The sequence below is a fragment of the Rhinichthys klamathensis genome, unplaced genomic scaffold (assembly GCF_029890125.1).
Source record: "Rhinichthys klamathensis goyatoka isolate OS25496 unplaced genomic scaffold, OSU_Roscu_1.1 h1tg000018l_1, whole genome shotgun sequence".
NCBI lineage: Eukaryota > Metazoa > Chordata > Actinopteri > Cypriniformes > Leuciscidae > Rhinichthys > Rhinichthys klamathensis.
The window spans coordinates 309,717-381,805 of NW_026606569.1; the positions used below are offsets into that span (position 1 = coordinate 309,717).

General features: G+C 39.0%; 3 long non-coding RNA genes across 3 annotated transcripts; 2 read left to right on the plus strand and 1 right to left on the minus strand.

Annotated features, from left to right (window-relative positions):
- Nucleotides 1-10,622: 10,622 nt before the first annotated feature.
- On the minus strand, nt 10,623-12,279 carry LOC130069923 (uncharacterized). The gene is made up of 3 exons (XR_008803816.1): nt 12,180-12,279; nt 11,861-11,935; nt 10,623-10,709 (listed from the first exon to the last, which is right to left on the minus strand). It is a non-coding gene; the product is annotated as an uncharacterized LOC130069923 (long non-coding RNA).
- A 17,330-nt stretch (nt 12,280-29,609) lies between these two features.
- Nucleotides 29,610-30,378, plus strand: LOC130069912 (uncharacterized). Its single transcript, XR_008803814.1, has 3 exons — nt 29,610-29,710; nt 30,101-30,197; nt 30,285-30,378. It is a non-coding gene; the product is annotated as an uncharacterized LOC130069912 (long non-coding RNA).
- Nucleotides 30,379-32,195: 1,817 nt separating this feature from the next.
- LOC130069918 (uncharacterized) lies at nt 32,196-33,094 on the plus strand. The gene is made up of 3 exons (XR_008803815.1): nt 32,196-32,243; nt 32,858-32,926; nt 33,044-33,094. It is a non-coding gene; the product is annotated as an uncharacterized LOC130069918 (long non-coding RNA).
- Nucleotides 33,095-72,089: the final 38,995 nt, after the last annotated feature.

The following is a 72,089-nucleotide window of genomic DNA, read 5'->3' on the forward strand; positions in this document are numbered from 1 at the left end:
TGCACCCGCTCCTCCTATCCAGTCCACTCACCTGCTGGGGGTCCCATCTGCACCTGCTCCTCCTGTCCAGTCCACTCACCTGCTGGGGGTCCAACATGCGTCTGCTCCTCCTGTCCAGTCCGCTCACCTGCTGGGGGTCCAACATGTGTCTGCTCCTCCTGTCCAGTCCACTCACCTGCTGGGGGTCCAACATGCGTCTGCTCCTCCTGTCCAGTCCACTCACCTGCTGGGGGTCCAACATGCATCTGCTCCTCCTGTCCAGTCCACTCACCTGCTGGGGGTCCAACATGCGTCTGCTCCTCCTGTCCAGTCCACTCACCTGCTGGGGGTCCAACATGCATCTGCTCCTCCTGTCCAGTCCACTCACCTGCTGGGGGTCCAACATGCGTCTGCTCCTCCTGTCCAGTCCACTCACCTGCTGGGGGTCCAACATGCGTCTGCTCCTCCTGTCCAGTCCACTCACCTGCTGGGGGTCCAACATGCGTCTGCTCCTCCTGTCCAGTCCACTCACCTGCTGGGGGTCCAACATGCGTCTGCTCCTCCTGTCCAGTCCACTCACCTGCTGGGGGTCCAACATGCGTCTGCTCCTCCTGTCCAGTCCACTCACCTGCTGGGGGTCCAACATGCGTCTGCTCCTCCTGTCCAGTCCACTCACCTGCTGGGGGTCCCATCTGCACCCGCTCCTCCTGTCCAGTCCACTCACCTGCTGGGGGTCCCGTCTGCACCTGCTCCTCCTGTCCAGTCCACTCACCTGCTGGGGGTCCAACATGCGTCTGCTCCTCCTGTCCAGTCCGCTCACCTGCTGGGGGTCCAACATGTGTCTGCTCCTCCTGTCCAGTCCACTCACCTGCTGGGGGTCCCGTCTGGGTTACTTGGACAATCTACATCTTCAGAGCAAGTTGTAAGAGAAGTACCAGTATGCTTTATATTTATTGATGTTTGACCTTCTTGAAATACTTCAAATCTAATGTAATACTTCCTCCTAGGCCGTGGATGAACAGAGTTTGGCAGGAATGGATCGTGTTGATGAGCTTGCGGAATACTTGGTGGAGCTAAGAAATGAAAAAGGCCTCACTCTTACCAATCAGCAGGCCAGCACCATTGTGGGTCTTTGGCAGAACTTGGAGCAACACGATAAGGACCGGATTTCTTACGCTGCTCGACATCAGGAGAGACTGCTCACTGGTCGGTTTAGGTCTCCGAAAAAGAAGGCTGTATTTGCAGGAGTTGAAAGCACAAAAAGGTGTGTACTTGGTTCTACTGGTTCAGCTGCTCAGTGGCCAAACTGCAGCCGTCTTGTAGAAACAATATTTATCAGATTGTGCAACATTCATAATAGCCCCAAGAAAATTGGACACCAAACCCTTTCAAGATGGTCACTAATTCTAAATGATTATAAAAAGATTCGACAGCTCATTTTAATCAACGGCATTATTATGAAAGATACAACTCTGCAACTTGTTACTGTAAATCAGACCACGTTGATACAGTGGCATAACAAAAGATTCAAGGCACAAGAAGTTGCAATTCTGATGCAAGGGTTGGTACTGCCTGATGAACGCCCTGTTGCCAGTGAACCACTACTCCCAGTAAACACTAGGCCCACTCAAGTCACACCACACATGCATGAACACACTTACAACATGCCACCTGACACGGCTGGGTTGGCAAAAACCAAGCTAGTTGTCAAAGATAGAGCTGAGCTGAGAACCATACAGCCAAAACAACATACAGCTCAGCCAGGAGTTTTTTACATGCCACTAATAGTGCCACCAACCACTACAGCAAGTAGCATTCTGCTTCTGCCGCCACCCCAGACCACTGCACCCAGTAGAGTTTGCACACCACATTCTGAGAGCACAACTGGCCCTTGTCAAATGCAAGACACTTCACAAAAAGAAAAGCGTAAATACACTAGAACAGTCACATCCAACAGATGCACTAAATGTGGAGAGCCACGCACCACACTGGCCATAGCCAGTTCAAAGGCAGAATTTACTGCCCAAACAGGGAGACCCTAACCAAAGAGCAGTGGCTTAGAATGATGAGAAAATAGTACATCATTGTATTTTATGTTGTGAAGATTTTGTTTTTATTATAGTAAAATATTTAGTTGTTTTGCAAAACTAATACCGAAATAATTGCACTATTTTTTTTATTATTTTTTTTTATTATTTTTTTTATTCAATTTGATTGTGATTCATTGTGCTGCCCACAACATATACACAAACTGTTGTATTTGTTCTAGGTTAATGGGTTGTATATAGTTCAGTTCTGTTTGTTTGTTTTCTTTTTACTTGTAAATAGTGATTTATTTTAAATACTATACCAAACGTGATTTGTTTGTACATATTTTGTTGAATGTTGTATATTTGTATGTATATTATAAAGTGTACATTATATGTTTTATATTTCGACGTGAAAAGAATAAAAAATATTTTTAAAATATTTTATTGATCTGTTTTATGTTTATTGTTTTGTTAATGGCTGATAGTGACAGTGATGTGATATAGCAGGCTTAGGTGGAGTGTTCGAAGTCAAATTACATAAAAGAAGAGATACATGCAGAATGCCCATACTGTTTATTTATTTTTAAAATCAAGGTTACAGTAATAGGTGGTAGTTTACTATTAATCATTATTAGATACTCCTGCAATATATCAGTACACTAAATGTTCTTCCATTCTACCATTTGATAATACTGGGTCATCAATGCAGAGTGTTTATAAAGTTAGATCATTGGGAAGTCCCTAAAAATGTGGTTCAGTACCTCCTTTTGATCAAAAGAAGAAAAAATTTAAATGCAATGTGTTAATAATTAAATAAATGGTTAATTGCCTGCAAGCTGAACTGCATCCCTTATATTGCACTAAATAAATCTTGAAATGAATAAAAAAGACATTAGACCCAGCAAGAAAACTCATGTTCTTGCTGGGGATCGAACCCGGATCTCTGTGATTTTTCTCCTCCCCTCGCGCCCCCCTTTCATTTAGCAGACGCTTTTATCCAATTGCTTTACAACACTTTTAACATTATTATGCTGTATCCTTTTAAAATATATTGCCATATTCTCACATTTAATGCTATTTGTTAGCCTATGATACCATAACCAAAATATTTTACATTGATAGTAATTTATTATAAACAAACTAAGTGGTACAAGTTTAAATTCATATAGACTATAGCCTACTTTATTGTCTAGAGTTTCCCAAGGAAAGAATAGGGCCATTTTCACCAATGCAATGTCAGGTTCCACCGATTAAGTGTTAGATTCCAGTTGTGTGGGATTTCTTAAATCTAAATGATCATTGTTTCGCTCTTAGCCATAAGATTTTTATGGTCTGAATTTTTACTTAGTTTTGTCCTCTAATTGTCCGCTCAATGCGTGACACTTGAGAGCACTGAATTACACTGACATATGACTGACATGACAGTCTCACGCACGCACACAGAAGGTTTCTCGTCAGCGCGACCCACGGATTCAGCTCATGTGCAATGGTGAATGTTAAAGACAAAAAACGCAGATGGCCAAATTAAAACGGTAAAAAAAATAAAAAACCAGAGGAACTGTCAAGACCATCTCGCTCTGTGTTTGTGTCCCGCAGCAGCAGCGAGCGTGTCTTCCGCGCAGCTGGAATAAGAGCGATAGAAGAGAGGAGGACGGGGCTCAAATCTTGCACTGTGGATGCTGTGCTTTTTCTCCACGAATGAGACTGTTCTAACTTTTCGTTTGATTGGACTTTATTTTCGTTTAACTGTTGGAAACTACTGATGTTTTTCGTTTGATTGGACTTTATTTTCGTTTAACTGTTGGAAACTACTGGAAAAAAAGAATGGCCATGTTCTGTGTTGCATTTTTGAGGTAAGTGAACCTGCAAGTTTGTTTTTAATTTATATTTTGTTTAGATTGTAGGCTATTGCTTATTTCGTTTGTGAGCGCTGTTGCGAGCAGCCTGAGCCTGCCTCAAGTGTTGTTTTACTCACTGTTGTTTAATAAATAAACATTTATTAAACTAACTGTCTGTGTGATATGCTTGAACTGTTTTATATATGGATTTTATTGTAGCCAAGTATTAGCGTTGATTTGAGAGGCTAAATTGATCAAACATGTTTTACTCGCTGGCTCGGCTGCTTGGTCGGCATTTAAATAAAATGCTCCAAACATTTGTCTAAATTAAAATACATAAATGAAAAGAAACATAACTAACAAAACTGACCTATTTTAATGGCTGCAAATAGCAAATGGCTGTGTAATGAAAAAAAGAAAAGAAAAAAAAACTCAGGCTCTTGATTTTGTATTTTACATTAACAACACTTAAAAAAAAAAGTTGAATAAGAATTATATCAAAAGTAATACATTCTGTAAAAGTTTGGCCAGTGGAGGCCTCTTAACCCAGGGTAAAATGGCATTTTTGAATAATTTTATATTTTGATCCATAACAAGTAAATAAGAAAATGCGTTTGCTTATGAGCTGCGCTACTATGGGGTAAGAATTCATTCACAATTCTGCGCACGCAAGATCACATTTTGAGCGCGCAAAATGACATTTCGCACGCGCGTGAACTGGGTTTTGCAGAGAAATGTTCGTCTCGCAGATAAGAAAATATTTCGAGCGAACGAAAATCAATTTGGCATTTAAAATAAGTATTTGGATGTGCGCAGACGTTCTCTTTCGCATGTGCAAAGTTTCACTTTCTTGCTCCTCTCATACCAGCCATAAGCGCTCTCGAAGCGCAGACGGCTCGCGTGCTCAACACAACCCAGCGTTACAATATGCCATAATTCCAGCCAATCAGAGATGAGGCTGCTAAATTCGGATTGGCTGGATTGAAAACCAATCACAAGACTCCCTGCATCACCGACTGTGGACGAGGAAAAATACATGGTGGAAGATGTTTATGTTTAATTTGTTTAATGGCTTGAACCAGGCACGGCGTTATGGGTGGGCCTGACGGGCCTAGGCCCACCCACTTTTCAACAGGCCCACCCAAAACTTTTCTTCAATTTTTTTTGTCAAGAATTATAAAAAATCGCCAATTAAGCTCATAATTTGTGCTAAAATAGTCTAGTTTAACAAAACAATTTTAAGCTGGTTATTTCTTGATGTTTCTTCGCAAGTTCAGCAGACGGTGTTCGGGTTTTCTTCCGATCAGAGGATGTGAGCGGAGAGCGCATTTCTGAATATTCCGCTCTGTTCGCTCATTCTGCAGGCTCGCGCGCTCAACCCAGAATGGCCTGCTGGTTCGAACTTCGAAGATATGTGGAATAAGGCCTACTTAAATAGGGCAGGCTATAGCCTAGTATGGAAGCTTGTTTCCGCCATAGAATAAAACATTTTAAAAGATTGGCTAATTGCGACTTTATTTCACACAATTGCGACTTTAGTTCACGAAATTCTGATTTTATATCTCGCAATTCTGAGAGAAAAAAGTCAGAATTGCGAGATATAAAATCAGAATTTCGTGAACTAAAGTCGCAATTGCGTGAAATAAAGCCGCAATTGCATGTTATAAAGTCAGAATTGCGTGAAATAAAGTCAGAATTGCGTGAAATAAAGTCGCAATTGCTTCTCTTTTTTACCCATAGTTTACTTTATATCTCACAATTCTGACTTTGTAACACGCACTTTATATCTTGCAATTCTGCCTTTATATCTCCCAATTACGTAGGCCTATTATAAAGTCAGAATTGCGAGATAAACATGCAATTATGTGAAAAAGCCAGAATTTCAAGCTATATTTCTCGCACTTTTAGCCTATATCACGCAATTTTGACTTAATAACATAGGCTACAATTGCGACTTTATATCACGCAATTCTGACTTTATAGCTAACCTGCAAAAAACATTTCAGAAGCCAAAAAATAATCAGGCTAAAAAATAACAACTGAGTAGCCTAACAACTAAGTAAAAGACACTTATATTTATGCGCTAACAGACGCGCATAAATATGAGTGTCTTTTACTTAGTTGTTACTCAGTTGTTATTTTTTAGCCTGATTATTTTTTGGCTTCTGAAATGTTTTTTGCTGTTGTTGTTTTTCTGCAATGCAGATCACTTTGTTGATATTGTGGTATAGGTTACATTTTAATACATCTTCTCTGTATAATAAGTAAGTCTGTTGTTAATGAAATCGAAAATAAATAAATGGACAGATGACGTTGTTAATGAACAAGTTCTGTTCCCGAGTATAGGCTATTGATTGAAACTGTCGGACAGTGTTGTTGATCTGTAATGTAGCATGTTGAAAACTTAAAACAATTAAGAATTGTGAAATATTCGGCCTCATGTTATAGGAGCAGAACTAAACTATGTTTTGGGGAAATATTACATTCCTGACCTCTTTTACAGTCTAAATATAGGCTATTATAGTTTAGATTATTTTTTATAATATCCCATGAGTCCTAATAAATGCAATTTCAACTATTTCTGAAGTGCTTATTTTATAAAGAGCATCGTTTTTTCTTTTATCGGGAAACGCAGCCCAGGTAAATGCGTAATGGAGATTCCAAAGCGCTCTTCTTTGGTCAGAACCAAGGAGAGCGATCGCGGATAGTTCCGTCCATATGCACCGAAACTTTTTAACAATGCAACAAAATATTTAAAGAGCATCAAGCTATTAAAATCTATATTATGTATAGCCGGCCCTGCGTACAGATAATATAGCAGTATATTAGTCAGTAACTTTTATTAGGTTAAACAGTGATTGGATAACGTTTTAACGTTTTTAATTTAAGGCCCACCCACAATTGGTCTGGCCCATCCAAACCTGAAATCCTGGCGCCGTGCCTGGCTTGAACACTTCAAAGTTCAAGTAAACAAAAACAATAACAGCATAGATGTTCTGGAAAAAGAACTATCTTACTAAAAAAATATACTGTATTTTCTTATATATTATTTTAGGATGGATAGTGTGCACATTGTGTGAAATAAAGTCGCAATTAGCCTATCTTTTAAAATGTTTTATTCTATGGCGGAAACAAGCTTCCATACTAGGCTATAGCCTGCCCTATTTAAGTAGGCCTTATTCTACATATCTTCGAAGTTCGAACCAGCAGGCCATTCTGGGTTGAGCGCGCGAGCCTGCAGAATGAGCGAACAGAGCGGAATATTCAGAAATGCGCTCTCCGCTCACATCCTCTGATCGGAAGAAACCCCGAACACCGTCTGCTGAACTTGCGAAGAAACATCAAGAAATAACCAGCTTAAAATTGTTTTGTTAAACTAAACATTTAGACTATTTTAGCACAAATTATGAGCTTAATTGGCGATTTTTTATAATTCTTGACAAAAAAAATTGAAGAAAAGTTTTGGGTGGGCCTGTTGAAAAGTGGGTGGGCCTAGGCCCGTCAGGCCCACCCATAACGCCGTGCCTGGTTCAAGCCATTAAACAAATTAAACATAAACATCTTCCACCATGTATTTTTCCTCGTCCACAGTCGGTGATGCAGGGAGTCTTGTGATTGGTTTTCAATCCAGCCAATCCGAGCACGCGAGCCGTCTGCGCTTCGAGAGCGCTTATGGCTGTATGAGAGGAGCAAGAAAGTGAAACTTTGCACATGCGAAAGAGAACGTCTGCGCACATCCAAATACTTATTTTAAATGCAAAATTGATTTTCGTTCGCTCGAAATATTTTCTTATCTGCGAGACGAACATTTCTCTGCAAAACCCAGTTCACGCGCGTGCGAAATGCCCTTTTACGCGCTCAAAATGTGATCTTGCACGCGCAGAATTGTGACCGAAATCTAATCCCATACGCTTCCTCTCTCGAGAAACCACGCTTGTGCATTTTTTTTTCTCTGATTCGATCATAAACTAGCGCATTACGTACCGTTTCACTAGCCTGCTTTCATCATTACGACACGGCATTGATTATGCGTTCCGGGACTGATCCCGGCAATGTTACTAGGTCCCCAACCCGGCATCAAGCGGCATCACCCCCGGGTGGTGTTTGCGTTCACACAGAAGGTGTTCTGGCAATTTCCCGGGATCTACGCGCTGTGTGAAACACACACACTACAGGTGTCCAGTGCCACCCTAATCTCACTTCTTTAAAAGCGAAATGACTAAATGTATATTATATAAGAAGAAAGCAGCGTGAGAAGGAATGGTTAAATGAGATGTAAGCAGCCTCACCTGTAAAGAGCAGGAACGTGTGATACAGCGTAGTCATTGTGCCCATGGTAGGTAATAGCCTATCGTCCTCTGTTCTTCAGTTTCGGATAAGAGACTTTCTCCATGATGGGCTCAGTATTTTATAGGCTCGAGTTATCTCAGAAAACCCCTCCTACTCTCTCTCTCTCTCTCTCTCTCTCTCTCTCTCTCTCTCTCTCTCTCTCTCTCTCTCTCTCTCTCTCTCTCTCTCTCTCTCTCTCTCTCTCTCTCTCTCTCTCTCTCTCTCTCTCTCTCACACACACACACACACACACACACACACACACACACACACACACACGCAAGCAGACCTTAAAGGAATTTTTCAGCCGCTCCGTATCCAGCTTTTCCCACGCTTGAAGTACCCAGGCAACCCAGGTACCCATATTTCCTCCAGCAGTGTACTCCTTGTCCACATCCCCTGCCTTCCCGTCTGCTTTCGCAGCCAACACCACAGTTAAGTGGCTCTTTTCATGGCCTGTGGTTTTCAACGGAACACTGCGCGCACCTCTCGCATCCACCGTTGTAGAGCCCATACGGGAAAAAAATATATTTTAAAATATATTTCAAAATATACAAAAAATGGCCAAAAAATATATTTGCTAAAATATATTTCAGAATATATTTACATAAATCGTCCCCTTGGAATTATAAGGTTCTATCTGCGTTCTGAGCAGTTTTGAGATATTGAGCTTCAAAGTTTTTGCATTACATATAGGAAAATTTATATGGGGAACAAGTTTCTTTCAAACATGAAAATAACAGGGACCCTAAATGTATTCTAAATATACAATATCAAAATCCTCTCAAATTTGTAAATGTTTTTTTTTGGAATGGGTCAAACGCAGATAGAACCTTCTAATTCTAAAAAAAACACTTTTCGCTTAGAATTATAAGGTTCTATCTGCCAAAACATTATTTGAACATTAAATATAAAATTAATGTTGTAACAATGTCTCAACATGTGTTAGAAAGTAAAATTTTATCCTTTCTATGACATTTATTTCATATTTTTTAGCACTTCCATGTATTTAGGACATTTCAAATTAAGCAAGGTAGGTCTAAATATTTTGTCCAGTGCAGAATCTTAATTTTCGTTACCAATTTGGTGGGTAATTAAACACATTATTGCAGAAATTGTTACTTTAATCTTTCTTTTGTTTAGACAGAAAGCAGCTACTGTAATACATCTGAGCAGGACTTTATTCCAGCTAAAGTGGGCCAGGTGAAGTGGCTTTCTCTCTAGACATCAGTATGGCTGAAATAACATGCTAACGTTTATTGTTGTAATTAAGACCCCATCAATGAAATTGTTAACTATTGGACCTTTAAGGCTTAAAATTGTAAAAATTAAGACATTTCAAGACTTTAAAAACTACAAGAAAATCGACATGCTTCAGCAAATTAATTCATAAAGTTTAATAATCATTGAAAAATTATTCACTGACTATTATGATCACAAAAAATGTCAGACTCATTTTTTAATCACACACACACACACTCTCTCTCACTCACACACACACAGTCACACACACACACACACACCAACACACTTTCACACACACACACACACACACACACACACACACACACACACACACACACACACACACACACACACACACACACACACACACACACACACACACACACACACACACACACACACACTTTCACACACTCGCACACACAGTCACACACACACTTTCACACACTCGCGCACACACACACATTTTCACACACTCGCGCACACACACTTGCATGTTAAATGTTTTTTTTTAAATATTCAATTTACCCACTGCATATTTGTATAATTCAGATAATAATAACTATAATAATAATAGTTATTAATAATAACCTCATTGATAATTAATAATAATAACCAATACACTATAAAGAAAATGGCCAAATTGAAGCCACTTCATAACACTACACAATTTAGTGAATATTTAATTTACTGTAAATGTATAGCATTATGCCTTTATGGGGTTTCTTTGTCTTCAAGGAAAAAGCCTGTGACATGACATATAAAGTTGATTCTGATTGGTCCTCTTCTGTGCATTCGAAGTGCTGATTGGCTCACGCAGATAGAACCTTATAGAGCCAAGTTAGAGTTCGATTTTGTAGATAGAACCTTTTTGTTTTTTCAATAAAAAGTCCCACAATGGACACAATTTAAAAAAACACATCACATAATGTAAATAAGTTGTCACAGAATAAGAATATGTGAATAACTCAATTTTGACAAAAATGTCAGATAGAACCTTATAATTCCAAGGGGACGAAATATATTTCCTACAAATACATTTTTTTAATATACCTTGTATTTTTTAAAAACATATATTTTGCCCTGCATATATTTCAGTCCAAGAAAATACATTCACAATGTAACATTTGAATAAAATCTTTATTTGCTGTCCAAAATGTGAACATATCACACATCTAAATAAATTAGCTTTTTTTTTTTTCAAGCAGTCTCAGTTCCCCCAGCTTGGAATTCACTGCAATACCCAAAGCTCCTCTGGATACATTGGGAAATCTCTTCTTGACTGCCACTGTAAGAGACAAAAATCACAGATATATATTTAGTTCATGCACCCAAAAATGAAAATTCTGTCAATAACTACTCACACTCATTACTTCTAACCCTGTTGAGACTCTCGTTCATCTTCTAAACACAACTGAAGATATTTTAATAACATTTGAGAGATTTCTGTCCCTCCATTGCTGCGTATTTTGCCACTGCCTATGTTAATGACGGCCGGGTGTCCACTGGCACTGGCGCGCTTCACGCGGAGCAGAGCGAGCACTTTCAATTCATTTATATGGAAGTTAAAGAAGCTCAACTTAAGCTCAACTTCCATATGAATGAATTGAAAGTGCTCGCTCTGCTCCGCGTGAAGCGCGCCAGTGCCAGTGGACACCCGGCCGTCATTAACATAGGCAGTGGCTCACTTCACTTTTGGATTTTTGTTTCAGAAAACTTTTTTTCTGTTTTCTTGGTTTTTATTTATATTGTATAAATGTAACACTTGAATTTTTTTAATTCCATTTTTTGCCACACAGATGCATTAAATAAAACTACTGACATCCGCTCAATTCATATGGATTAGTTTTACGATTTCTTTAGGAACTTTTTGAAGCGTCATAGTGGTAGTTGCGCAGCTGTCAAAGGAGGGACAGAAATATCTCAGATTTTATATCAAAAAGATATTAATTTCTGTTTCGAAGATGAACGAAAGTCTTACAGAAATGATTACAATTTTTGGGCGAACTAACCCTTTAACTGACATTTTCTAGTAAATTTTCCTTTCACCAACTCTGCGTCCGAAATCAAATACTTCTCTACTATATAGTATATGAAAAACAATACGCCAACAGAGAAGTATGTCCGAATTCATAGTATTTTTAAAATAGTAGGCAAAAAGTATCCTCATGACCTACTACTTATGCAGAGATTCTGAAGTGTGCATACGATGGACACTTTACTATCCCATGAGGCTACGGGAGGGGATTTATGACTGGCAGTGAAGCTACGTAAATTACACTGGTAAGTCACGTGACAGCAACAACATGGTTGATTTAGTAATGTCCGAAATTCATTCATATAGAACATACTTTTTTAATGGTTGCGATGTAAATTCAAATACAAATGTATCTACTCAAACAGTATGTGATTTTGGACGCACTGCAAGTCTTGATTTACCAAATATGGCTCCCATGGTTTCCTTGTCAAGGGCACTTCTTCTCTCTGTACTACCGTCAGTTTTACTCTTTCCCCCTACAAAAGACAATACATGATACATGAACATTTGAATAGGATACAGAGGGCATGCACAATTGTCTTCTGACTAGTTTTAGATCTCCAAATATTTTTGTTCACCTCAACAGTGGAAGTAAAGAAAAATAACTACAGGTATGCTGAATTTGAAAGATATTTTTATGGGCAAGTTAGATGTAGATGCCTTTTTTAAACTTCTCAGATTAATATCTAAGAATTTGACTTGGCCTTTGAAACGGTCTACCTTTCAAATTGCTCTGGATCAGAACCTCTAGTGGGAAGGCGGCCATTAAAAGAACACGGACCATTGAAGTGGCTGTTTGGGCCTGCAGAGCAGAAGTCCATCGATGCTGTAGGATTGTTATGCCCGTGCCATGTGCTAACTCCACCTGTGGTTGTGATCACATAAACAAGTTTTAAAAGATTTAATTTGAAAATAATGTACATTGTAAATCTCTTTTTAAGTTTTTATTCAGCCATTTCACCCATTGCAGAAATGCTTAACAAATCTTTATGTACACACCTAAATCCTCAGCAAAAAGTACTTACATAATTAGCATCACTGGAACACTAAAAAAATAAAATTGAAATAAAACCAAAATGAAAGTCAACAATGTTATTACAGACAGACTGTTGCTGGTAAACTATAAAGAAAAGAAGGAAGTGCTTAACTACAAACCTTTACACACTTTATTAAGAATTAACAAAGCAATTACTCGTAACTGCACCATGTATTTTGGCAAGGCAAAAACAAAGTACTTACTTTACTAGCAGACAGAGAAGCATTGGATGTAGAACATATTTTGCTGTTATGCTGAGGAAAATAAGTCACACAAACATGAGAAAACACAAAGGTGAGTAAATGATGAGATATATCAATTTTAGGTGAACTATTGTTTATCTACCACAGTCATGTTCAAATAACGATGCTATGATTAATGTTCCTGACTTGACAAGTATATTTGAAATGTAAAAAATAAGATAAAAACAATAGTTAAAATGCATAACTTACATCAAGGACATCTGCATTTGATTGCACAGGCTAAAATGAATATGGTAAATGGATATGTTAGCAATAGTACTGGACAATTGTTTACAATATACGTTTATCTAATGATCTATGTAACTGGCACTTCTAGCAGGATAATTATACCACAAATTGCCGAGATTTAATATACAGTATAGTAGTTTGCATGTAGCCGTGGTATGAAGTACAACTTGTTCTGTTGTAATTTCTTTATAATTATTTTAATTTCATGGTTTATTATAAATGTTTAAAAAATCGATTAGAAATGTCATTATTTCAATAGTTATGCTTAGTATGTGACATAATAGCATGTGGCACAGACATTACATAAAAAGTAGCTAATACTTACTTTAGGAGCATGTGAGAGGGGAACATGAGATGGAGTCTTTGAAATCTGTAAAAGAGAAATTCATGTATTAGAAACAAGTCAACACTGTAAATCAGAAAAACATTTACATAGCAGACTGTTTCTTGTTCAGATTCAGTGTACAAGTACAATCAGGACCGTCCCAAGCGTAGCGTGAGGTGGGGTGGTGTCGGGCAGTGCAAGTTAGTATTAGCACCCCTCTCAATCCCCCACCCCGTTCGTTCGTGATCACGGCCCTGAGTACAATGTACAAGTACATATGTTTTAAAAAAAAATATATATATATATCATATGTTAATAGATATGAAAATGTGTAAAATGTACATCATGAACATCTGCAACAGATTCCACAAGCTATTGTAAACTGCACCAAAAACAACAACAACAATAATGATAATGACAAACAAATTAATTAATTAGATTTAAATCTTACGTCAGGGACATCTGCAATTGATTTCATGGGCTGAAATAAGAAGGCAGAAATATTACTAATGAGCAACTCTAAAGGTCTTAAAAAGTTTTAAAAGGCAAGAAAATGTGGAGCATTGTAAAATAAATTAAGGCATAACTGTGCTTTACATTATGTAAACAATTCTTCTAACCTCTTGGAGTAAGTGCTTCGTAGCCAGAAGGAGAGGTGGGATTTCTGTGAACGTAAAATTAAATGTGAATATATTTTGAAAAATACTGTAGAAAGACCAAACAGTAAGCACACACACACACACACACACACACACACACACACACACACACACACACACACACACACACACACACACACACACATATATAGTGTACTGGTCAGAAATTTGGAAACATTACTATTTTTAATGTTACTTTTTCTAATGATATCTATTTTTTTTGTCAGGATTCATTGATTAAAAAGAACAAAGTTAAAAAGAACAGCATTTATTTAAAATAGAAATATTTTCTAACAAAATTTAAAACTTTTTATCAATTTAATTTATCCTTAAATTGATAAAAAGTGTAACTGTTAAATTGATACAAAGTGATAGTAAAGATTTATATTGTTAGAAACGTTTTCTATTTTGAATAAATGCTGTTCTTTTCAACTTTATATCCATCAATGAATCCTGAAAAAGTATCACAGATTATAAGAAATATTATGCAGCTCAACAGGTTTTCAACATTGATAATAATCATAAATGTTTGTTGAGCATCAAATCATATAAGAATGATTTCTGAAGGATCATGTGACACTGAAGACTTTATGGATCATTAAGGATTAATGATGCTGAAAATTCAGCTTTGTTTACAGGAATAAATTATGTTTTAAGTATATTTAAATAGAAAACCATTATTTCAAATTGTAATAATATTTCACAATATTACTGTTTTTTTCTGTATTTTGATCAAAATGCCGGATTGATAATATATTACACACACACACACACATATATATATATATATTTATACAGTACAGTACTTAACGTAGACTAACCATGTTCCGTACAGCAAAGATGTTCCGTACAGATGACCTTTTCCCGCCGATTGCTGAATAAATACTTCCAGGTTATAAATAAACTATATATGTGTGTGTACCTCATTTATCCCTCTTTCATCCCTGACCAAGAAAGAGAATCACCCGCCGTTTGTTCCAGAGAGATTTCAGTAAGTTTGCTAGGTGCGCCCACTGCGCCTGCTAATGGAGGGTAGGCAAGCTGCAGCCCAGATATTAGCTTTAGGTGGGGAGACAATTACAGCGGTAAAAATGTATATTTCTAATGGATTAATGTTTCTCACAGTAATATAATCCTCATGAATTGTTTATTAAGCTATCACAAATCATGAAATATGTTACCTTTGGTTGAATAACTGCTTTTAAATGGGAATTTTTAAACGTAAATTCCGGACAATGGCCACTTGGCGCAACTCTCGCACTGAGACAGGCAGCAGAGACGCAGCACGTCTGTCAACACAGACTGCGGGCAATTATTATTATTATATTTATAATATTTTAACATTTAAAATAGTCATTCTTTAATAAATCAACAATTATATATATATATATATATATATATACGTATATATATATATATACGTATATATATATATATAGATATATGTGGATTTATTAAAGTGACTATTTTAAATGTTAAAATATAAATATAACGTTAATATTTTAACATTTCAAATGGTCATTCTTTAATAAATCAACAATATTTAATATAAGGTTATAACTTACATGTTACTGTTAACTGTTGTATTACTATAACGTTAACTGAATTGATTGTGATGTTATTTCATAGCCAACTTTCCATAAAATCGAATGTTTATGATACTGTTAAAACAATGATAGGATCTTCACACGTTAATGTTATTTAATAAAATGTCATACATCAAATGATTGTTTAGAAATTATTTTTATTCACAGTTTTAACAAACAGTTTTATTTCAAAGGAAAATAAGAAAAGAAAATCAGAATGTCAGGCAGAAAAAAGCAGTATACTTTAGTAGTGCTCGAAAAGGCAGTTCAGGAAGTGATAGCAGGAGCTAGTTTGAGGCAGACCTCTAAAAAGTATGCCATCCCATACACCACCCTGCAGGACTACAAAAAAAAAAATACAGTCTGAACCCTCATCCTAATTCGGCTCTGACAACTGCAGAAGAAGATGCTCTCATCTCATTTATTTTCTGGATGGCAGACCACGGCTTCCCAGTCACAAGATCTGTGGTGAAAGTGCTGGCTATTGGCATTATTAAAGAGAGTGGCAGAGGGGACAGTACCACTGTCAATCTGGAGAAGGGGCCAAGTGACGTCTGGTGGTCCAGATTTGAGGCCCGCCATCCAGAACTCACCTCCCGCACAGCCGACTCCCTTGACAGGGCAAGAGTCCATGGAGCTACTCCAGAGGCCATTGAAGGGTTCTTCAAATTATACGAGGCCTTATATGTTCGCCACAGTTTAGAGGACAAACCCCATCTTGTCTTCAACTGTGACGAAACTGGCTTTGGGGACAAGCCAAGGTCCAGGGAGAAGGTGTTGTGCCAGACTGGGAGGAAGCATGTGTACCAGCAGCAGCAGACCACCAGGGAGCACATCACAGTGCACTGCTGCGTGAGTGCAGCCGGGGACAGCATCCCTCCCTTCATCATCTACCCCGGCTGCCTCCCAAGCAACGCATACAGGCTGGATGGGCCCCCCAACGCTCTCTATGGCATCCAAGAAAAGGGGTACATGGACTCTGAGCTGTTTCTCAAATGGCTCAGGCATTTTGTGCAGTATGCTCCGGAGGAAAGGCCAATCATTCTTATTATGGATCAACACGAGACGCATGTGTCAAGAGACGTAATACTGTACTGTAGGGAAAATAAGATTGAGATCCTCTGCCTCCCTGCTAGGGTTGGGTACCGAAACTCGGTGCCAATAGGGAACCGGTGCCGACGTAAACGGTAGTAACCAGACCGAATAAGAACGAAAATTTCGGTGCCTGATTTCGGTGCCTAACTTCATTAGGCACACACGCACACACACAAGGTCTCTCGCTCTCTCTCTCTCCGCCGTGCGTGTGCTACACAGTTTGGAGCACAGTTTCTTCTGTCTCGCATGCGCGCTCTTTCTCGCAAGGTTTGGCTGCATTTCACGTGTAAAATTACGTGTCAGAACGCCCTCTGGGTGTGCAGATAGTCTGAATCCCATATAGAATCAAGCCAATTCATTGGCTGATGGCGCGGGCGCCGCATCGACGCACTTACGTCGTCATACTATGTTGGCGCGCGCGCGCCATCTGCTCCTCAGATTTCTTTGCCGAAAAAGGAAGCTGGTCGGCAGCGCGAGGAGCTTGGCAGCGTCTCGTTCCCTATTGAGAGATATGTTAGACCAGTAACCAGAGATGTTCTCTTTCATAGGTTCACTCAACGCTGCGTAGCTAAGTAGGCTGCTGTATCACGTGCCGTTTGAACTGACGCGCTACAGCGATCTGTCACATTTCAAAGAGCCAAAACGTTATTTATTGTGTGAATCTCGTGAAAATATTGACAGAATCTGACAGCTGTGGATTTGTTCCATATCAAAAGTAACCTTCTCTGTCTTGTCAGTGTCCTCTTTGTCCGCGATTTTTCTGTGTGAAAAGGGTCATTTGCGTGAGTCTCACGGTCAATGCGTGAGAGTTGGCAGCTCTGCCTGCTAGTAATCTCTATTAATCTCCAGTATTATTACATTGTTTGATACAATATTGTTTCATTTGATATTATGTAAATATGAATTTTTATTTTATATTGGTTTTATTATTACCATATGTTACTTGTATTTATATTGTTTAAAGATTTAAGTTAATATTGTGTCCAGTTTGGCCCTGTAAATTAAAGGGTATTATTTTTTGATAAAGTGTGTGCGGTTTCATTTTCTTAAGTACCGATTTAAGAACCGTTTAAGCACCGGAACCGTTTAAAAAATACCGAGTAGGTACTGGAATCGGATAAAACCCAAACGATACCCAACCCTACTCCCTGCCCACACCACACACATTCTACAGCCCCTAGACATTGCGGTGTTTAACCCCCTTAAGGCTGGTTTTTCCACCATGGCGTCCCGGATGGGTCTAGTGCGAGGGGATCTGGTGGTGGGGAAAAAGCAGTTTTCTTCCCTGCTAAAAGCAGTCTACCCCACTGCTGTCACTGCACTAAACATAAAGGCTGGGTTCCGGAAGGCAGGCATCTTCCCTCTGTCCAGGGGGGCTGTGGACACAACCCAGGTAATTTTAACATTAATACAATGATAATTTATCCTCTAAGGTACTTGCATTTTTTTGTGGTGTGCTAATGAGTATTAAATATGCTGTATTGCCTTAGGTGGTGAGAGTGCTCCCATCTGTTGATGCCAGGCCATCCAGCACTTCCGTCACTACCTCAGCCACGCCATCCATCACTCCATCAGCCACGCCACCCATCACTCTCGTCACTCCATCCATCGCTCCCGTCACTCCCTCAGACACACCTGCCACTCTCACACACACATACGATCCCACTACTGACACACATACATCAAACACTCCCACCACCACTCCAACACCTTGCCCCACCTGCAAAAGGGGGGTTGAAAAAAATTACCTGGTAGCAGCGGGGGTGATTCCAGAAAGTCTCGCAAATGTCCTGATGACCCCAGCCTTGGACAGGAGGGACAAGGTGAGGCGTCGCCTTCCGCTGCCAGCCCGCGTCATCACGAGTGACGAGTATGTTCGTCTGCTGGAGCAGAAAGAAGCTGAGGAGAAAGAGAAGGAAGAAAAGAAGAGAAAGCGCAAAGAAGATATGGCAAAGAAGAGGGAGGAAAAGGCCAAAGCGCAGGAGGCCAAAAGGCAGAAAAAACAAACACCACCTCCCATTGAGGAAGATGGGGAACACTGCGCTGTATGCAGAAGGGTGGTCCACCTGGGTCAGGAGATGGGGCCATTGATGAATGGGTGCAGTGTGACCTTTGTCGTCTCTGGTTCCACATTGAGTGCGCTGAGGTGGAGGAAGTGACAGATGCTGAGTGGCTTTGCCATAAATGTTGTTTGTCCACATAACCTAACACACACACACATAATGTAAATAGTTTTAAGTAGTGCACACACACACACACACACACACACACAATTAACACATCCTACTGCTGATTTACTGACAATTTCTAATTTTACAATCAGTTTTAGTGTTTAATTTAAATGGTGCACACACACACACACACACACACACACACACACACACGTTACAACACTCACACACACACACAATATCCTTATCATTTTATCAGTTCACGGTTGCCCATTAATTGGTTACTTTCAGTTATTAAACGTTTTAAACAAATGCAAATTGTTTACCCTCCTTCTTGTTCTTCAGAAATATATGATCAAGTTGTTTTATAACGTTTCACATGGTTCAGGCTTAATTCACGTGCCATAAATCATGACTAACCATCGCGTGGTGATCTAGCTTATTAGGCAGTAGGCAAATTAACTTAAAGGCACACTGTGGAACTTTTCAACCTTTATAATATATTACCAAAACCCATTGAGATGGTACATCGACTTACAATAGGTTGAATGACACGTCTGCCGTAGCCTGAAGGTGTCTGTATCGCTTTTCCTAGCACTATGTAACTTCGGGTTTCGGGTAGGAACCCGAGCACAAAAAGAACTACAAAATTCAACCGCTTTACGGCATACGTCACTTCCCCCACCACCCACAACTTCCTCAGATTCTGACGTGAGTGCTCAACTCGCGTTTGATACTGTCTATGGTTTGATTGCCGTCTGTATGTTTTCGTCATGGCCGAACCAACAGCTACAATGAAGAAGGCAAAGGTTTTGTCAGAGGACACTAAAAAGAAAAGAAAAAGGCATAGTGACAAATGAAAAGCCAGGACGAGGATCACCATTGGTCCAGCGTTCGCTCGCTGGCGTGAGCTACAGGAGGAGGAGGAGGGGTGCCCGACCGATGCTGACGCTTGCCTGCACACAAATGCCGTTTCCAAGGTGACCCAGATAAATCCTATAAGTAGTGTAGTATTTTCTGGTATTCCGGCCACAGCCGATGGTGTTATGAGGAGGAGGGGTGTAATAAAATGCCCACAGCCCATTGTTCATTTCTACACACAAACACAGCCCGCCACAGTGCAGGGCTGGCACAAATAAAGTCGACTCATGTCAAATGTACATTAAATGTAGTGAACGTGCCCACGACTCAGTGCCCACAAACACTACACACAACATGTCCCACGGTTTCTGTAAAACGAAACCAACACACATAAGTTACAGTCAGCTCAGGCCGACGGTGTTTTTAGTGCAGTAAATGTGCCCGGCCCGCCATCCCGCGCCCACATTCACTCACAGACATGTTAGCACTAAGCCCCACGGGGCTCGCCCCGCTCGCTCTCTCTCAGCAGACTGCTATAAGGGAATCGAGCGCGGCCAGGCTGCCCGCCTCAAACACTGCAAGCACACACAAACACAATCTAAAGACACGGGAGGCTGACCCACTGTCTATGGGCTGACCGGTTGACTGTTTGTTGACTTTTGCGACACTGCTGCGGAGCTTGTGGCCTCTAGGGACGCTAGACGTGAAAGTTACAGGTCGAGCGCCACTAGTGGCCAAAAGTTCCGCGGTGTGCCTTTAAGTTTTAACAAAAAGAAAAATGTACTCACCTTTCTTATAGATTTCAATAATATCCTCTTCTTTTAAAATAAATAAACAGCTCACAAATGATCATTTTAACGTCAAATTTTGCAGTTGAAATCTGAAATGCGCTCTGTACGGAACACCGTTGGCCGCCTGTACGGAACACCGTTAGCGTCTGTGAACATCCAAACCCAGGCGGAGGAGGGACTTAACCCCACTTTTCTCAAATACTATTGGTCCAAAAGACATCAATCAAAGAATAGATCCTCCAATAGGAATTTCCCCTGAGAATGAGCACTCACACAAGCTTGTATGTCTCTCAGCAACAGAGGAGTGGCCATTGGCGTGCGGTGAAAGGTGAAAAGTGTACGGAACATGGTTAGTCTACGTTACTTTCAAGTATTTCATTTTTCAGCCTCTCATTTTCTTTATTTAGACTCATGTTCTCTTCTCTCAGCTGATTTATCACACGCTGTAACAGTTAGATGTTCAATTTTTTTTTCATTCCACACCTTTAGATCATTTGGTAGTAGGTCTGTGAGCTGTCCATTAAAAATACATAATTGACTGTAAACAAGTACATTTATATGTATTTATAATTATGTTATATATATATACACATACAGTTCTAGCAAACACTCACCTTTTTCTTAGCTGCTGGTTCCTCTCTCACCTGTGCGGCCTCTAGGAGTTTCATTAGCCGCGTTTCCACTGCCGGGCCAGGGCCGGGCCGTGCTAGTGCGTGCCAGGGCCAGTCGCGTTTCCACTGTCACTTCCGGGGCTTGATCGGGGCTTACTCGGGGCCAACGGCCAGGATTTCTGGCCCGTCGAATACCTTGGGCCAAAGCGGGCCAGCTCGGGCTAGAGGAGTGGTTACGAACAGAGGCGGGGATTACCTGAGTCGAGAGACAGCGCCGATGGATTCTGTCAGCATTAAAGACTTTTAAAATAATTTAACTCACTTTCATGTTTTAATGCCTTCTGTTTGTGATCCGATGTGGATTCTGATCACCGTATAAGGTAGACATATTTATACGCGATGCAAAAGACTATGCGCGCTAACCGCGTTTACTATGGTATACCATAGTAAACGCTTGAATACGCATAGTAAAAAAACATGGTGAACGCTTGAAGAAGTCAGACCAATCATAAAGGCTATCACAATCATGTTTTTATTCTGTTTTATTCAGTAGCCTACATAGTAGTCTCTTTATACCGGACAATCTACTTTTTTTCGGGAGCTTCCTGTTTCTCTGACTGAAAATATATCTGTAGCTACTGGGAGTCGAGACTGTGCTAACGCTCCCCAGGTCGTATTTTTGGTGGCATATAACATTATTTGTAGAAATTATCATTCTTTCTAAATGTGATATATGTCCTGTAACTACCAAATAAACAGAAACAGCCTCGACTGAATAATGTAAGTGTGTCCTCTTTCTTTTGTGAAATAGACCTAACGGTAATTATTATTTCTGTGTGACTAATGTGGAATTTTGACATACATTAATTCATTATGATCAATGTATCACTTTTTTATTGTAAACCTGTGGTAAAACATCGATGCTTGGGTTTTAAAATTTCAAGTAAACAACAAAAATGCCAGCGAACGGCCGCTTTTATCATGTTTGTTTTGCGATGCACGCTGTTTCCAGTGATTTCTTTCTGATTAGTTTTCTGATAAAACTTCCATTTGTTGGTGAAATGATGGGTTAGTGTGACGTTGTTCCAGAGAGGCGTGTTGCGGGCGTGTTTTAGTGACGCGCTGTGGAGCTTCTGGCCCGACAGTGGAAACGCAGGCCCGGTGCTACTGGCCCGAGTCTATTAGCCCGGAACGGCCCGTTTAAAGCCCTGGCCTAGCACTGGCCCGACAGTGGAAACGCGGCTATTGTGGGTCTAGTCTTTCTCTTGAGAATGACTGGCTTGGGTAGCTGTTCTTCAAGCTCCTTGAGCTGTATTTGCAACGTTCTCTCCCTTTCTGAGGAGATAGAATAATGCTGAGATAAAGGCTAACGTTAATGATTGTAGCACGTCACACGGTCCTGATGATGTTAATTACATAAAAAAAACAAATTGAATAATTTACTGACGTCTTGTTAAGCGTATCCAGAATAATAAAGCATGATATAAGAGTATAGGATAATAAAAATAGGAAACTTTACCTGCTATCTTGACGATGGAGGCCTCATAAACCGCCCACCCACCTTTCGGCTCTTTGACGCCTTGGCGCCACTCCACCAAGTAAACTTCCCTTTCTTCCATACCCGCTGAGTATTCATCCTCATCAAATCCTCTTATTTGTTCAGTAGGCAGAATAGAGAATTTTCCATCCTCCACCCACTTAATTAACGCAAACATAATCGGCTCGTTTCTTACCGTCTCCAATTTTCGGGTGCAGCGGTGACACGGTCATATTATTCGCGCCTCAGGCTGGCAACGGTTTTTTTTAATGACGTCATAAAGCTGCTTTTTTAAATTATCTAAATTGTTGAATTTTTTTGTATTTGCACTTACATAAAAATGTTTTAGGATTCTTTTAAATGTTGTTTTTTACCTTTAAAATCTAATTATGCAGTTTTATTATAACATCACTAAGGCATTGCGCTGCGTATGCATTGCGCACGCGCAGACAGTAAGCGCATTGACGGACGGATTCCAGACGATCCATTTTTTTACTTCCCTGGAAAACTATTTGGTAAGCATAGATGTCACAATAAATAACATTCTAACTTTATTACAAATGTTTAACGTTAACCCTTTGGATTGTATGATTAATCCTCAATGTTGTTCTTTATTTTGTCATCTTAATTTCATCAGTAGGTCACATATGATTTGCTGTGACGTACACAGACACAATGAGCGAGCCTCGACAAAGGATTTCGTATAAACGTTATCTTACTGATGCTGAAGAGGAAATTCCTCCAAGAACCATACGAAGATGGGCACAAAAAAAAAGGTGTGTTGAAAACAGTATCTCCCACTGCTAGGTCGATTAACTGCAACCAAACCAAATGCCCTTAAATTTCCCCAATCAGCCGTTCTGGCGGGTGTACTTTTGTTTCTGCCTATGGTGCGAACGGCTCCCAAATTAATCACTCGAAGTTGGCTCTTTTGATCAGGGGATTTAGGCCCTGTCCTAAATGTACCCTAAGCACTCGTGGTCTTCCTACGAGTTCGCACTTTCGTGACTTATAGCGCGAGAATGTCCGATTTCTCTGCATATTCTTGATTCAGTATAATATAGGTGTATGGTGTGAAATGTATTAATCACTTTTTTAAATTTATTTACTGTATACATATTTTTATTTTTCAGAATGAAGGCAGCAGAAGACCTTGAGAATGTTATCAATGAATGTCATAAGGTATGGTTCTGGTAATTTGCACAGTTTACATTTGATACATCCCTTTAATTAATTAAAGGTATGGTTCACCCAAAAATGCAAATGTACTGTTGTTCCAAACGTGTAGTTTCTTTGTTCTGTTGAACACAAAATAAGCTATTTTGAAGAATGTCAGTAACCAAACAGTTTCTGTTCTCTGTTGACTTACACAGCATTTTTGTTTTATACTATGGAAGTCAATGGGGTCCATCTACTGTTTGGTTACCTGCATTCTTCAAAATAGCTTCTTTTGTGTTCAACAGGAAAGAAAATCTTACAGGTTTAGAACAACTTGAGGGTGAGTAAAGGATTACAGAACTTTCACTATCCTTTTTAATTAATTGCTCCTTTATAGCAAGTAACAAATACTATCTTATTTGTCTGTTTTCAAGGTTTGTGTCAAAATACACAAAACAATACACTCCCTTGATTGTGAATAATTCTAAAAAGATGTGATGCTGAGCAGTAAAAAAGAAAGTTTTTACTAAGAAAAAAAAATTGCCACTTTTTATTTATTGCAGAAAGGATAATGGAGAGAAGACAGGAAATTACAGGGCAGAAGAGTATAAATGTGGATTGGGAAAGGACCGATCTGAAACTTAAACTTAAACTCCAGGCTACATCTCTTCGAAGAGTATTAATGTGATGTTAACAGGACCCATAATTCTCTCTTCTTTTTTTTTAGCCGTTCCCAGACACCATCCCAGAAGACATCCAGCTAACTACTCCTGAAGAAGAGTGCACTTCCAGTCCTGTTCAGATAGAGGATCCAGTGGATTCAGGTCAAACTAAAGAGCAAACCCAACTACTTCTTTTGGCACTTAAGCTTAAACACAATTTGACCAATGACTGTCTTGAGGATGTCATGAAAATTCTAAATGTTGTTGGTGGTAATGATTCGGTATGCAGGACAAAATATTCATTTTACAAAGCTTTCGATTATACCAAAGACATTATGAAAATCTGTTATGTGTGTGACCAGTGCAATAAAATAATGTCAGCTGAACTGGACCATGTTCATTGTGTTCAATGCAACATTACTTATGACAAAGCCAGCAGGTTCACCAATAATTTTTTCATATACCTCTCCTTGGAAGATCAAATAAAACATCTTTTGAAAATTCCAGGAATTACAGACGAATTGGTACAAAGGCAAACAGAAACATCAACATCTGTCAGTGATATTTGTGATGGTTTTTTGTATCAGAAAGCTTTAAGTGGTTCAGATACGCCCCTTCAAACCCTTACCTTGACATTTAGCTGTGATGGTGTGCCAGTTTTTAAAAAGTCCCCTTGTAGTATTTGGCCCCTTTTATGCACCATTAATGAGTTGCCGTTGAAAATGAGACCGGATAATGTACTCTTTTGTGGACTGTGGTTTGGGGATGAGAAGCCTAATATGAGAACATTCTTAAATCCTTTTGTAGAGGAATGTGTAAAACTAGAGGACAACGGTTTCACATGGGAATAGGACAAAGGTGTTTCTATCACTACAAAAGTAATCCCTCTAGTTCTGATGAGTGACTCAGTTGCCAGACCTCTAATACAGAATGTCAAACAGTTTAATGGTGAATATGGCTGGTCCTATTGCCTTCACAAAGGAAAATGGGTTGAAAAGGGCAGAGGATCTACTCGTGCATATCCTTTTCAGAAAGACCTCCAGCTTCGCAATCAGGAACAGACATGAATTTGTAGAAGCTGCGTTAGAGTCAGGACAGCCTGTTATGGGTGTCAAAGGACCAAGTGCATTGTGTCGGCTTCCCAGTTTTGATGTAATTGAAGGGTCTGTGCCAGACTACATGCATTCAGTACTTCTGGGTGTTGCACGAACTGTAACAGGGCTGTGGTTAAACAGTGAAAACCATGAAAAACACTGGTATATAGGTAGGTCTACAAAAGTGATAGACGAGTTGCTTTTAAAGATTAAACCACCATGTAATGTACCTCGTGTGCCAAGATCAGTCACATTGAGGAAATTCTGGAAAGCCCACGAGTGGTACATGTGGCTCTTTTATTATAGCTTACCTGTACTAAAAGGTGTCTTGCCAGAACCACTACTGAATCACTGGTCAAAACTAGTTAAGGGTGTATCACTTCTGTTGGGTGAAAATATAATCAGAGACCAGATTACGGAGTCTGAGGCACTTCTAACAGATTTTGTGAAAGACATGGAGGTATACTATGGGGAAGCCAATATGTCTTATAATGTCCATCTTTGCCTCCATTTACCAAGAAGTGTAGTTAACTGGGGGCCTTTGTGGGCTCACTCTGCCTTTGTATTTGAGTCTTATAATGCTAAACTACTCGACATGATCAAAAGCACTCAAGGGGTTGCACTGCAGATTGTCAAAACTTTTTGGTTACAAAAGGCTTTACCTTTTTATGGTCAGACTATCCTAAAAGATGCCTCAAATGAATGCAAGGAGATCTTTGAAACTCTGACAAGACCAAAACGGTTGAAACATGTAACTCGCACACATGATGTCACTGCACTCGGTCGTCCTAAAGTGCGATTACTTAGGAGAGATGACTATATGGCACTGAGTCGTTATGGGGTACAAAAAGGCAGGGTAAAGTACTTTCAACGAATCATTACAAATGACGAGGTGGTTCACTCAGAAGATTACAGCCGTGTATCTAAACGCAATTCATTCACTGTTGTGTTGAATGACGAAGATCAAAACTTTTTTAGAATTGAAAGATTCTTGATTTGTCAAAGTGAAAATGAGGAGAGGTGTTATGCCATTGGCAGATTCTATGAACAAGCAAAGCATAGTCTCTGTGCCTCAAATCCAAGTTACTTTGAACCAGTGTCAAAAAATCTTGGACATCTTACAGCTATTCCTGCTTCAGCTATCAAATGCAAATGTCTGATCATTCACACTGAAAAACTCAAAGTTGATTACATTTTTAGAAATATGAATCAGTCTGAATTCCTTAAATGAGACGTCAAATGAAGCTAAGAAGAGTGGCCTAAGTTGTTTTATTCAATTTGATCTTTAGTGTCAGTGTACAATGTTTTTTATAATGTAATAAGTGTATATTTATCTTTTAAAATTTGACGATGAATTAATGGCAAAAAGCTATGTGTACATTACTAAAGCAATGCAAAATATTATGCTATGTGGTATATTTTGCAAAATGATTTAAAAACAATTTATGTAAATAATTGTAGCTTTTTCAGTTTATTTTGTAATGCTTATGTTGATATAACACAGACATCTTACCGCTATTCCTGCTTAAGCTATCAAGCAAATGTCTGATCATTCACACTGAAAAGCTCAAAAGTTGATTACATTTTTATAAATATTAAAAATGATTTAAAAACAATTTATGTAAATAATTGTAGCTTTTTCAGTTTATTTTGTAATGCTTATGTTGATATAACACAGACATCTTACCGCTATTCCTGCTTAAGCTATCAAGCAAATGTCTGATCATTCACACTGAAAAGCTCAAAAGTTGATTACATTTTTATAAATATTAAAAATGATTTAAAAACAATTTATGTAAATAATTGTAACTTTTTCAGTTTATTTTGTTATGCTTATGTTTAAATAACACTTACATGTCATTATCATTAAAAAACACGTAATTAATTGAATATTTAATGGCAAGAAGTCAAATGTACATTTCAAAGCAGTGTTTTATATTGTGCATTGTTTTTGCTCTGTTTATAGGCTACTGATGATTTTAATACTGTCACGGCTTGGCAGATGAAACACTTATTCAGACGATAAGATTTAATGTAACAGCGTGTTAACAGAAACATCACGTTCACAAAAACAATAACCGACCCGGGAGAGAACTGAACGGGAGAATATATACACAGGGTACTATATACACAGGTAAACGAGAGAATATATATACAGGTAAACGAGGGAACTAACTAGACACAGGTGGATGAAGGTTAACTAATCAGGGATAGAACAAGAACAGGTGCAGACAAGACAGAGCATAGTGACATGCCCGGATATAATGGATACTTTTGCTATCCATCCACATTCTACTGTAAGGTTGGAAATGTATTTTCTTGACCCTGAAATACATTTTGAAATATATTTTGGTAAATGAAGGATGAAAATAAATATATTTTAGATTTCAAAAAAATTTTTTTTTTAATTTCACAGTTACAACATATATTTAAAATATATTTTGGCCAGAAAAAATATATTTTTTTTACCGTATGTCTCTTTTACACGCCTGGTGTGGCGACAGGTTTGGGTAAATAAAGGCCGGTGTTCCGGAAAATTCTGTTCCCCTGTTTCCCCTTCAGCGCGCATGCGCAACAGCAAGACGAAAATCATGATCTCACGTCATTATTCCGCGCAAGCTCCTAGCCATATTGTGCAATTGTGCATCGCGGTGTTTTTACTTATTCTCCATCACAGTAATGTACATTTTACTCTGTTTGTTAGATAATCTGCAATTGCATACAGGTTTTAAAGCATAGAATGTATATTTTCAGATGTTTATGGCTCAATCGGATGTAGATAACGTTACACTTGCTAATTCTAGTTATACGTTCTTTTTATTATTATTTTTATTACTGCGTGTGTGTCGGTTTGCTGTAGACATAAATAAACTATATTGCACTGCACAAATAAGTAATCTGTGTTGTTATTCTCATTTACGTTATTTTATGATATTCGTCTACTTGAAGGCCCAGAAAAAGTGGTTCTGTATAGTACATTTTCAGTATTTATAACACACTGTAGTGATGCTGGTGATGTATTTAAGTGGCATCTTCATGTGTAAACACTGTCATCCATCGATCAGTCTCTTACACTGAACACACAGGGGGAACCGTTTTACCTGCTGGCCCAGAAAAAGTGGTTCCCCCCCTGCAATATTACATTTTTAAGGAATTCATAACACACTGTAGTGATGCTGGTGATGTATTTAAGTGGCATCTTCATGTGTAAACACTGTCATCCATCGATCAGTCTCTTACACTGAACACACAGGGGGAACCGTTTTACCTGCTGGCCCAGAAAAAGTGGTTCCCCCCCTGCAATATTACATTTTTAAGGAATTCATAACACACTGTAGTGATGCTGGTGATGTATTTAAGTGGCATCTTCATGTGTAAACACTGTCATGCATCGATCAGTCTCTTACACTGAGTGGATCCCACCATATTATATTCCCGCCAGATTTCTTTTTACCCATCCCCCACCTATGCACATTTGACTTTATAACACAAACGCGCACTTTTATTGATTCTCATTATTGCTTATCACAAATAACAAACATATGATTTATAATCTCTCGTGGTATGCACAGTGCACGGTACACGCATGCGCTACTGGTTATCGGCTTATAGCATAATAATAAAACAAGGATTTTATTTTAGTTCTTGCGTTTGAATGAGGAAGCATTTATGAGGTAAGTTTTGCTGTGTGATTTTTTTTTTGGTGCTGTATTTAGTATATTAAATACTATGATGCATTTTTTGTCATGATTAATAACATTACTGCCATTATTTTATAGTAAATCATAGTGATTGTTTCCTACTACTTATTATAGTGATAATTATAGTGATTGTTTCCTTTACTTATTATTCCGATTGTGTAGCTCATTTAAATAGTTCTACATTACAAGAAGTCTAAACACATGCTTTGTAAGTGGCATTTATATGAATTAGATTTTTTATTTTTTTTATTAATCTAAATTAAGTGTAAAACTCTTTTTTTTTCAGACAATGTATCATATCGTAATCTTTGAAACAACAAATGAAGTCGAGGTTGTCCCCCAAAATTGGGTAAGGGACAATATTTGTATGTGGCCTCCATACAAATATGAAGATAGAGTTAAAGCCATAAAATCAATGGTAAAGCCAGGACCATCTTGGACTCCCTTCAAAATCCGGATTATTTTTACTAGAGGTACATATATCCATAGCTTCCATGGGTCAGATTTACTAACAGGTTGCACCAGCATTACCCTCTTTTGGTCTCAGGATTTATTAAAGACACTAAAAAGGCGTGAACAGTTATTTTTGCAGCTGACATTGTTGCATAAGCGTTTGTAAGAGTTCCCTTTCAGACTCATGCAGAATCATTCAGATTAATTTAAATGAATCATGCAAGGCGATTTACTAAGGTTGATGCTAGTCAATTTATTGGTATTTGCACCATTATTTACCTCCCCCAAAAAGGAGATTGAGCCTATTTAGTAAATTTGGCCCTAAGATTCTTTTCTCATTTATTAATTTATTCTCTATTTAATGTATTTTTTAGTTTGCTTCACAGAAACTTTGTTGTTTATCTATTCAGAAACATATGAAGAAGCTCGCCAAAAACTACCAGAGGCAGAAATAAACACAGACCTTACAGATGTGGACTCGCCCCCCGTGAGAAGAAAAAGACACATGTAAATACAGGACATACAGAGCAGAGTATGGCTGCTGAATGAGGAGAATAAATTGAATAATCTGTTTTTTTTTTGTTTTTTCATCAGTAAAAGGGCACGTTTTTTCGATGATAGTGAAACTGAGGATGAGGCAAACTTTCCACTTCCAGCAGCGCCAGAAGTGCAAATCAACCCCATCAGGAAATGTAAGATTGGCCAATTTGTGCAACAGTTATAGTTCTATTAATTTGTTTAATTAACACTAGGGCTGTCAGTTAAACGCGTTATTAACGGCGTTAATTTTTTTTATCGCGAGTTTAGCAGTCTTTTTGGCCTAGCAAACCTTGTAGTTTTTTTCACATGCTTTTGCAACAGGACGCGGCATGCGTTTTGTTGCTTCGTCGACCAAAGCGCAAGCGGATCTAGCTAGACCGGAAACAAAACAACAGTAACGCCACACACACTTGTTTAGGCTTGCGAGCCGGCCAAATAGTAGATTAACGTTAAGTTTTGAGTGGATGACGAGCGCGAGACGCCGAAATGGATGCCAATAAGATTCTGAATGTAAAGTTTACTTTTAAAAAGTTGCCAAATGGTCCCATTGATGAGACCAAAGTGATCTGTGTGTTTTGTCGTTGTGAACTGAGCTATCATCATCGCAGCACGTCCAGTCTGAAACACCACTTGATGATGGCCAAGCACACACACACACACACACACACACACACACACAAAGCTGATGCGAATTCTCCGCACCCTCATCAATATCAGGACCTCGTCAGTATTTCTTTCACCCTTTTATTGATGGACAGTGTTACTTTGAGAGATTATTTGCTCCAAGTGAGAATGTTAGTGTGAAATTGAACACAGTATATGCCAATGTTGTTTTCAATAAAAAATATTTGCACAAAGCAAGCCGATCCACTTTTTCAGGTTGATAAGAGCATTAAAATGAGAAAAAATAATGGGACAAAAAGAAATCAAGAGACATTTAGAATAGATAAAAATGTGCGATTAATCGCGAGTTAACTATGACATTATTCGCGATTAAATATTTTAAGCGTTTGACAGAACTAACACATTTGTTTTTTTGTGGATTAATTTAAGGAATACTATCATCAGTTCTGGAAATACACTTTACACAGTGTTTTCAAATACACAGTATTTGAAAACACAGGGCATACGAGTTACAGAGTAGATATGCTTGCCACTGCAGACAAATAAAACATCAATTTGATATCAGTTAGACCTAAACTTGCCTCAAAGCTCCTCAACACTGACCTCTCCAATTTCTCCCAATTTTTTCCTGTTCAGGTACCAGCAGAGGAGGGAATTACTCCCAACCACTAGCCAGAGAGGAGGCAGACACTATGAATTGTGAGTATTTGAAAACACAGGGCATACGAGTTACAGAGTAGATATGCTTGCCACCGCACATAGATATATACACTAGATGTCGCCTTGGCTAAGGCAGTTCATTGGAACGAATGCGTCAATAGAGCCGCCATCATGGAACAGGGGAGCCCCTCTTTAATGCATAAACGTCAATGTAGGCAAAGGTCTAACGGAAATAAAATCACCATAAATTGCCATGAATGCGATTGTCTAGTTTTTTGGTTCGTTCCAATGGTCAGACATGTATTTATCATGGAGTCCAGAGAAAATTATTATTATTATTATTATTTTTTTTTTTTTAAACATTCTTCCTAGTTCAGATTTCGTTCGTGTGAACATCCATACGCAGCACAAAAGTCAGAAAATCCATGAATTCGAAGTACAGGCGGAGATAGCAGCGTTACCTAGCTACTTCCTATGACAAGACCCCTGTTCCAAGATGGCGGCGGTTTTGACGCATGCTTAGAACCCCAAGGCGACATCTAATGTATATATCTATGGCCACCGCAAACAAATATAACATCAATTTGATATCAGTTAGACCTAAACTTGCCTCAAAGCTCCTCAACACTGACCTCTCCAATTTTTCCCAATTTTTTTTCTGTTCAGCTACCAGCAGAGGAGGGAATTACTCCCAACCACTAGCCAGAGAGGAGGCAGACACTATGAATTGTGAGTATTTGAAAACACAGGACATGTAATAGTCCAGTCATTTTATGAAAAAAGTAGGACAAATTGCAACAGAAGCAAACCTAACTGATTTTGTATCCTCAATATGTCCTAGGTAAGGAGAAAAAAAAAAGGGGTGGTGGTGCTCGCTTTCGGGTTAAGCTTTCCGCGACTGCGCAACTGGGTTATAGGTTGCTGGGTTGAAATTGTATATGGTGTGTGTATTGTGTAAATATAATGCATTTAATACAAGATCTGGCAACTGGTCAACATTAGACAAACATATTGATCCTATTATTCATAAAGGAGTTTGGACCATGCAAATTACGGGAGTTTCCCGGGAGAAATAACAAATCGGGAGGGGTCCTGGAGATAGGGCAAAAAAAAGGGAGAAAAACGGGAGTGTTGACAGGTGTGACATATTGAGGATATGAAATCAGTTGAGTTTGCTTCAGTTGCAATTTGTCCTAGGTTGACCTCCAATTTGGCTTAAAATGACTGGACTATAATGTTTTTTAGCTTAAAATATGTTTATATCTTTGTGTTTTGTGTTAATATCCAATGTTAGCCAAATTCAGGGGTGACACTATATTTTTGGCCTGTTTTGATGCCATCAGGGCGCCAAAAACAAATCCGCAGTAACCAAAGGAGGACATCAACACCTGTGAAACGGACATCAGTAACCCGTAAATTTACAATATAACTTTTTCTTCCCATTTAACCCATACCCATATTTTACCCATATAACATGTGCTAAAAGCTACTGCTAAACTTTGGCCTTTCCCACTAATTATCCTTTACAGCAAGGAATCGCACCCCACAATTTAGGCAAGGAGAGGCAGAAGTCTTTAGTTGTAAGTATATACTGTGTCAGTTCACTAGCACGGCATTCAAATCTTACAGGTTTACCCATGTATCCAAAATACTGTTACACAATAAACTATTTAAGTTCTAAAACTGACTGTGTTTAACTCCTTAACCATTAGTTACCTTTTAAACCAAATTATGTACAAACAAATCTGCAGAGCCATAGAGTAAAAATAAGATTTTTACTTCCTTCTACTGTCATTTAACATGTTCAAACTAAGATCTTGTTGTGTTCCCCTTTTTAGCACCATCCCACACTGGTTTCAGTGAAGGTAGGTACTGACTTTTTTTTTTTACACAGTGATATGCATTTTTTACTTTAATAGCTTTTTCTTTTTTCTAGCTTGGATACGCAAAATTCTTGCAAACCAAGAAATGATTAAAGAACAGATGGGCACATTGGTTAAATTGGTCTACGACCTCAAAAAATTATCAACTACAGAAGACAGCCCAACATTAAACACAGACTGTTTTCCACTGTCCAGTTTCCAACAACTTCAAGTCATTTGAGGGGCAGCTGCAGCAGGAAGTAGGTACAGTACAGTAGGTAGTCAACCACATGTTTAAACCATATCCGTACTCAGTAGCGGTTTAAGGCACGGGCGAACCGGGCACAGGTGTTGATGTCCTCCTTTGGTTACTGCGGATTTTTTCATATCACATGGGGGGCGGCACGAGCAGTTAAAAAAAATCCTCTGCGCCGCGAAGGTTTTCTATTTTCTATCATTTCAATTCAATTATTGGCAATGGCGCCCCTGCTTGCTGAGAAGGTGCCGTGCACAGAAGCTATGTCAAGGGGGTCTGATTGGAGGTAGCTCACCAAGGGGCCGTTCACATATCGCGTCTTTTGCGCGCTCGAGGTCGTTATTTCAAATGTAGGTGCACGGGAAGCGCGCTCATTATTGAAGCGACGCGCTCATTTTTTCCAGGAGCAGCGAGATGAACATTTTTAATCTTTTCAGTATGGGGGTGCACCCAAACACGTGGGTGTTTTTCTCTTCTCCGTAAATAAATCTTGTAGCAGAGCTACAGCAAGCGTTTTTCTGTGGTGGAAATCCATTAGCTACTAAAACTTCTTTGTCGTTGTGGAGAGCGCAGAGCATGGTTGTATAGCAACGACAGAAAATCGGACCGAATTTTACTATTAATAATAAAAAATAAGCTACTGTGCATTATAAATGTCAGGAATTTATCTTTATTGACCCATTCTTTTTATAAAGATGATTTAAAGGCTGAAATATGTGAGGTCTATATAAATATGTGTAAATATGTGACCCCCTCGAAGGGGGTCTCGCCCAGGGTGTAATTCAATGTAGAACCGCCACTGTCCGTACTGGCTGGGCTGGTTCGACATGGAATGGTTAAGCAACAAGAAAGGTTTGGCCTGGTGAAGAAACTGCAATTGTATGCTTTCACTCACACTAACTGATTTGCTGAAATTAAAATGTGGATGGTGATCGTTAGCACTAACCAATGAGATTGCTGGTTGCGAACAAGTTCCTCTTACTGCTGAAAGAACTGAAATGAATGAAAATTAGCCCATGATTTACTCACCCTCAAGTCACCCTAGGTGTATATGACATTCTTCTTTAATACAATCTGAGTTATATTAAAAAATGTCCTGGCTCTTCCAAGCTTTATAATGGCAGTGAATGGCTGTATATTTTCCAAGTCCATTTTTTGAAGGCCCGTCTGCCGGAAGCCATTTATTCGATAAAGTTTTAAATATGGATATTTTTCTTACACAAACGCATCGCTTTGCTTCAAAAGGCCTTTATAAACCCCCAGAGCTGTATGGAGCACTTCAAAACAGAAACGGCTATTCACTCGTGTATTAAAACTTGGAAGAGCCAGGACTTTTTTGGAGGGTATACTATCCCTTTAAAGGCTAAATAATTCCAAATGAACTTTTTTTTGACCGGTAAAAGCCCACACCGTTTTTGTACATTCTATTCAAAGGATGGTTTTTGGATGCTTGTTCCTTTATTTGTGCATACATTTATTTTTACAGATAAACACGTTAGCCTTGAGGGGAGGCACAACAGTCAAAGAAAGCGTATGGCGGATTCTCAGCTTCCTTCTTTCAAATGACATGGCCCGTCAGATTAACTGGAGGGGAATCAATGGAAAAGCTGCATTTAAAGACACCTCTCTAAAACCTGTAATCAATGGTATGGCTTTCTGAAATTAACTGATTTTATTTGTGTTGTTTGGTGTCCCTATAAATGTTAGATTTATAATAAATAACAATAATTATTTGCTTATTTACTGTTGGTCATATATGTGTCATTGTAGCTGCTGTCAGAAGAAACCGGTTAACTGCCACTGCAACAGACCAAGAGATTGAAAATTGGATCAAAAGATGGCTGCAGCTTTCCGCAGACAGGGATGGAGGCCGTCGGGCAAGACAAAAAAATTAAGATTGTTTCCTGGTTCTGACACTTGCTCACCCATTACCTTGTTCGCACTGCCTGTTCAATGGACTCCCCTTTTGCCCTGCTCTCTTTTTGAACTGTTGATCTGATTCACCACTTTGTTTTATTAAATTGTAATTCAGTTAAGAACTTGCTTTCTCCTGTTTCTGACACTCGCTTGACCTTGTTCCTAATATGTAGACCTTGGTCTAATGTTTTCGTTGGACTGCCTTCTGGTTTCTGGCAGTCCTCCCCTTCTGGAACCCTGCCTGTTTTACTTTATTTATTTATATAATATAATATGTATTTATTATATTAATTGTTTCCTATTTATATTTATAAATATGTATGTTTTCTTTGGACTGCCTTCTGGTTTCTGGCAATCCTCACCTTCTGGACCCCTGCCTGTTTTTTATATATTTATTACATTTATATTATATAATATGTATTGTTTCCTGTTTTTGATTTATATTTATAAATATGTATGTTTTCTTTGGACTGCCTTCTGTTTTCTAGCAATCCTCACCTTCTGGACCCCTGCCTGTTTTATTTTATATATTTATATTCTATTTAACTATATAATATGTATTTATAATATGTATTGTTTCCTGTTTTGATTTATATTTATACATATTTAAATGCATTCATCAAATTTCTATATTTATTAAATCACTTTTGACTATGATTACCGGTATTCTCGTTTTTTTTATTTATTATAAGATAATTAGATCTGGGCAAAATATCCATGCCATTTCTGAGATGTGGCCCATGCATGGCCCAGATGCGGCCCATGCCATTTCTGAGATGTGGCCCATGCATGGCCCAGATGCGGCCCATGCCATTTCTGAGATGTGGCCCATGCGTGGCCCATGCCATTTCTGAGATGTGGCCCATGCGTGGCCCAGTTGTGGCTGACTTCTAGTTGCCACACTCAGGTTGAGTCATCGCCGTCATTCCATGCGGTATGTGGGCCAGAAGAATGTGGAAGATGTGGGCCACAACTGGGCCAGATGTCATTTGCTATCTGGGTTGTGTCCCGCCAAAGCCTTTTTTGATCAGTGAGTGATGTAGAATAGAATGACTGCTGCGCTTGACAGGGCGCATAACGAGCAGAGAGAGAGAGAGAGAGAGAGAAAGAGAGAGAGAGAGAGAGAGAGAGAGAGAGAGAGAGAGAGAGAGAGAGAGAGAGAGAGAGAGAGCCCCGGCCGCGTGTGCGCACTCACGTCTTCAAACAACACGAGCGCTGTCTTGCTCTCTCTCCCTCGCGCATATTAATCAAAATCAATTGACACGATAGTAAAAGGTCAGAAGACCGCAGTTTCACGTGGAGCATTTGGAGATTTTTTTTTTATAGATATTAGAGACTCTAGGAACAACATCTCGACGAACATCTCAACACTAAATTATAAAGGCCTGTCTCATATAGACGCCTGTCTCAAATACAAGCCGGTGCAGTTCGACGATTTGGGCAAATAAAAGCCCGGGCTATTATTTGAAGTTTTACGGTATACATGTTAGTACTTCGTTCGTTGGTTTGGTGTGCACACTTACTGGCGTGCGTTGTGTTATGTCTGTTTCCTTATCCTTGTTTTGTTTTGAGTTTAAGTTACCGTGGCATGGAGGTTGGATGAATGGCGTTGGCTGCAGGGGTGCGTCTTTCTGTCATCGCGGGCTTGACGGACAAAGGGCTGAGGCGCGTGCAGCAGTGAATATTTATGGTCTGAGCATTCCGCTTGCCGATACCAACTAGATGCTATGTCATGGGGGGTGGGGGGGGGGGGGGGGGGGGGGGGGGGGGGGGGGGGAGGTGAAGAAAATGAAATTTATGGTTTTGATTGGTTCCAATTTATTTCTATTTTACACTTGTTGGTTTGTATTCTTGTATTGTTTGTTTGTTACTTTATTTACTTAGATTAGTTAACTTGTAACTAATTTGTTGATTTATGAATTGTTGATTGTATAATTTCCCCTGTCTTGTTTAAGTGAGCTCACCGTCTGGATACCTGTTGGTTGTCTCATTTGGGGGGTAATGTTTGTGTTGTTCAGTTCTCCTTAGTTCTCGTTATATTGCGTTAAAATTTGTTTTTGTTTACTTTATTTAAGTCTAGCTAGATTTTTTGTTGAAACAAGTTGATTTATTTTGTTTCCTTTAATTGGGACTTTTCCTTATTTTTTTTGGGTAAAATAAAACCCATTTTTTGTTGGAAATCCTGTGTCCTTGTGCCTTACTACTTGGCTATATCTGACACTAATTTTGGCAAATAAATGTAAAAAATTGCGTTGTTTCTGACGGACTTCAAGCACTCGCTGGGCGGGGGAAGATTGATGTGCCTGATGGGGGGGGGGGGGACTTGGTTGAATGAGACAACACGCGAGGAGTCAGAGGCGGGCGGGAGCGAGCACAGCAAAGAGAAGGCAAACAAGCAAAGTGAGAATTTCAGAATTTAATATAAACAATATCTCGATATATACGATATGTCAAAATCCACATCGTGTTTAAAAAATATATCGATATATTTTAAATATCGAGATATCGCCCACCCCTAATATCTACCAAGTAAATTTCTACAATTTCATCACCAGGCCAACATGAGTTGTTTGGGAGGATGGGGTACAACTAGGAATGTGTTTCTACAACAGTAGTGATAATGTCCCTCATACAAACCTGTGGCCAAAAATCTCAGTGTCACTGAGAGTCGATCTTTTGCACTGATGGCCATTCGAAACTTTGTGTTTGCTTTCCAGATGAGTGGCTCCACTTTTTGTAATATATATTCGAAGTCCTCAGAGGTCATCCGGAGTAACTCTCTGAATCCACTTCTGTCTGTTATCTGGTTAAAAAAGGGTGTGGTTTTACCTGGGTGGTCAAGCTAGCACAAGGTATTCTGCATAGCATTAGCATAGTTAGCAGTACATGATTGCAATAGTAGGCTACAGCTGTATTGACATAACTCACCTCCAGTTCCCTTTGAAGGACAGACAGACCTTGCTGTCCCCGTCCATGCAGCCAAGGCCGTGCCCATATCCTCTGACGCTTTCTTTTCTCCTTTCTTTCACTGCAAATGACTGCAATGGCAAAAGCCACAGTAGCTAACTGTAGCTGCTTCTCCTCCATTTTTGTTAAATCACTGCTGAGCATGATGGGAGGAATTTGGTGGGAATAAAAGGCTAAAATAATCTAGTTGTAGTCTTGTGAATAGTGTCACTACAAGATTCAGTGTTTGTAAAATCTTTAGTCTGAGACTAAAAACTGTGAACCCAAGTCTTTAGATGTGAGCTGATAATCTTATAAAGTCTTTTCTAAATCTTTTCAAAGTCTTTAGGTGTACGCCCGGCATTAAGGTGGGGGGTAAATTATCCTGTATCTGGGCATGTTCATATAATTTCAACAGGTAAGGGGATAGATTGTCACTGAATGTTTTGTATAATTCCCCTGGAAGTCCATCAGGACCGGGTGTCTTATTACTCTTTAGGGAGGCAATGGCGCTCCAAACTTCTGCAATTGTGAGGTCAGAATTCAAAGAATCACAATCTTCCTCGCTCAGTCTGGGAAGCTCACATTTGTCTAAAAATGCACTAATAGTTACAGAGTCTGAAGTGGTCTTTGAGGTATACAAATCAGAATAAAATTCAAGAAACCTGTCATTGATATCTTTAGGTTTTGTAAGTATTGTATTATTGTGGGCTTTTATCTTGTGTATCGTTCTGTCGTTTTCCATTTTTCTGAGTTGTCTAGCTAGTAGTTTGTGCGGTTTGTCACCAAATTCAAAATATTTTTTCCTAGTATAGAGGAATGCTTTACTTAGTTTTGCAGAGATAATTTTGTTATATTCATACTTAAGTGTTGCTATTTTCCTGTGCAATATAATAGAGGGGGAGTGTAATTTAATTTGATCTTCTAACTCATTTAATTTGGTCTTATTTACTTTTCGCCTAGAAGCTTCAAACGAGATGATACAACCTCTTATGTAAGCCTTGAATGCTTCCCAGAGGATGGAGGGAGAGGTATCAGGGTTGTCGTTTACTTCAAAGTATAAAGAAATCTGGTCTTTTAAGTATTCGCAAAATTTATTTTCAGTGAGTAAGTACGAGTTCAGTTTCCAAGAGCCGTGTGGCTTATCTACATGATCTAAACACAACGAAAAGGTGAGTGGGCTGTGATCTGAAATCACAATGCTGTGATATTTAGCATTCAATGTGGACGGTATGAGTCTGGTGTCCACCAGGAAGTAGTCTATCCTACTGTAAGAGTTGTGTACAGGTGAATAAAACGAGTAGTCCCTACCTGAAGGATTCATCGCTCTCCATATATCCAGTACATTGGTGTTATTAATGAACGTATTTAAAAATTCACTGGAGGCATTTCTTGGAAGTCTCTTCGAGGAGGACCTATCAAGATATGTGTCGAGGACAGTATTAAAGTCGCCCCTATTATCAAGTGTGTTTGTGAGATGTCTGGTATCAATGAAAAAACCTTCTGAAAGAATATAGGGTTATCTATGTTGGGAGTAGGGATGTCCCGATCCGATCACGCTATCGGAAATCGGGCCCGATCACGTGGTTTCAGACTCGATCGGAATCGGACGTTACCTCCCGATCAGGACTCGGATATGTAAATTAGGGGTGTAACGGTACATGTATTCGTAATTATTGAACCGTTTCGGTACGAGGCTTCCGGTTCGGTACGCATAGGCTACAAACCGAACGATTCCTAGGACCATTTTTCCTGCAGACAAAATCCCACAACGTTGCGTAACATCAAATGGCAAACGTAATGAAAGCGGAACGAAACTGCACTACTCATTATATTGTGCTTAACGGACCATTTATCAGTTCGGACCAGCAACATCTGTGTAACTGTAGCGCGAGATCAAGCGACACTGTGCTAAGAGATCCAGTGAAGAAAACATTTGAATTCGCCACTGAAGTAATAACATCGCTGCAAGATCTAGGGCCCTATTTTAACGATCTGAAACGCAAGTGGCAAAGCGCAAAGCGCAAGTAACTTTGTGGGCGGATCCCGGCGCTGTTACTATTTTCCCGGCGGGATAAATGCCTCTTGCGCCTGGCGCAAATCTAAAAGGGGTTGGTCTGAAGTAGCTTCATTATTCATAGGTGTGGTTTGGGCGTAACGTGAAATAAACCAATCAGAGCGTCATCTCACATACCCTTTAAGAGCAGGCGCGCTTGTTCTAAAGCGGATTCCTATTATAACGGTGGATTTGCCAGGCGCGCGCCAGGAGCGGTTCACAGCCGAGGAGAGCAACGTTCTCGTCAGGGCCATAAAGCACAGAGAAGTGACACTGGGGATGGAGAAACCCACCCAAATTAACTTCTGTTAAACAGGCGTATGATAATTTGGGTTAATGTGTAAGCTACATGTATGCTTTTATAATAAATTGTCTATCTATCTATCTATCTATCGTAATAATGTATGATTTGCAAAAATGAAAACTGCTGCTTAGATGAGAGAATCAAAGTGTATGCGCGTTGTGCACACGCTACATTGATTATGGCCAAGCATGCGCCCTTAAAATAGCATTATGAACAACCCGCACCGCGCCACTGACTTTAGACTAGGTTTTTTCTGGTCAGTGGCCCAAATTATCATTAACCCAAATTATCAAATTCAGCTCCATGAATACCAGACAAGCCTTTCAGATGACCAAAATACTGACAGGAAATGCACCCAGACCCAGCACTCCAATCTCACCAGAGCGAGGACATCAGCTGAACATCTTTTTTAACCGGTTCGACTCAGTTGACTATTCAGAGGAGTGCCGCAGTCAGTTGGATGCACTCCCCCTGCTGGACCCAAACGACCCAGCCCCCTTTTCAAAGGAGGACGTCAGGCGGCAATTGAAGAGATGCAAGCCAGGCAAGGCCCCAGGGCCTGATGGGATCCCAGCAAAGGTGCTTAAGACCTGTGCCAATGAACTCTCTGAAATAATCCATCCACTCTTCTGTGAAGTCTATCATCAATGCAAAATCCCTATCCCCTGGAAAACAGCTACAATAATTCCAATACCCAAAAAACCACGTCCCAAAGATCTCAATGACTTCCGGCCCATTGCCCTCACACCCATCCTGATGAAGTGTCTGGAGTATTTGTTGCTACAAACCATCCTGCCACACGTCCGTCCACATCTAGATCCCCTCCAATTTGCCTATAAGGCCAAGAGAGGCACTGAGGACGCTGTGGCATGCCTGTTGCACCTTGTCCTACAACACCTGGATTCTCCAGGCACGACTGCCAGGATCCTGTTTGCAGATTTCACCTCTGCATTTAACACTATCCAGAGACATCTACTGATCCAGAAACTGCTCCACCTCAATGTCCCACCCCGCCTGATAAATCTTCTTCACAACTTCCTCACCAACAGACAACAGGCTGTGCGGGTAAGCTCAACAACCACACCTATACTGACCTCCAACACAGGAGCCCCGCAGGGCTGTGTTTTAAGCCCTTTTCTTTACACCCTCTACACAAACGACTGTACCAGCCCCTCATCCAACATCAGGTTTCTTAAGTATGCCGATGACACTGCAATCCTTGGACTACTCACAGACACTCATTCAACTCAAGAATATCTTGACACCGTCTCTCACTTTACGCAGTGGTGTGGAAATAACTATCTAAAACTCAACATCAGCAAAACAAAAGAAATGGCTTTTGGAGCGGTACAATCCCACCACCCCATTATCATTAACAATGAAACAGTAGGGATAGTTGACCATTTCAAATATCTTGGAATCACAATTGACAATAACCTCAGCTTTGAACACCACACAACAGACATACAGAAAAAAGGGACCCAAAGATTGTCAGCGGTGCGCAAACTAAAAGGACTTCATGTTGCCCCCCATTTACTCTTACTATTGTATATTAGCATTGCTCAACCTATCCTACTATACTGTTCCTCCTGCTTTTTCAATATGCTTACTGTAAAAAAACGAAATAAACTTACCCAGATAACCAATATCGCCACCAAAATAATAGGTCTGCCCACTCCAAATCTACATGAACTAAACACCAAAGCCATCACACGTATCGCTCATGAAATATCCCTGGACATTACTCACCCACTAAATCGATACTTCTCACTCCTACCCTCTGGCAGGAGGTTCAGAAGCATAAGATGCAATAAGACTCGCTTCAGCAGAAGCCTAATTCCTTCAGCTATTCAAATACTCAATAAGGTCAAAACCACACAGATAAAATAAATCTTATACAGTGCAATGATATATGTTTCTCCCATATATGGCTATGTCAAATGTATACTGTGTATGAAATATGTATGTATATATGTGCCGTGAATATATATATGTATGAGGCAAAACGTTTTCTGGAATTGTGAAAAAGAATTTCCCTAAAGGGACAATAAATATATACTACTACTATACATACTACTACTATACTACAGTGGCGCATTTGTTTTATAGAACAGCAAAATAGCAAAAGGGAAAGTTTGCGCCGGAACACGCCTCCTCTTTGCGCTGAACCGCCCCGGGGAGCGCAAGTGTATTTCTTAGTTAACTGACGTGCGTCTGTGGAGGGAAAAGTCCGCTTTGCGCGGGTGCAAAATAGGAATGATACATGCGTCAGTGTACAAAGTCATTTGCGTCGGGTGCAAGATAGAGCCCCTAGTGTGAAGCATTCAAATTTCTCCGTTATTAACCGTAGATCTCTAATAGATCAAACAGCGCTGACGTGGGAACCAGGAGAAACATTGTGCCGTGAATGAACATGGATTTAATGTTGCACTTCAAAACTCAAATATTATATAATATATATATATTTAAATGTTATTTTTATATATATATATATTTAAATGTTATTTTTAATGTGATTACCAAAACATAAACATTTCTTTTAATAAATAGGAAATTTCTCTGGCATTTCTTTCTTTTTGCTGTATCGTATCGAACCGAACCGCAAATTTTGTGAACTGTTACACCCCTAATGTATATTCTCATTATTTTTTTTATACACTTTTAAAACATTTTTATTTTTTGTTTACATGCCTGCCGGGTATTTTGAGTGGAGGTGCTATTTGTTTTTATATTAGACTTTCTATATTTACTGTTGCACTAAAGTTCAAAAGTGAAGATTTTATGTTATTTATTACTTGATTGTTCAAGCTCCCTCACAGAAGTGCTCTGTTTGTTAACAGAGTTGTTGAATGTTAAATAAGGTGAATTAAATAAAAATCCTAATCATCCCTATATACTAATTGGCTTCATCACTCTGTCTCCTCTCCACCAGTAAGCTGGTGTGTGGTGGGCGTTCTGGCGCAATATGGCTGCCGTCGCATCATCCAGGTGGATGCTGCACATTGGTGGTGGTTGAGGAGATTCCCCCCTTCCATATGTGAAGCGCTTTGAGGTCCCAGAAAAAGCGCTATATAAATGTAACGAATTATTATTATTAAAATAAGGAACATCCTGGATCTGTTTTTTCTCTATTCTTTATTCTTTTTTTTTTTGTATTATATAAGATTAGGATCGGGACTCGGTATCGGTAGATACTCAAAATCAAATGACTCGGACTCGAGGGCAAAAAAACCTGTTCGGGACATCCCTAGTTGGGAGCATATACAGGTCCTTCTCAAAAAATTAGCATATTGTGGTTAAGTTCATTATTTTGCATAATGTAATGATAAAAATTAAACTTTCATATATTTTAGATTCATTGCACACGAACTGAAATATTTCAGGTCTTTTATTGTTTTAATACTGATGATTTTGGCATACAGCTCATGAAAACCCAAAATTCCTGTCTCAAAAAATTAGCATATTTCATCCGACCAATAAAATAAGTGTTTTTAATACAAAAATAAAAGTCAACCTTCAAATAATTATGTTCAGTTATGCACTCAATAGTCAATACTTGGTCGGGAATCCTTTTGCAGAAATGACTGCTTCAATGCGGCGTGGCCTGTGGCACTGCTGAGGTGTTATGGAGGCCCAGGATGCTTCGATAGCGGCCTTAAGCTCATCCAGAGTGTTGGAGATTCTCTATGGGGTTCAGGTCAGGAGAGCTGGCAGGCCAATTGAGCACAGTAATACCATGGTCAGTAAACCATTTACCAGTGGTTTTGGCACTGTGAGCAGGTGCCAGGTCGTGCTGAAAAATGAAATCTTCATCTCCATAAAGCTTTTCAGCAGATGGAAGCATGAAGTGCTCCAAAATCTCCTGATAGCTAGCTGCATTGACCCTGCCCTTGATAAAACACAGCGAACCAACACCAGCAGCTGACATGGCACCCCAGACCATCACTGACTGTTGGTATTTGACACTGGACTTCAGGCATTTTGGCATTTCCTTCTCCCCAGTCTTCCTCCAGACTCTGGCACCTTGATTTCCGAATGAAATGCAAAACTGAGCAACAGTCCAGTGCTGCTTCTCTGTAGCCCAGGTCAGGCGCTTCTGCCCCTGTTTTTGGTTCAAAAGTGGCTTGACCTGGGGAATGCGGCACCTGTAGCCCATTTCCTGCACACGCCTGTGCACGGTGGCTCTGGATGTTTCTACTCCAGACTCAGTCCACTGCTTCCGCAGGTCCCCCAAGGTCTGGAATCGGTCCTTTTCCACAATCTTCCTCAGGGTCCGGTCACCTCTTCTCGTTGTGCAGCGTTTTTTGCCACACTTTTTCCTTCCCACAGACTTCCCACTGAGGTGCCTTGATACAGCACTCTGGGAACAGCCTATTTGTTCAGAAATTTCTTTCTGTCTTACCCTCTTGCTTGAGGGTGTCAATGATGGCCTTCTGGACAGCAGTCAGGTCGGCAGTCTTACCCATGATTGCGGTTTTGAGTAATGAAACAGGCTGGGAGTTTTTAAAAGCCTCAGGAATCTTTTGCAGGTGTTTAGAGTTAATTAGTTGATTCAGATGATTAGGTTAATAGCTCGTTTAGAGACCCTTTTCATGATATGCTAATTTTTTGAGACAGGAATTTGGGGTTTTCATTTTCATGCCAAAATCATCAGTATTAAAACAATAAAAGACCTGAAATATTTCAGTTGGTGTGCAATGAATCTAAAATATATGAAAGTTTAATTTTTATCATTACATTATGGAAAATAATGAACTTTATCACAATATGCTAATTTTTTTAGAAGGACCTATATATTTGTGAGGGAAATGTTGTGGATTTCACCAATAACTATAATATAGCGGCCCTCTTTATCAGTGATTGTTTTTTTTTCTGTAAAAAGGGCCCACCTTTTCTCAGTAGAATGGCCGCACCTCTTCCTTTGGATGAAAAGTTTGAGTGGTAAACTTCCCCTATCCAATTTGCTTTTAACCTGCCATGCGAGCCACTCTTCAAGTGAGTTTTCTGTAAGAACATAATGTCTGAGGTCAGTGACTTTAGGTGGGTCAAAACTTTACCTCTCTTGACTGGGTTATTTACTCCGCGTACATTCCAGCTGGAAAATGTGAGACCCTTCATCCCTCTGCTGTCATTGTTTAACCGGAAAACGGAAGTTCAAAGACAATATTCTAAAGATGGCGGCGCCCTCGTTTCTCTGGTGCATAAGGTCTATAGCTAAGAAGGAAAACTGTAATCAGATTTGCATTGTCTGTATAATTTAAAAAAAGGAAATAGTTTAAATATGTATGACCAAAAACTTAACTGAGTTGCAACTCCAACGGAGGCAATAACACACTGAACATCTTCAATAACAGTGAGCCATTTCCACAGTTTAAAGAACTAACTGAACAATTGTCAGGGCTCTAGATGATATCAGAAAAATAAAAAATAAAAGGGTAACATTGCAAACCTCCATCTGTATGAGGCAGGACATAACATTTTGCAATTAGTATTCTAATGAGAATGGCGGTTTTACAGTCAGAGTTAAGGCACCAGCTGTGTGTGTGTATGAGTGTGCAACTCACATAGATAGGTGACAGCTGATGCTGCGCTAGCGCTAGCCATAAAAGCTAACTAGTAAGCACCAGTACATAACCACCTCTCTGAATACCTTGATTCTCAGCAGTGATTGCATCAGTTTAAGCGTCCTCCTGTCTCACTTCAGTCGAGCCCGATGTCGAGAACTGGGTTACGTTAAACAAACAAAATTTGTTCATGTAACTTAAACATAATGGAATTAAGTCATTTTAAGCGACCCAATTAAACTCTGAGCTGAGTGTTAAATGAACACTGAAGCAGTGTTAAAGTTAATGAGATAATTAAGTGAATAATTGAGTGATGATTGAGCATTATTGAAAACACCTGATGTTAACAAGCAGAATCACTGAAGGAGAAAAAAAACTGAATTGTAGGTCACCATTATTGTGATCAGTGTTTGTTTAGTTGGGCTCTTGACCATCATTAAATTTAGATTTTGTTTGGCTGCTGTGTCTGAGTTATAACAGCCAGATGAACAAATAAATAAGGTGATCTGATGGTGTTGGTTGTGTTTTAACATAATCATTATTTCACAATCATTTGACCTGAACTCGTATAGAACCCAATTTCTGAGTTAAGTTTACCTTATGGATTATAGCAGCACTGTCATTGTAGAGAATACCATTTTTAGCCTTTTCAATGAAATCCAAATGATCAAATCAATAAAAAAAAGAAACTTCTAAAAAAACACTTGTATGCAGGCACACACAGACATCAAGAATTAGCGTATGAATCTCAGCAATGGTGACAAACAGATCACCTCTGAACATAAGCTCATTATTTATTCATGCAGCAATGCATGATGGGAGCCATGAATGAGTTTTGATTGCTGGCACCCAGAATGCACTGCAACATGCTTTATAAATGTCACCATTGTTGAGATTCACAGGCTGATTCTTGATGTCTGTGTGTGCCTACTTAAAATATTTTTTTTTTTAGAAGTTTCTTTTTGTTTCTTTTTTATTGATTTGATCATTTGGATTTCATTGAAAATGCTAAAAATGGTATGCTCTACAATGACAGTGCAGCTATAATCCATAAGGTAAACTTTACTTAACTAATAGAAATTGGGTTCTATATGAGTTCAGTGATTCAGGTCAAATGATTGTGATATAATGATTATGTTAAAACACAACCAACACCATCATGTCACCTTTTCTATTTGTTCATCTGGCTGGTATAACACATGTACAGCAGCCAAACAAAATCTAAAGTTAATGATATGAGGTTCAAGAGCCCAACTAAAACAAACACTGATCACCATAATGATTGATCACCAAATTCTGGTTTTCTCCTTCAGTGATTCTGCTTGTTAACATCAGCTGTCTTCAATAATGCTCAATCATCACTCAATTATTCACTTAATTATCTCATTAACTTTAAAACTGCTTCAATGTAACCCAGTTACGTGCAGCCTGTTGACATAAAAAAAAGTTAATTAAAGCCAACATATCAGAACCTGATGACATAAAAAAGTTAATTAAAGCCAACATATAATTTATTTGAGTGTGTTGAATTTACATGAACAAATTATGTTTGTTTAAGGTAACCCAGTTATGTGCAACCTGTTGACATAAAAAAGTTAATTTATGGAACCTGTTGACATAAACATTTTTACTTAAAGCCAACATATCACTGCATGCAACACATTGAAAAAGAAGAACTCTGAGGACAGGAAGCCTGCAAAAAATGTCAGAAAACCTTGTAAGGCAGAAGTGAATTATCTACCACCTTACCCAGCTAGGGAAAATCAGGAAAGTTTGGAACACGAGAGAGTTTATCTACTGACTGAAGTGAAAAAGAGGGACAATACCATTGTGGTCAACGGAAAAATGTCAAAAACATTTGCTCTCCGAAGAAATGAGGTGGTTGAACTGTGCCCCAGTGTTGCAGCCCCATTGTCAAAGTTAAGTGGAAAGTCAAAGTCTAAGGCTATTTGAGAATGTGCCAACTCTTATAGCTGGATGGATTTCAGTATGTGGGTGGATGACGTGACATGGCAGTTTTGCTGTCTTCAGTGTCAAACATGTATGAATAAAAATATATATTTGCCAAAAACCTTCTCAATATTGTGCAAAACATTATGCTTTATGTGAACATATTCAACATTAAAACAGTTCATCACTCATTTTTTCAGAATTTTCAACCAAACATTACAAAACTCATATGGTGTGACTGTCCGGCACTTGTTTCTCAAAGTGAGAACTTGAATAAAACTAAAAAAAAAAAATGCAGAAAAATAATACAGATATCTATTCTAGTGAGCCTACTCTTTTCAAAGTCCAAGCATAATGTTTTGAGTCAGTTCTAATCAAAAAGGTTTTGTCACACAAATCAAAATCATATGGTGTGACACTATTTTTGGATATTTGAACGGGCAACTGTTTTGACACCCTTGGGAAGGAGAGGACCTTCTTCAGCAATGTTGTACAGAACTAGCAGTGTATTGCTGCTGTACTGAGGTGAGTCATCATTTTTATATTTACAATAAATCAGATCTTGTTATGAGTCCCACTTCCAGATATCTTTTGGTGTGACACATTTTTTATAAAAATGCAAAAGAAATGTTATTATTTTGTCATAATTACATGTAAATCTATGCTGCTTTGTTATAGCTAGCATGTTGTTAGTATGCTAATGTGTAGCTACAAGACTCAAGGTTGTGCTAAGTGCAGAAAACATCATATGGTGTGACATGTCTGCCTGTCATATATAACAATAAATAACAAAGTCCAATGTATGTTTTGTCCTTTTAAACATTTATTCGGGTCCATCATCACATAAAAGCTGTAATTATCCACCATCGATTGTGTTTAGTTTAGTTTTATTCGGTGATACAGATTGCTAGTTCATCAGACAGACACAGCAGACCCCTTCACAGAAACCTCAGAATGCTGTTTAAGTCAATGTTGTCTTCATCTCAAACCATACATTTCCTTTTCTTTTGTCAACTTGAGGCAGATAATGATGACAAGTGCAGAGAGGTCAAAGAGATACAGGGAGAGACTGGATTTAGACGCTGCAAAGAGAGAGGAGTTGCTGAGGAAAAGTCGTGACGTAGTCGCTAAGTGCCGAGTTTAAGATTAGGTTAGGGAAATCGAAAACGACCACGGATATGGAGACGCGGATGCAATTCGCTCAGTTGTGGAGAATATTCCCGGCATTAGCAAACTGAAGCCCGAACAAGAAGAGTGTGTATTAAACATTTTGAATGGAGGTGATGTCGTGGCCCTACTCCCTTTGGGAAAAGTTTAATTTATCAACTATTACCGATCGTCAGCGAGAAACTGGGGAGCCTTTTGACAGGTCAGTGTCTCCTTTCTTTTCCAGGTCTTAAATATTGCCAGGACATGCTGTAATCTTGCAATGAAGTTGCAGCATTTCCGACAGACTCGAGATGAACAAAGAGCTGTGTTTAACAGAACTAATCCTAACTTTGACAGTGGGCTGCAAATATTTTTTTGTTTCTCTCTACTGTCAAATATCAGTTTAGAGGCCCTGATTGTACCGTGGATGCGTAGATTAACTTCGCATAATCTGCAAAAGTCGTTTACAGCCATGTTCACTCTTTCGCTCGCATCATCAAGTGTTTACAGCAGGTTTACAGTGGAAGTTCGATCATAGATTTGAGTTCGATGCATGATGTCTGTGGTTCGATGCGGCTGTGTCGGTGCATAACATACGTCATATATAAACTTATCTGATTGGCTTACGGGTAACCAATGATTTTAAACTTCAGACAAGCGCCCCCTAGTGAGAGAAAACACTTCTCTATTATGCCATTCCAGACTCTGTCTACGAAGCAAAGTGAAGTAGCAGAGTCTGGTATAGGCTTTATGCCGAGCGTCACGTGACCAACCCGGAAAACAGATCACATCGCTTCCGATTCAGGTCTTTTGTATGTGCTTCATGAATTTTTTTGCGGTTTTACTCAAGATAACTTAAAAGGAGCAAGCAAAAATTTGCACAACCAATGTCCCTCGCATGTGCAGATTGATATTTAAAAGTTCTTTTTATTTTTCTTCTTCACACTAACGTTTAGATATTTAAATAGCATAAAACACCAATAACAAAGTGAACAGTAGGTTAGCTGATTACCTTAAATCCATAGATATATCGTAGTTAGTTCTTACGGCCGTTAACACTTTCACTGACAAGCGGATGCAATGAGACTCGTTTTCCGGTTTGGTCACGTGACGCTCGGCAAAATGTATGCACATGTTTTTGTGTAACAAAATGATCTTTCTCAATGACATGAAAAATGTTAGCCTTTTTTTGCTTTTATTTTTCATATCTTAAAACTGCTGTCTTACATTTTTATATAGATTTGTTTTATTTGTGCAAAAAATACAGAATAAAAGCATGTTTGATAAAAAAAAAGTGCATTATGTATTCCTTATTATCTTAACATGAAAAAGGCATTAAATGTTATAATTGAGTAAATTCTGCTTGATTTATTTGTGAGGGAACTTAAATTAAAAAAGCACATTCCTCTAATAATATTAAATTCATCATGTGCCATAAACTAAATAATTTAGGAAATGTTACTTAATTTATTTGGGTAGATTTCACTAAAAAAACAAACCTTAAAATCTACTCAAATATAGCCTAATACGTGCAATATTGTTACGTGCAATATTGTTACCATCATTTTTTTTAAGTAGATAGCATGTACATTTTTTTTTACAGTGTACGTTTATCCTAGTCCTATCCTAGTAAACTGGTTTATCCTAGTTCTGCTCACAAACGCTCAACTCCCAGCATGCACTCCAACAGAGAGAGAGAGAGAGAGAGAGAGAGAGTGTGTGTGTGTGGTGTCTCGTGCTTGTTTTTCTTTTTTCTATCTAAAGGGTAAATGAAGTCAGAGGGGAAATATTTTCGACTCTGCTTGTGCATTAGAGATTCTTAGTGTCTAATGTACAAGCCAAAGGGATTAGGGCGGCCAGCTCAGAGTCAGGGGTCAACACTGTCTACAAAGCAAAGTGAAGTATTACCATCTGTGACACCGGCTAGCTAAAATCATGAGCATATGGAGGGAATATTTATTTAGTAAAAATGAAAATATAGACTACAGATTGATTGTCTCTTATATTTCTTTCTTTGTTTCTTAAACAGTGGTAATGGGTGAACCTGCAAGAACTTGTCATTTATCCAATTCATAGTTATCAGAATCAAGTCACCTTTATTTCTTTAGTGCTTTATACAATACAGATTGTTTCAAAGCAATCCCTCTCACAGTAATAAACTAGTAACAAAAAATATAAATGCAAAAATAACAGTAAATGCAAAAATAACAAATGCTGCAGTTCAAATATGAGACAAATTCAAATTCTGCTGTAAAGCAGCTCTAACAATAAAAGTTATTGTTAAATTAAAAAAAAGTTAGTATATTTAAATGTATTACAAAGTTATTCAGCTAAATTCATTTCAATAACTGTGTGAAATTCAGCAATTATGAACTGATTTCAAAGACCTAGTTTATAAAAAATGAGCTCTCCATCTCCATGCTCTTCCTCAAGTGCTGGAATCAGTAATATTCATGCTCTTGATTGTATGGGTTCCACGTTGATCATTCAAGTTGTGCCAAAAGCGTCATTTTAAGCACCTTCCCTTCATGTAACGGAAATTTGGTATATTTTCTGTATTTGACACAGCATGTTTGTTATAAAATGTTGGTGTATCATTGTCCCAATTGTCATTAATATGACTACTGTGCTGGAGTAGTTTTCTCTCCCTCCAGCAGGAGGCGTTGTAGTTGTTACAAGTGTTATGTTTAACCTTTACTAGCATTAGAGTTAGAAATACAGCACATGTTGAAATATGACTGACAGCAGAATCCACTTCTGACGTGATCTACATTCATCCTTCTTTGTTGTCTTACAGAAAGCATTGCTTGTGAGTATTTTATGTTTAATATGAGTCTTGAAAACAATATTTGTGAACATTTTTGTTAAACAAGATTATATTTGATAATTTTTAGTTTTGATGAATGTTAGCCAGACTTTGCATAAATACATGTGAACATACATTAGAATACATGCTGCTTATTTGTTTCTTTTTGTAGTTTCACTCTGTCGATAATTGAAGGATACGTCAATAAAAAGACATCACAACTGTCAATTGTCGAGGAGTTTATCTATCTGCATAGCTGTGTCTGAGTCTAACAGTGAGGGCAGAATAGTGAAAAAGCACCTATCTACGCGACAACAAGTGGATGTTACATCAGCCTCAGCATAATCAACTATGTCTGAAGAAGGGAGAAAAAGCTCAGCGTCCGTCTGCTCCAAGAAATCGCATCACTCCAAGAGCTCTAAAGGTTCAGTTAAATCAGCTGCCAGTATAGACCCTTTTACTGTTTGTACACAATGATGACGTAGCAACGTATGCGCGCGCATATTGGCAACGGAAGTATGGCGAGAATCAACAACATGTCAAGCTACGCGAGCGGATTAAGCAACACAGACAGAGAAAGTTATTTAAAAAAGTTAACTTTATCAAATGGTATCCGGCTACCAGATCCGTGTACTATAGTGGAGTGGATAGAAGACGTTAGTAGATGGCCAAATATACAGTGGCCAGATATATATACGTATATAGTTGAGAAACCGAGCGTGTACACCCGAGAGAAATTACGAGCATATAAATCACTGGATGCTTATGAGTACGTTGTCTGTGGTCATGTACAGAACGTCAAATACCATGACATAGACTCAGAGTTTTGTGTGTTGAAATCAGAAATTCTTCCTAGTCAAAGACAAGGACACAAGACAACGATGTATGAGGCTTGGGTTATTATCAACCAACGAGAGAACTACGTCCTCACGGCGAACTGCACTTGTATGGCGGGGTAAGTAGGCTATTATTTGGTGTTGTGGGCTTCATATTCATACAAAGATGAATTATGCTGTCCTTTTGTTAGTGTTACTGTCGTTTCAGGTTTAACTTAGGCTTAACCTACTCTCTTTTACATATTCTCATGTTCTCATAACCAGGGTTTGAAACTACAATTTTCACGAAATAACAGTGCCAACAGTGTTCAAAATGTCAGCAGCCAGCCAATATCATTCAGTTACATTCAAAACCTGTTTAGGCTTAGATCGTATACACGCGTAGTAAGTCAGATGTTTACTTACTTCTAGTCCGAGACGAAATTTGGCTGAAAGCAAATGTTACTTTCAAGCCCTGTTCATAACATTATTGATCAGCCAGTAAGTTTATGTTTTTTGTGAAATTTCAGGCTTGGGTCATGCTGCAGTCATGCAGCTGCAATATTATTCAAAGTTGAGCTCTATGTTAGGATGGGAAGGACTGAGAAAGCAGCAGTTACATCTGGAGTGTGCATGTGGAAAGACATCAGCAGGAAAGAAGTCAGACCAGCTCCATTGAGAGAAATCAGCTTCCACAAACCAAAGAGGCTAGACAGGCAGCTTCAAGCACCTTTAATATCTGCTAGGAAAAATAGTATCACACCCAGAGGCATGTAATAGTTGACAGACTAGATAAGCTTCCTTCCTATTGCCATTGTTTTGACACCATAATGTAGCATGAGGAAGGTGTAACTTGGTGATCCAGAGATGAAAATGTCTACAGACAGTTTAATTTTTATCACTATAATTTATTATAGTTTGAATAGGTCTGCGTTTGTCTTCAGGTTACTTATTTTTTAGAAATTACATTTGTTTGTTGTTTATTGTACACCTGTGTGTTTAAAGCTCTGATGTGAACATTATGCAGCACAGTAACTGTGTCTTTTTGTTGCTCTATTATCAGTGTTGACAGATGATGACATCCGGGAACTGCAGGTTGTGGACCCCTGTGCTGCAGTACTGACAAGCATGGAAAATAGTGACACAGACACCGCATCATCTGACACGGATTCAGAGGAGCATCCTGACTTACCTGAGCCATTGACTGCTTTATTTGATGTAACACTCAGGGAACTCTCACCACAGGAAATGCAGGTGAAATGTGAGGATACATTTCACAGACTTAAAACTACACTACAACCTCATCAATGTGAGAAACTGGAATTTGTGACACGTCAACAGTCAAAGTCAAAGGACTGGTACACATATAGGGCTGGTCGAATTACAAGCACTAAATTACACCAATCGACCACAACTGACAACATCAGCAAAACACACCTAAACGATATAATGCAGTATAAAAGAACAGAATTAAATGTCCCATCTGTGCTCTGGGGTAAGAATATGGAGGAAACGGCAAGACAAGCCTACACTGCATATATGTCCCAAAGCCATCCAGATTTCAGCGTCAGCTCATGTGGCTTAGTAGTGAAACCTTCTGAGCCACACCTTGGATCATCACCAGATGGGATAGCAAGATGTACCTGCTGTGGCAAAGGGGTGGTAGAGATCAAGTGTCCCTACAAATACAGCGATAGCCTTCAAGGATGTACAGAAGATAAGCAGTTTTGTCTGGACAAGTCACAAGTCACTGAAGCATTCACACACATACTACTATCAATGTCAACTTCACATGTTTGTGTGTGATGTTAAATATTGTGACTTTGTGCTGTGGTCCAAGAAGGAGTTCATTGTGCAACGTATCCTAAGAAATGAAGACTTTTTGAAGGAGGCTTTGCCAAAAGCACAAGACTTCTTTATCTCGAGTGTGTTGCCTGAACTACTGACAAGACGACATGACCCTGTCTTGGTATCACAGAGAGCCTGCAAATACTGTGAAAGGCCAGATTTTGGAAAAATGATAATCTGTTTCAAATGCAGCAACCACGTTCACTACACCTGTGCACACTTAAAAAGGAAGCCAGCAACATGGTTATGTAGGGAATGTCTGAGAGTTGATGTTTGAATGAATACATTTAGGACTGGGAAATGTTCTGTATTGTGTTATGAATCTGGTCCATATTACCCAGACCTACATCTATTGTTTTCCTTAATTGTTTTCCTACATTTATTCTTATTCTTCACCCAGACCTAAATTGATCCTTTTCCTTACATTTTATGTTGTTATTGATTGCGGTGTCGCACTTCTGTTTAAAGTTTTATTTTGTAATGCTATAGTAACTATGTTGCTTGCATACATTGCAGTTAAACTACTAATAACAATTACAAATGAAATTAAAAAGCACTGTGAATTGTTGAGATAATCTTGGGGGAAATAAATTATACACACCAGTGGCAGCAAATGTTGAGAGGTTTATTATAATGCATTGTTTCATGTACAGTAAATAGGTTTTACAAATGTAAATCACGTTAAAACTAATACATGGTAATGTGTTACTCATTTGGAAACAACACTCTTACAGAGGTTTGTGAGGGCACCACATACAGTGACAACATCGTCTAGCATGTTAACCTGCGACACTGGAATAACTGTTTGCAAAATCTTAAAGTTTTTCCACCGACCAATAACTCGCTCCACATGGATTCTCACACGAGAAAGTTGTCTAGATGCGTCAACTTCCTGTGCAGAAAGCTGCTTTTTTCCTTTTGTGAAATGAGGGATACGAAGGGTTGCACCATAAGCTGCAAGCTCGTCTCTGATGAGAAATCCCCTGTCAGCTAAAACCTCATCCCTAGGCTCCAAAAGTTCTAAGAAACCTGACTCTTTTGTGATCTGCTTGTCTGAAACCCGTCCACCCCACCCAGGAGATAGAAATGAAATTGCACCAGCTGGAGTGATGCCGATTAAATATTTAATTGTGTTGTTGTGTTTATAATTTGACCATGTCTGGGCCCTAGCAGTCAGATTACTGGGTCTAGCTATGAAAATTTCTGTGCAGTCTATTATGCACCGGCAGTTTTTAAAGTTCCGCTTGAATGTTTTTGGCATATTTTTAAGTATTGCACCCTTACTTGGCCATTTAATGAGTGGCTTAAGGACCAAGGCCATACCAGGGACCCAGCTCCGCAAAATATTTGAAATCGTGGTTTTTGATACTTTAAATCTATATGCCAAGTCAGTATTAGATAGACCCAACCTTAATTTCATCAATACAACCAACAGGTGGTCTTCTAGTGTAAGTTTTTGGATAATTCTTTCTAAGCTGCCTGTTATTTTTGTAACTAGCCACTCAAAGAGCACGGAGGTCAGTCCGGTGAGAAAAAACAAGTGTCCAATGTTGCACTTAACAGTTGTGTACGAAAATGTAGATTTCTGCAGCTCCTCTTTCAGCTTTACATTTTCTGCTTGTAGTGCCTCAAACTTCTGACACAGGTGTACATGCTCCTCCTGAAGCTGACAGTGTCTACGGTTCAGGTCATCATATTCCCTCTTTGTAACTGGGATGTCGTCTTCAGCTTTAATAAAGAAAAGTGAAAAATTAGCATGTGCTGCAACCATTGCAGACAATTTCACAATTGGGGGTTTCTTACACATTTTAGCAATGATTTTTCCATGATAGAAGAGAATATATTCATACCTGGACTATGATCCATGCTGCATTCTTGTTTTAGAGTTTCAGAAGAAACACATAGATTTGCTGCCGTTATAGGTCTATCATCTCTCCTCCTTTTCCTATGGTACCTACAATAAAAACAGCAGAAATGTACAGTTATGCAAGAGAGAAAAACAAACTAAATAGAACAGAGGGGGAAATTTAATATTCTTACCTCTCCAACTTTGCTTCGGGGTTCTGGCTCGGTTTTGTGTACACAAACACAGAAGGCACAAAATCAGGACTACTAGAGTCCAATGACGCCTCACCTTGAAATAAAACACACACACGTTTGTTTACTAGCCAAATCTACCGCCAGTTTATCAAACTTTACCTGCATTTGAATATTATTCTACATCGTACAGACAATCAATAATGTAAACGAGGATTACTAGAGTCCAATAATGCTTCATCTGCAAATAACACACACACAGTTTGTTTACTAGCCAAATCCAACAACAGCTTCTGAAACTAGCTGCACGTAGTCATCAAACTTCCGCTGCATTGATAAACTACACCGTAGGCTACAGATAATCAATAATGTAAACCATGCTTTCCATTAAACTCAAGAGTACATAGATAAACGTACCTGATATAAAGTGGGCGCTGCAGACGCGAGCATTTTTTATGATGTCCTCGCTCCAATCAACACGTTTAATCGCCTGCAGCCACAAGCGCCGCCGGTTCTTCTGAAACGGCCGTGATCCTGTCGGAATCCTGTAAAACTTAAGCCCCTTGGTGGAATATCGATTAGAGCAACCGTAAACGCAACAACCAGACATTTTGATGCTGGGAAATAGTTTTGGTAAATTTTCAGAGTTGTAAACGCGTTAGAGCCAGTGGGAAAAAACACCACTTCCGTTGCCAAAATGCGCGCGCAACTATTTGATCACGTGGGCTGTAAAAGGGTCTATAGCCGCTCTCAATGCTCGAGCTAAAGCTGAAGCAGCTCGTACAAGAGCAGAATTTGCACAAATGGAAATTGAAATGAAAGTTAAGAAAGCGGAGCTTAAAGTAGAAGAGGTGCGCCTGGATCAGGGGCGTCATGCAAGCCAAAATTCTGGGGGGGCACAATCTGAGACGTTGCAATTGTTTTCTGACGGGTGATATGGATCATGTTAGGAGGGGTCAGGGGGTTTCTCCCCCTGCAATTTTTTTAATTCTGGCTGCGAAACATACTATTTCAATGCAGTTTGGGAGGGACAGAAATACCTTAACGGAGCTAGCAGCAACCCTCCTCTATCTGAGGACTAAGTTAAAGTATATGTGTATCTTATATGTGCATTATAAGATGTTTTGAAGGCCAAAAAAACTCCTAAAGTTGAGCTTTGACTGATAGGCTTTTCATTTTTGTCTGTCAGTGAAGAAAGTAAACATAGGGTCAACTGATAGGTTGATTTATGAATCATTTTCTCAGACGAATTTATTTACTGAAAGCTACTAGGAAAGCTAGGTAGCCTAACTAAGTTTATTAAATTCATTCACAGTACACATTCATTATTGATCTTATGCCTAATACAGGGCCGTAGACAGGGCTTTATAATCACAGAGGTCCTAAATTTGAGGTGGGTAGGGGGTTCAAATTTTTTATTTCTCTGATATGTGCATTTCAAGACGTTTGAAGGCCAAAAAAAGGATAAGAAATAGCTTTAAAACCATGTCAGTGGGCAGATTATTTGTCAATACCTGCTCTCACTTCTTATCCATCACTCTTTCTTTTTCTCTCAGTCTCCTGATCTTGCCTTCCCCTCCTAAAGCTGAGCTTTTTTAATTTACTTAAGGCTACAAATTGTACTTTATTAATTCTCAATATGTACACATTCATTATTAATCTTGTGCCTAACAATGAAAACGTCTTTTCCCCTCACAATGACAGTAAACTAATTATTAGCCTACATTACGAGTCACGTTACATAGGCCTATTTTCAGTTCAAAATGGCGAAATTAGACAAAAGTATATTCGTGTGCCTGATTATTTTTGTCATTCGTTTAACATTTATGAACTAAAAAAACTGTCAAATATGAAATGTTTAGTTTAGCTACTTACATCTCGCACTTGACTGTACACTGAAGCGTCGAGTCTCACTGCTAAAATTCGCGCTCAGCTTCTGTGAACATAAAGCCCGCCTACTTTGATTTGATTGGTCATCTCAAATATTCTGACATTGACGAGCAGTGACAGACCAATGAGGCTCAGATGAACACGCACGCACACACACACACACACACTGTCCTCTGTTTCTGACGTGCGCTCTGCTCTGCTCGGTACCGCTGCGGATTGAAGATGAACAACGCGCTGAATCTGATTATAACAAGACTGAAGAAATAAAAATATATCAGGGAGGAAAAATCTGAGGGGGCACGTGCCCCCTCACTTTGAATGGGCATGACGCCACTGGCCTGGATGCCACACTACAAGCACTACATCAGCAGTGTGATGCAGAAGCCGCACAAGCTGAGGCGTATGTCTTTGAGAAAGCGGCCACAGATCTTGAAGAATCTGCATCGGGGTCCGTGAAGGTAGATTCCACAGAACGTACTCGCGACTATGTAAAACACCAAATAATCCTAAAGGCAGATTCAAGTCCATTTCGCAACACAGAGCACAATGATACTCTAGCAACAACTGTCCCATACGAGCCACCAAAACAAGAACCAGGCCAGTCTACGGACACAGAGTACGTCCATCTACCCCCGATTGCAGACAAACGTAAAGATGTTCCCCAACTTTCCCAAAACATTCCTGTGCGGAAACTTTCATTTGGAGCATTACCGACACATCAAAGTACGAGATACACTCCACAACATGGCAATATGACTGATATAGCCAGATTTCTAGCACGACGTGATTTACTCACTGGCGGCCTCAGAAAGTTCAGTGACAAGCCAGGCGACTATTGGGGATGGAAATCTTCATTTAACAATGTTATTGATGATTTGAACCTGTCTTCTAGCGAAGAATTTGACTTATTGATCAAATGGCTCGGAGCAGAGTCCGTTTAATATGCAAAACGTCTGAGAGCAGTGTATATTAACAGACCCTCCGAAGGATTGGGCAAAGTATGGGAAAGACTGGACGAGTGCTACGGCTCCCCCGAAGCCCTGGAGAAGGCGCTACTCGACAGACTTGAGCATTTTCCGAGAATCTCCAACAAAGACCCATACCTCTTGAGAGAACTTCAGGATCTTCTCCTAGAGATAGAGGCTGCAAAAGACGAAGGCTATATCCCAGGCCTACTGTACCTCGACACTGCAAGGGGCATTCATCCTGTTGTGGAGAAGTTACCCTTCGGTATGCAAGAAAAGTGGATGACGTATGGGTCTAAATACAAGGAGGAGCATTCTGTATCGTTTTCACCATTCTCAGCATTTGTCGCCTTCATTAGCAGGGAATCAAAAATGCGCAATGACCCAAGCTTTAAGCATTCAGTGCAACCCGGTCTTGTACCCATTAGGATGAGGTTTCAGGACAAGCAGAGTAAGAGAGAAGCAATCTCAGTCATCCGGACCGAAGTGGTCAGCACTGAGCCAAATCCAACTGCAGGAACAAACATCCATGACCCAAATAAAGAATGCCCAATCCACAAGAAACCTCACGCGCTTAAAAAATGCAGAGCTTTCAGAGAAATGTCTTTGGAGGAGCGTAAGGTCTATTTGAAGAGGAATCTGATATGTTTCCGATGTTGTGCATCCACTAATCATCAGGCAAAAATATGTAAAGCCGAGACCTTTTGTGCAGAATGTAACTCCAACTCACACATTACTGCTCTTCATCCTGGTCCTGCACCTTGGGCAACCACCACAGAGCCTACTTCCGACAACGGCGAGGAGTGCACTATAGCTTTACCTACGGCCACGTCTACATGTACCCAAGTCTGTGGGAGTGAAGTTGAAAGTCACTCATGTGGCAAGATCAGTCCTGTATTCATTTATCCGCAGGGCTCCCCTGAGAAGAAACTCAAAACCTACGCTATTTTGGACGATCAAAGCAACAGGTCACTTGCCAGATCTTCAATCTTCGATACGTTTGGCATCACCAAAGGCTGCTTCCCATACAAGCTGAGAACCTGTGCAGGCCTTGAGGAAGCTACGGGGAGGAGAGCTTACAACTTCATCGTCGAATCTGTTGATAGCAAGTCACGCCTAAAGCTCCAAACACTTATCGAATGTGACATGCTGCCGGACAATCGCAATGAGATTCCTAGACCTGAAGCTGCTCGTAACCATTCCCACCTCCAAGACATTGCATCCGACATTCCAGATGTTGATCCTGACGCTAAGATCCTGCTTCTCATTGGTAGGGATGTTATTCAAGCACACAAAGTTCTTGACCAACGCAATGGACCTCCAAATGCACCCTTTGCTCAGAAGCTAGCTCTAGGATGGGTGATTATTGGAAACATTTGTTTGGGTGGAGCTCACAAACCCGTACAGGCAAGCGTTTTCAAGACGAACATTTTGGACAATGGTCGCCCAAGTCACTTCCTTCCATGCAAGAACTTCATCCAAGTAAAGGAACGCATCATCCCACAAAGCCAGGTCAGTTTCCCTAACCATATTAAGAACACGTCCATGGGAGAAACCGTGTTCCAACAAACAAGTTTGGATGAGAGACCTGGTTACTCTCAAGAAGCAACAGCCTTTATGCAGATAATGAATAAGGAAGTCTATCAGGACAATACAAATAGTTGGGTTGCTCCACTGCCCTTTCGTTCACCTAGACCACGCCTTTCCAACAACAAGCAGCAAGCCGTCCAGCGCCTAGCTTCAGTTCGTCATATGCTGAACAAATGTCCTCATATGAAAAGTCACTTCCAGGAATTCATGCAAACCCTTTTTGACAACGGCCATGCGGAAATAGCGCCACCCCTTACTGGACAAGAAGAGTGTTGGTACCTTCCCTTCTTCGGAGTATATCACCCCCGCAAGCTGGACCAAATAAGGGTTGTCTTCGACTCTAGCGCGCGATATGAAGGAGTGTCCCTCAATGACGTCCTTCTTACCGATCCGAATCTCAACAACAGCCTGCTAGGAGTGCTCATGCGGCTCCGTGAAGAGAAGGTAGCCGTAACAGCTGATATTAAGCAAATGTTCCATTGCTTTGAGGTCAGGGAGGACCATTGGAACTTTTTGCGTTTTCTCTGGCACCAGAATAACGACATGGAACAACCAATCGCGGAGTACCGAATGACGGTACACGTCTTCGGCAACAGCCCATCGCCTGCAGTAGCAACCTATGGACTCAGGAGGGCATCAGAAGATCAAGAGAAAAGAGACAATACAACAAAACATCTTGTGGAACGTCATTTCTATGTTGATGACGGGCTTGTCTCCTTGCCATCAAGTACCGAGGCCATCTCTGTCATTCAAAAAGCTCAAGAAACCTTGGCCTCATCTAACTTGAGGCTGCATAAGGTCGCCTCTAATGACATCACAGTAATGAAAGCATTCTCCAAGGAAGATCTCGCAAAGGGTATGAAAGATCTCGACCTAGGAGCAGACTGTCCACCAATGCAAAGGAGTCTTGGAATAAGCTGGGACATAGCAACAGATGAGTTCACCTTCCAAGTGTCTACCGCTGAGAAGCCCTACACTCGTAGAGGGGTACTATCAATCATTAACAGCTTGTACGACCCTCTAGGTTTCGCAGCACCGGTCAGCATCAAAGGCAGGGCCCTTTTGAGAGAGCTTTCAACAGATGCAGGTGAATGGGACGACCCACTTCCAGAACGAATGCGAGAAGAATGGAGTACATGGAAGGAATCCCTGAAGCATCTTGAACAAGTGCGAATACCAAGAATGTATACATCCATATCCTTCTGTGGTGCAGCCAAAAGGGAGCTCTGTATAATCTGTGACGCGTCCACCAAAGCTATTGCTGCTGTAGCTTATGCAAAGGTCACAGATACAGAAGGCAAGAGCGAACTTAGATTTGTGTTTGGCAAAGCTAAACTTGCCCCACAACAAGAGATAACTATCCCGAGGCTGGAACTATGTGCAGCTGTTCTTGCCATCGAGATTGCAGACTTGATTTCAGAGGAGATCGATGTTCCATTCCATTGTACAAGGTTCTTCACAGACAGCAAGGTAGTACTTGGATACATACAAAATGAATCCAGAAGATTCTATGTCTACGTGTGTAACCGAGTTCAAAGGATTAGAAAATCATCCAGCCCAGAACAATGGAACTACGTGCAGACTAGGGGTGGGGGAAAAAAATCGATTCTTAGATGCATCGCGATGCGGACGTGGACGATTCTGAATCGATTCACAATTGTCAAAAATCGATTTAAAAATTTTTTTTAGATATATATTTATAATAACGTAATATTGACGGAACGCGAAAGACGGAACTCTGAAGCGCGGAAGTGCAGACCGGCGTGCACATAACAGACGCGGACGCGATGGCTGAGCGGCAAATCCAAACACCCTCCTCGTTAAAAGCTGACGTGTGGAAATATTTTGGCTTCTGACGTTGAAGGGGGAAAGGAGCTGGACAAGAGCCACACTAGTTGTAAGCTTTGTAGAGTAAAACTAAAATATTTCGGAAACAAGACACATATGAGAAGCCAAATGACACGTTTCCAGCCAGAGGAGGAAAAACACTCGGCTGTAACGTTACCGGTCGTTGTTATATTATTAATTTACTACAAATATGCTGCTGCTAGTTCAGACACACATGTATTTTCCTGTTGGTTCTTTGCAATGTTAATAAAATATATTGTACGTTAATTCTTTATGGGTCATTACTTTCTACTTTTAAAGCAAAGTATTTATAGTCACACACACACAAAAAAAAGATTCTGATAATCGATTTAGCATCGAATCGCAGCCCTCTGAATCGTAATCGAATCGTGAGGTGCCTAGAACAGTGGTTTTCAAACCTGTCCTGGAGGACCCCAACACTGCACCTTTTCTTTGTCTCCCTAATCAAACACAGCTGATTCAACTCATCAGCTCATTATCACATGGGTTAATGAGCTGATGAGTTGAATCAGTTGTGTTTGATTCGGGAGACAAAGAAAATGTGCAGTGTTGGGGGTCCTCCAGGACAGGTTTGAAAACCACTGGCCTAGAGATTCCCACCCCTAGTGCAGACAGATTTAAACCCAGCTGATGAAGCTTCCAGGTCCATTCCAGCAAACACTCTGATGTCCAGCATGTGGCTCAAAGGACCAGATTTCCTGCTTCGAGCGCACGCAAAAGAGACCAAGTGCTGTTTTGAGTTACTCAGTCCAGACTCTGACCCTGAGATTCGCCCTACGGTGACGGCCTTTGCAACTCGTCTCACAGACTCTTTCCTTGATCCAAGTCGCTTTGAGTCCTTCTCAACTTGGACATCACTGCGGAGAGCAATAGCAAGACTCGTTCATATCACCAGATGCTACAAGGGAAATGCTTATGGAAGCAAGTGTCAAGGTTGGCATATTTGCAAAAGTATCACCCCAGAGGACTATTGGAAAGCAAAAAGCGTTATTCTGAGCTGTCTTCAACACAAGACTTATCCTGAAGTCTTTGCATGCATCGAAGCCCAGAAAGAGATACCAAAGCAAAATCCACTCAGAAACCTGTCGCCCTTCAAAGATGACGCTGACTGCCTTAGAGTTGGAGGTCGTCTTTCACAAGCCGACATGCAAAATGATGAAGCACATCCTTTCATCATCCCAGGAAAGCACCACGTGAGTACACTACTGGTACGGCATTATCACCAACAAGTACAGCACCAGGGACGCCATTTCACAGAGGGCGCTGTAAGAACAGCCGGATTATGGATTGTTGGCGGAAAACATTGCATCAGCTCCATCATTCACCACTGTGTCAAATGTCGCAAACTGAGATGGAACACAGAAACCCTAAAGATGTCTTAGCACTACGGAGCTAAGTTAGCTATTGATCCCATGCTGCAGGTAAGCTACTTTCATAACATATCAATATTTGTTCATTATTTTTGGGTGATGCTAATTTACAAACTTCCCGATCAGAATCCCGATAAAAACATCGACATGATGAGAGACGTTGTCCTCCGTTGCTTGATCTGACCTTATCCAAGAGTACAATGTAAGTGACTAGAATTATTCTATATATTTATGGTGTTTTGAGAAATGTATTTGTACATTGTTTTTATATATAAAAATAGAAATGCAACTTAAACAATAATCTTTTTTCTAATTAAATTATATAAAGCTAATGTGAAAATATTTAACACAAAATAGATTTTTGGCAGCCACTATATGAAAAAAGGTAACACTTTATTTTGATGGTCCACTTTAGACATTCTACTATTAACCCTAACCTAGCAGTCTACTAATACTCTGCGTTAGTTGGCATGTAGTTACTATACAGTTCGTAGAATGTCTATAGTGGACCATCGAAATTTAATCCCCCACCCCCACAATAGTGTCACCAAATGTAATTTTACATTTATTTATTTTTTTCTTCCTGAATACACCCTCTGTCATTGGTGAAACTGTACTTATGTTATTGTGACAGTCTTTGTCTTTGTGGTCCACTGAAACATAATGTTTTTAAGTTTCAGTGATTACAAAGAAAATAAACTATAATGGTTTACTTGTAGTTGTCTTAGCATTTTAAGCTGTTATAAAAAAAATTACAACCGTAAATAAATCAAGTTTATAATTATGGACAGACTTATAATGAGACAGACGAGATAAAAATACTTCTTTAATGTTTGTTTTACAGTGTGACAATGGAGATATCCTGCAGCACATAATGACAATTGCCATCTGCAAGAGGGATTCTCAGGAGGATTTCTGCATCATCTTGGAGGGGATGCAAGTCATGGCTGGCTTGGAAAATCTGGCAAGAGCCTGTGCTGTTCTTCTTGGACTCACATATGCACTAAACCTCACCTACCCGAAAGAACTGAGGCACACTTTTGAGGCCTTTCAGAAGCTCTTCTCCACCTTAGAAACATTGCTAAGCTACGTAATAAGCTATCAGTTTCTGATGCAGAAAAGTTAGTTCATGCATTCATGACCTCGAGACTAGATTACTGTAATGCTTTATTAGCTGGTTGTCCTGCATCCTCAATAAACAAGCTACAGTTAGTCCAAAATGCAGCCGCTAGAGTTCTTACTAGATCAAGAAAATATGATCATATAACACCGATTTTATCATCACTTCATTGGTTACCTATAAAGTTCCGTATTAATTACAAGGTATTGCTTTTGACCTATAAAGCTCTAAATGGTTTAGCTCCAGTCTATTTAACGGATCTTCTATCGCCCTATAATCCATCGCGCTCTTTAAGATCACTAAATTCAAGGCTTTTGATTATACCTAGGATATCCAGATCTACCAAAGGAGGGAGAGCATTTTCACATTTAGCTCCAAAACTCTGGAATAGCCTTCCTGATATTGTTCGTTGCTCAGACTCGCTCTCCCAGTTTAAAATTAGACTAAAGACGCATCTATTTAGCCAGGCATTCATATACATTTTTTTATCTTACAGTTACTGTAAATTCGGCCTCTAGTTCATAAATGCCAGAGGAGAACTGGCCCCGACTGAGCCTGGGTTCTCCCAAGGTTTTTTTTTTCTCCATTGGGTCATCTGATGGAGTTTTAGGACACCATTAGGTCACTTGATGGAGTTTTTCGGTTCCTTGCCACTGTTGCCTTTGGCTTGCTCAGTTTGGGGATATTCAAATTAAATGACCCATCATACCATTGATCAGCTCTACCAAACTTGTCTTTTTTCCAGTAATAAACAAGCACTGTTAGGTTGTTTTGATTGATACTGTGAAGCAGCTTAGATACAATCTGTATTGTGAAAAGCGCTATATAAATATATTTGACTTGACTTGACTTGACTTCTTGGAACTGGATGTTTGCAAGTTTTCCCTGAAATTACTAACACTTAAAAACAAACTCATGACTTAGATTGAGACAATGCATTATGGTGAAAAAAAAACTGCATTGATTGATGAACGTTTAATATTGTTCTACATACAAGCTTTCAGCAAGTACAAATTATTGTATATGTTTTGCTACAAGTTATTCTCTAGTTTTAGTCAAGAATGTGACTTTTCCAACAGAAATTTGTATGCACATGTTTTTGTGTAACAAAATGATATTTCTCATTGACATGGAAAATGCATTTTTTTGCTTTTATTTTTCATATCTTAAAACTGCTGTCTTACATTTTATATAGATTTGTTTTATTTGTGCAAAAAATACAGAATAAAAGCATGTTTGATAACAAAAAGTGCATTTTGTATTCATTATCATCTTAACCTGAAAAAGGCAGTAAATGTTATAAAGTAAATTTCATTGATACAAACGAGTAAATTCTGCTTGATTTATTTGTGAGACAACTTAAATTAAAAAAGCACATTCAACTAATAATATTAAATTCTTCATGTGCCATAGACTAAATAATTTAGGAGATTTTACTTAATTTATTCGGGTAGATTTCACACAAAAAAACCTTAAAATCTACTCAAATATAATACGTGTAATATTGTTACCATAATTTTTTTAAGTAGATGGCATGTAATATTTTTCACAGTGCATGCAGTGCAGTTACTGCTCGTGTATGGGAATTGACAATTCACCATTAAATGTGTTATTTTGAAAAGTGTTTTATATATATATATATATTATATTTTGGCTGAATTCTATTTGTTATTCAGATTTTACCTCAAATATTACCTTTGAATTGGAACAACATAATGAGAAGAAATTGGGATGTTAATGCGACAGTAGAATTTTTCTTGATAATCTTATCATGTTTAGATAGCAACTTCAGGTATTTCACACATTTCAAACTGGTTTATTTTGTACCTCAAGTGGTAATTCAGCATTTTTGGGTTTATATGATAAACAGGTTTGAAAGTGCAAAATTCCCTGTTTTCCCTTTTTTTCAAAATGGGCACCTTTAGCATCATTTTTCTCAAAAACTGCAAGGTTGTGTGCGGAGAACTTTTTACTAAGGAATCTCTATATATTTCTGATGTTAAATATAAAAAAATTAGGTAGTGCCCCACGTGGTGGAACGAAACCCTATTTCTAGGCCTCTTTTAGGCTACCGACAGCGGCCTAGAGGATTTCAGCATCATCTTGGAGGGGATGCAAGTCATGACTGGCTTGGAAAATCTGGCAAGAGCCTGTGGTTGTTCGTCTTGGAATCACACTAAACCTCACCTACCCGAAAGAACTGAGGCACACATTTGAGGCCTTTCAGAAGCTCTTCTTGGAACTGGATGTTTGCAAGTTTTCCCCGAAATTACTAACACTTAAAAACACATGACTTAGACTGAGACAATGCATTATGACCAAGTTCTGGTGAAAAAAAAAACACTGCATTGATTGATGAACGTTTAATATTGCTCACATACAAGCTTTCAGCAAGTACAAATTATTTTATATGTTTTGCTACAAGTTATTCACAAGTTTTAGTCAAGAATGTTAGTCTGACTACGTCAGACTTCGTACTTCCGCTCAATTTCATTTGGCTTCTGTACTCATTTGGCATGTCTCTCAGTTTCCCCGGCCTGAAAACTGCAACAGACAGAGAGAGAGAGAGAGAGTGTGTGTGTGGTGTCTCGTGCTTGTTTTTCTTTTTTCTATCTAAAGGGTAAATGAGGTCACCCCAGTGCACTTGAGATCCTTAGTCATAGTGGCCAAAGGGATTAGAAGGACGTCCAGCCCAGAGTGGGGTTAACCTGAAGATAAAAGACCGAACATCTGTGACACCGGCTAGCTAAAATCAGGAGCATATGGAGGGAATATTTATTTAGTAAAAATGAAAATATAGACTACAGATTGATTGTCTCTTTATATTTCTTTCTTTGTTTCTTAAACAGTGGTAATGGGTGAACCTGCAAGAACTTGTCATTTATCCAATTCATAGTTAACAGAATCAAGTCACCTTTATTTCTATAGTGCTTTATACAATACAGATTGTTTCAAAGCAATCACTCTCACAGTAATAAACTATATAAATGCAAAAATAACATTAAATGCAAAAATAGCAAATGCTGCAGTTCAAGGCTTTCATGTACTTGTCTACCTAACAATAATTCAAAAATATGGATAATATCCTGGATTGGGATTTTCCTAATTACAATTATTTACTGAAACTGCTTCAGTAAGAAAAGGCTTTTGTTTGCGGCTCCCTCTGCCTGGATGATTTACAGAAATCCGTGAAACTTGGTGAGTTTGTCTTTGGTTGCTTTTAGGAGGTTGTTGATTGACATGGAGGCAGCCACATCTGGCAGCAGATAATTTAACTAATGTGTTTTTAGGATTGTGGTTGACAGTTGTTTTATGTTTCTAGTGTTTTTGTATATTTTATGTTTGTATGTACTGTATATGTGGTATAGTACTGCTGCCTGTCTTGGCCAGGACACTCTTGAAAAAGAGATTTTTAATCTCAATTAGTTTCTTCCCGGTTAAATAAAGGTTTAATAACAATAAAAAAGGAATAAAATGCACATTTTCCAAAAATGAAATTCTGCTAAAAGTGTCACAATTGGCTTTATGCACAGCTTCACTACTTCCTGAACTTCAGCCAGCCCTTTGTTTCCTGTCTGCCATTATTGGACAAACTGATTAATCCAGGTGTGCCTGATGATTGTTACTGAGGCCAGGCACACCTGGATTAATCAGTTTGTCCAATAATGGCAGACAGGAAACAAAGGGCTGGCTGAAGTTCAGGAAGTAGTGAAGCTGTGCATAAAGCCAATTGGGATTTGATTCTAAATACATACATACTCTGACTTTTTTGTTGTTGTTGCAGATAGAAACAAGAGGCATCACAAGATTCGAAAAGACCATTTGTCAGTACAACAACCTTGGCTGAACCATCTGAGCAAATTGTGTCCACTGATGCCAGTGTCCTGACGGATGCATGGCCTTGGAACAACATAAGTGAAAGCAAGTTCTCCATTAAATAAAATCTATGTCTGAGCACTTCTTGCATAATGTTATTTGTATTAGTCCAAAGAACAAAACTTCTAACTCTAATGTCTTCTGTTCAGACCTTCACACCAAAAGAACAGTGTTCGAGAAGGTTATGAAACGAAGGCACAATCTATGATGCTGGCAACTCAGCACATCCTGATTCTGCCGAGTTAGACGCGTTCCTGGGTCAACAAGGGAGGTGCTCATGTAAAATTGATCAACCAATCAGATTCATCACGTGACATCATCCAGATTGAGCGCTACTTTTTGAATTTGCCAGCCATCAACGTCTCTTCTTCATTTCACAGAGGTAAGTGCAATTTCTATAAAATGTATAATTTCAAATGCGTGTCTGTATCTACTCAGTGTAATGTATTCTTTTTAATTTCACGATGAATTCATTACTAACGCTAACACTAACTAAACTGCTCATATAAGGTGCAAATCTCCTATCGGACCGAGATCGTTTCGTCATCCGACCCGGTATGGTGTTTTCCCCGTGATCGTATCGTCGGATCTTTTCTCCCGTTGATGTATATCACTTTTCCCCTGCATTCGTTTAGCAGACCCTCATAATCCTTTTGCAAAAGAAAACCAAAACACTTTAGCGGATGGGACCAAATAGGCTACCAATAATGCGGGTTATTCAATCAAAATAATATCAATACAATATCTAATATAAAACAAACTGTAATCTATCACTGTATTTAAATAATAATAATAATAATAATAATGCAATATCTAGTAGGCCCATAAGGCAAACTGTAGCCTTATATAAAATGTAATAATAATGAAATATATTTTGTTGACCCAGGAACATCATATTTTTATGTTGACCCAGAGACATCATTCTTTATTACTCATCTAATATAAGACAGACAGTAATCAATCACTGTATTTAAATAATCATAATAATAATAATCTAATATCTAGTATAAGACAAACTGTAATCTATGTAATACTAATAATTAAATATCTTGTGTTGACCCAGGGACATCATTCCTTATTTAAATAATCATAATAATATAATATCTAATATTAGACAAACTGTAATATTTCACTATATAATAGTAATAATAGTAATAATACTAATAATTAAATATCTTGTGTTGACCCAGGGACATCATTCTTTATTACTCATCTAATATAAGACAGACAGTAATCAATCACTGTATTTAAATAATCATAATAATAATAATAATCTAATATCTAGTATAAGACAAACTGTAATCTATGTAATACTAATAATTAAATATCTTGTGTTGACCCAGGGACATCATTCCTTATTTAAATAATCATAATAATATAATATCTAATATTAGACAAACTGTAATATTTCACTATATAATAGTAATAATAGTAATAATACTAATAATTAAATATCTTGTGTTGACCCAGGGTCAGGGACATCATTCTTTATTACTCATCTAATATAAGACAGACAGTAATCAATCACTGTATTTAAATAATCATAATAATAATAATAATCTAATATCTAGTATAAGACAAACTGTAATCTATGTAATACTAATAATTAAATATCTTGTGTTGACCCAGGGACATCATTCCTTATTTAAATAATCATAATAATATAATATCTAATATTAGACAAACTGTAATATTTCACTATATAATAGTAATAATAGTAATAATACTAATAATTAAATATCTTGTGTTGACCCAGGGTCAGGGACATCATTCTTTATTACTCATCTAATATAAGACCCAGGGACATCATATTTTTATGTTGACTCAGGGACATCATTCCTTATTTAAATAATAATAATAATAATATAATATCTAATATTAGACAAACTGTAATATTTCACTATATAATATTAATAATAGTAAAAATAATAATAATTAAAGCTGCTAGCAGCATTTAGCGGTGTTCAAGCAGTTAAGGCCTTTAAGGCCGTTAAGCACAAAAGCATCAAAAGACATTAAGTTTTATGTAGCAAGCATTTAACCATGACATCATAGATGGAATAGACCATGTTTTAGCATGATTTACCATGATATACGAAATTTAGTGTGATTTTTCATGATCTACCATGTTCCAGTATGATTTACCATGAATCTAGCATGATTTACCACAGTTTACCATGATTTACCATGTTAAAGGATGATTTACCATGATATACCACATTTACCATGATTTACCAGGATTGTAGCATGATTTACCATGATTCATCACATTGCTAGCATGATTTGCCATGATACACCATGTACTGTAATAGTATATTTTACCATGATTTACCATGTTTCTATCGTGATTTACCATGATTTCCCACATTGCTGAATTGATGTGAA